The sequence below is a fragment of the Adiantum capillus-veneris genome, chromosome 11, assembly GCF_014529385.1.
Source record: "Adiantum capillus-veneris isolate H3 chromosome 11, ASM1452938v2, whole genome shotgun sequence".
Lineage (NCBI taxonomy): Eukaryota > Viridiplantae > Streptophyta > Polypodiopsida > Polypodiales > Pteridaceae > Adiantum > Adiantum capillus-veneris.
Genome location: NC_140941.1, coordinates 81,924,718 through 81,996,806, shown reverse-complemented (window position 1 = coordinate 81,996,806; position 72,089 = coordinate 81,924,718). Strand labels below are relative to the sequence as shown.

Sequence of the window (72,089 nt, the reverse complement as noted above, 5' to 3'; positions counted from 1 at the left end):
TCCCTTGAAACTAGCATACACTTTGTTTGTGGATGATACAACCTGTAACCTTTGCTTTCAGCACTATAACCAACAAAAATACATATGACAGTCTTATCATCCAATTTTCTACGATGTGTTTGTGGCACCAAAGCATATGCCAAATAGCCAAAAACATGCATGTGCTCAATAGAAGGATTTCAATCATGCCATGATTCATATGGAGTAATAGTCTACAAACCTTTCATAGGACACCTGTTTAGTACATAAGTGGCACCATGATGGCCTCAAGCCAAAAAGAATGCATAAAAGCTTGACTTTTGACCATACATCATGCCATTTTTGTAAGTGACATGTTTTCCTCTCAGCAATACCATTTTGCTCAAGGGTATAAGGTAGTGTATATTGGTGTTTTATCCCATAATTAGCCAGAAATGCATTAAATTAATAAGACATATACTCCCCCCCTCGATCCAAATGGAGGGTCTCCATAGTACATTTTGAGACATTTTTAGCCATAGCCACAAATTTTTTGAAGCACATAAATACTTTAGCCTTAGTCAAGGATTTAATTATTGGAGGATGCCCTCTTGGTTATAAGCACATGTTAACACTAGGTTGGTAATGGGACACTTTTATGTCCTGGGACACTTTTATGTCCTGTTAAGTGACCATTTTCCTTGAATTATTTCAAGAGTTTCAAAATGGATTTTGAGGTGCTATCTGTCTAGAAAGTTGTCTCATGAGCTGAAAAAAACTCGACATTTTTTTGGAATATCAATTCCATCTTTAACCTTGTCCTTGCACAACATTTCACAACCTAAACTATGTGAAAAAATGGGTCGTGTTTTTGGCTTTTTTCAACTTTTTGCAACTATATCACTCTAGAATTCATGTTTGTGAGGTCTATAATGCTAGAGAACTATCTTTAGTAGTCCTTAACATGTCATGATGCTTCTAGGGAGAAATAAATGTTAAAGTTGTAAGTTATGACCAAATTACAAAAAATGTCAAATCCTGTTTTTAAGCCAATTTTATCTCTTCTATGATTTTTTTGGTGGCTTTCATGATATCCAAATGCACTTTTGATTTTCTATGTCCCATATTGTAACATAAATCTAATATTCCTTTAGTTTTGGGGCACCTAATACCCTATTTTGCATAGTAGACAACGATGGTTGATTTTTTCAATTATAGAAGAAAACAAAACATTCTAGTATATCAAGTATAGCTTTTTCAATATTGTTACTTTCTTGTGAAAAATACATGCATTTTTTAGGTAGTAACCATATCTAATCATAAGGATCAAATTTGGCTAGATATTGAATAGTTTCTATGGGATTCTACAGCTCATAATGTTGAACCCAGTTTTTTCATGTTTGTTGTATTTAGCACTTCATCTTTGTCCCCAAGATTCTCCTTGGTAAGAGATGTATTATTCTTTTGACATGCTCCATGGATCCTTATGAACCTAAAGGACAATAGGGAACTAAGAAAACATGCATATATTATTTGTATTGAGCGTGGCTATAGAAACTTTGATGATAGGTTTGCAAAATGGTAAAAATTCAACTTTTTTGTACCTATTTCTTTTGGCAAAACAAAAAATAGTGAGTGAGAAGCAATTATATGTTCTGATCACCAACCCATTGAAGGTAACTAGAGAATTTATCTCAAGTCCTACAAAAATCCCTAATCTTATTTTTATGCAACAAAACGTAAGAAATGACTGTTTTGATGAAAATGTACTGGTCCATCAACTTTGTAGGCTTGGTGTGACCAAAAGATGAGAAATTTTATAAGTTTCTTATTTTTTACATGTGTAGTAGGCCTTGAACTATAACCTCATGAAAGGATTTTACAAAATGAGTGGATCTACTATGGTTTTGGAGGTTTTTTTCAAAACCCTGAAAGGACACTTTTATGTCCTGTTAGGTTACCAACCTAGTGTTAATGCTGGTTTGTTTGATACCCATCCTAGAGAAGATTTCCCTTGCTTCATCAACATCCACTTCTCCTCTATCTACAATTATTTTTCCCACACATCCATAACGACAGATCACATCTTGAAGAAAGGAACTTACTTGCTTTAGCATCGGCCTCTGTTTCTACTATAGGTAGCACTATGCATGCTATTTCCTCATTTTGGGCAAAAATTTTTCAGTGTCGTTTTTTGCATAACAGGTCCCTTATAGGCTTCTGATTTGTGCTATATACCACATGTTGTTCCCACTTTGTTTCTCCTCTTTTTGTGTAGTTTTCACATCATGTGCAGGCATTTTCCATGGCTGAAAACAACATAGATGTGTTCAAGATGTTTGCTATTGAGGACACATTGGATGGGGAAAACTACCCTATGTGGGTTTACATGATGCAACATGTCCTTGTGTCAAAGGGCATTTGGAATATTGTGCAGGTCATTGATGTACGTCCTGGTTCTGAGGATGTAGGTGATGTTGAGGATGTTGCAAGATTTGGTGCAGGAGTATTGTTGCCATAGCTATTTTCCCTACAGTTGAGCAAGCTTATCTGGATGTAAAAGATGCGCAGATTCATGTGTTACCATATACATGTGGTAGTGATGTGTGTGAACACACTTAGGACCGCCGGGGCATTTTTTCCCTCTTTTCCCCCGTGCATTGTATATACGCCCATCATTCGAGGGCTATCTATCTTTCCATTGCTGACTAAGTAATACACTCTTGTTTGTGGGCCTTGAGCTTCCTTCATCTTCTCCAAGTTGTGTGTGTTTTCCTGCAACCCTAATTCCAACAATTGGTATTTACACTATCTACACTGACAATCCGAGCGCATTGGAAATTGCAAGGAACCTGTTTTTCATGCTCACACAAAGCACATTAAGGTGCATAACCACTATGTCAGGGAGAGGGCTCTCAACAGAAGAGATCAGCTTGGCTTATGTGCCAACACAAGAAAACCTTGCAGATCATTTCACAAAGGCATTGTCTCATGAGAAGTTTGAAGCTTTCTGCAAAGCTTTGGGCTTACTCCCCTTTTGTGGAGTGATCATGTCCTCGGGGCATGGAACTTCCCTTTACTCTATGTGCCAACTCTCATTCACCGCATCATTCCAGGGGGGATTTGTTACCATATAAATGTGATAGTGATGTGTGTGAACACACTGAGGACCGTCGCGGCATTTTTTCCCTCTTCAAGAGGTTTTTTCCCTGTCCATTATATATATGCCCATCATTCTAGGGCTATCTATCTTTTTGTTGCACACTAAGAAATACAATCTCTTTTGTGTGCCTTGAGCTTTCTTCATCTTCTCCAAGCTTTGTGTGTTTTCCTGCAACACTAATTCAAACAATTGATATCAGAGCAGGTTGCGTCCTCCCAAGCTTAGTCGCCAGCAGCTCCAACACACGCCTGCTCACTTTCTTCAATTCCAGTGAGCTTTGGCGACCGTTCACAGGTCGAAAAAACTTTGAGGTGAGCTACAAGGTTCGGTCTACCCAGATTTCTAATTCAGACTCATTTTGGAATCCATTTCCAATACCGACAGTACTGCACATGCTATTTTATCATTTTGTGCAAAATTTCTGTCAGTGCCGTTTTCTACATAACAAGTCCCTTATAGTGTTCTACGGTTTGTGCTATATAGCACGTGTTGTTCCCGTTTTGTTTCTCCTCTTTTTGGTTAGTTTTCACATCAGGTGCCGCATTTACCATGGTTGACAACAACATAGATGTGTTCAAGATGTTTGCTACTAAGGAAAGATTAGATGGGTACAATTAGCCTATGCGGGCTTATATGATGCAACATGTTCTTATGTCGAAGGGAATCTGGAATATTGAGCAGGGCATTGATGTACGTTCTGGTTTTGAGTATGTAGGCAATGTTGAGGATGTTGAAAGTCTTGCTACAAGGTTTGCTGCTGTTAGGGTTGTTTTAGCTATAGTTGAGCAAGCTCGTTGGGATGTAAAAGATTCTGGCTGGTCTTTATGCAAGTCACAATGAGGCTAAAATTGCATTGCTGCGTAAAGAGCTGGAATCAAAGATTATGCACGAGGAAGATGACATGGACACTTTCCTTGTTGGTGTCAAGGATATCAATGAGAAACTTATTTCTATAGGTGGAGTCATTTCAGACAATTCCTTTGTGTAGATTGCTCTTGATGCCTTGCCAGATTCGTACCAGAATTGTGTTGTACGTGGAGACTTATGACCCAAGGAAATCCTGAAGTTGTCAACATTTTGGTCATCTAAATTTTGCAAGTTTTTTGCGTTTGCAAAAATCTGATATGGTTGCTTCTTTGCCACCTCTTGAAGCAGCTCTCAAACACGTTTTGTGGAGATTGTATTTTGGGTAAGATGCATCGTTCTACGTTTCCAAAGAATAGTTCAATTATGGCCACATGCAGGTTGCAGCTTCTGCATAGTGATGTTCATGGGACCATGCAAACTCCTTCCTTGGGCAATTACCTTTACTTTGTGACTTTCATGGATGATTACTCCAAGCATGCATGGGTATTTCCGCTTAAAGTTCAGTCACTAGCTATATGCCTATAGAATTGATGTATGGTTAAAAACTTGTGATGCCAACTGAAGATGTAGTTCTTGGATGGAATGTATTACCATTGGAAGATGGAATGAGTAGAGAAGACCTTCTTGCATTGTGTGTACAAAAATTGGAAAGAAGGCCTGAAGACATTGAGCTTGCAAAAGCTCAATTAATGGATGCAAAGCTGAAAAAAATACAGATTTGTCAAGAGACATAAACTCAGACCAAAAAGACATTAAAAAAGGTGATGGGGTTTTGGTGTATGATAGTAGCCTTGAAAACCTAAACTCTACAATAAGGAAGATTGCAAAGAGATGGTTTGGTTCTTATGCTGTCAAACATGTTCATGGAAATGAAACTTATAAAATTAACATGATAGGAATACCTGAAGACCAAGTCTCGATGGTGCTGGTAGAATGCAAGATCAAGAAACACTAGAAACCAGTGGACATAGAAACTCTAGATGGAGGAGCTGGGGTAGACATCATGTTGGCGAAAAGACTAGAAATCACTTTGGATTGAAAGCCACACTAGACCCATTCAAGGTGAGGATGGAGGATCAGGCAATCTAAGATCGCTTATGAATGGTAGAAAATATACCAATCAAGGTGTGAGGGGTGGAGATTGAAGCTTTGTTCTTGATATTGGGAATAGGAAATTCATACGACATGTTGTTGGGAAGTCCCTGGATAACAGCGGTAGGAGAAATACTCAATTAGAGCATATATGGGTTAACAATGCAAGTGGGTAATAAAAAGATCTCTGTTTCAACATCATCTACAAGTGTTCTAGGACTTGACAGAATCCCATGACCTATGGAGAATGTTGGAGGCCGATAGAATTTCCCCAATGGTCACATTAGATTTAACATTGTAACCTTTGATTCATGGCTATTTTTTTTAATAACTTCAGAGTGTATTCAAGCATGAATCAACATTTGAAATGTTTGTAACTCATGTTTAAACAATGTTGGGAAATGAGGGTATGACTGAATCCGTACAAGTGTGCATTTAGAGCATACATGAGAATGCTCCAAATGAACTTTGGAAAGATTCTTGGGATACCTCAATTTCTACAGAAGATTCATAGAAACGTTAGCAGAATCGATAGCACCCATGTATGACTTGACCAAAAGGAAGCCATTTTCTATTGGGGACAAGAACGCTAGGAAGTGTTTCAAGCCATTAAGAATATCATCTCACAAAAACCAATCCTATTGAAACCAAAGTGGAATCAGATCTTCCATGTCCATGTGGATGCATTAGGACTAGCACTGAGAGCTATATTGGCATAGTCGGATAGAGAAATAGATTTTTCCAGTATGGTTTGCAAGCAAAAGATTTACCTAGGTGGAACAAGCCTACACCACCATGGAGAGGGAAGCTTTTAGAATGTTGTTTGTTGTCTTAAAATTCAGACATTACTTACTGCAAAATTTCTTTGTTTTTTATGTTGATCATCAAGAACTTCTACTTTTATCAATAAGGTGGTAGTTTAGGACAGGATGGATGCTACTGCTATAGGTATGTGAATTCAAAATCATTCACAAGCCAGGGAAAAGTCACTTTATGGAAAATTTTATATCCAGATCTACAATTAACAGTTGCTAAAGGTGAGAATCTAAAGTATGAATTTCCTTATGAAACTCTTTTTAGGATTGAAGGGATTGAAGAATATTAAGAAATGTCAAATTTTCTACAAACAGAAGAATTATCGATTGGCTGAACCATCACAAAGAAACGTGCTATGACTATGCAAGCCAAAAACTTCACCTGGGCATTGTACCAACTAGGAAAGGACGGAGTCTTGAGGAGATTCATACAAATGGTAGAAAGAGTGGAAATATTTGAAGAGGCTCATGAGAGGGAGTCAAGAGGGCATATGCCAGGTGAAGTGACAACACAAAAACTATTGTAAGTAGGTTATTGGTGGAAGTTCTTACTTAAGGGTTCCAAGGAATGGGCCAGAGGATGTGGCGCTTGAAACAAAATTGGGAGACTACTACCCAGTAACATGGGGTCATCACTACCTATTCTATATGTGGTGTCTTTCATGAAAAGGGTCAAAAATATGGGAAAATACAAGTACATAGTGGCAGCAACACTCTGGCTGTGTCACAAAGGGGTCAAGGCTAAAGCACTAACAGATAACAAAACCAAAATGACAACCAATTTTCTTTATGAACAAATGGCTGCCTGCTAGAGTTAATCAATGACTAGGGAACCCTCTTCTTGAATGAAATGGTACATGCATTGATAGAGGTGCTCCACACCAAACATCAGAAAAGAACCACCTACTACCCAAGGTGCAATAGTCAAGAAGAATTGAAAAATGAGGCCTAAAGAGCCAAGACCCAAAACATTTGGATGAATTCTATGAAAGTTATGTCATTTTCTTTCAATCAACTACTTTTTGTTACCGTTGTGGCAATCTAAAATCACCTTTTTTTAGATCTATATGAAGGCAATGCCCAATACATGCATGCTATATATCAATAGATATCATTGGAAGAGTAAATTTGAAATATCCAACCTTCGACAAATTTGTAACTTATTTGCAAAAAAAATACCAGTCCCCACTCTTTGCAAGCTACACCACATCAACAATTTCTTACAAGGCCCAAAAATGAGCTTAAAATTTCTCTAATGCTCCACATATATCTATCTCCTCAACCACATGAGCCAAAAGGTGGATTGTGACTCAGAAGAATGGATCAAGGAAATGCATCCTCAATGGCACACATAGTTTCCACAACAAATGATTGAGCGGAATCTATTTCAATTTCTTTGGAGCTCACAAACCCACAAGATAACACACAAAAGTACACTAAGATAACAGAGTGGAATATATAGTGTATATAGAAAAAGGATTGGTTAAGTAGAGATATGAGGTACCTTACTAACACCTTGAGTTTGAAAATAGCTTCCACACTTTCTTATCCTGGCACACGCACATATGTACTCACACGCAAATCATGGGCCTTCAATCCATACAATTGAACGCTTCCACCTTTATTTTCATTTGTGAATGCTCCCTTTACTAACGTCATGTACCTTGTGGGTGTGCAAATAGATGCAATGGAACCCTTCACACGATCTAGCTTAACTTTGGTTAGATTCCATGGGGCTTTAGGAAGAACAATCTTCTATTTGGGATTCGACGTGGAGTGGTGGAGGCGGGGAGATGTTCCAAGGCCCTCAAATACTCCCTAGCCCGTAAAGAGTCCTTTTTGCTTGTAAGGTGGTCCCATAAGGTGTGAGCAACATTCTTGAATATGTGCATGGGATCCAAGACATGTTGTATTTTTAAGTACTTCCAATATGGACGTAAGTTTTTGGCGAGCATTTTTTGGGCGAGTGCTTTTTGAAATCCAAAAATTAGATTCTAGAAAGACTCTCTCTCTCTCTCTCACTCTCTCTCTCTCTCTCTCTCTCTCTCTCTCTCTCTCTCTCTCTCTCTCTCTCTCTCTCTCTCTCTCTCTCTCTCTCTCTCTCTCTCTCTCTCTCGCCATTTGCCCCATCGAATCTTTGCCCGCCAGCTGCCCCAGTGCATCATTGTCCACCTCTCGACCTACGAGCTGTGCTACAGCACGTTCCATCAGTCACAGAGGTTAGCGATGCTTGTTGCTGCCTCCTCCTCGCTCCATGTAGTACTCAGTTGCGAACTGCAAAACATGGCAACCAAAAATCCTATCAAGGTTGAAAAGCCACTTGTTCAAATTCCAATACACAATCACCCAACCAGAACCCTCAGTTTAGCAGTGAATAGAGCCTTGCATAGTCTTATACCTCCAAGTACACCCTTCTCTAGCGCCATCATCTCAGCTGTGAGAAAGCTTTTGCATCCGTACTGCGTACCCCAAAGAAACCGCTCAGTGGATGAGCCGCGGATTGGGATGCCCTCCAAACACAAATCCAGGCATTAAAAGAAGAGAACCTCCTTGTTCAACAACTCCTAGATACAATTGAATCACGTCTCACGAACCTCGAGCAAAAGCACTATACCACTAAAGGAGGGATGGAGGCAAAGGCCTTAAACACCATTCAAGCACATGCTCAAGAGATCACTGCAAGTCTTCCATCCCAAATCCAAACTCATATCAAGAAGGAGATACGCGAGTTCAAACACCAAGATGTTGCATCCCTCAACCTGAGGATTGGAGAACTGCCTCAAGAATGGTACACAACAGGTAATCTTCATGCTTTAATATGTTAGCTTGCTAGTTTAATGCCAACAGTCAAGTGGGATACAACGCTCGACACATCACATGTTCAGTCCATAGCCTTACATGTCACCAAAAATGGTGGCTCTCATTGAATCAAACACCAAGATGTTGCATCCCTCAACCTGAGGATTGGAGAACTGCCTCAAGAATGGCACACAACAGGTAATCTTCATGCTTTAATATGTTAGCTTGCTAGTTTAATGCCAACAATCAAGTGGGATACAACGATCGACACATCACATGTTCAATCCATAGCCTTACATGTCACCAAAAATGGTGGCTCTCATGGAATCATAACATTCAAGTCCAAAGTAGCCCGCGACACTATGTTTTACCAATCAAAGAATCTCAAGGTCACCGAGTTTTGGTTTGTAGAGTACTTCTCTCCTTTGCAACTCCAATGTAAGAGAGAAGAGATTACAAAGGTTTGTGAAGCCAGAGCAACTGGCAAATGGGAAGTCGAACATGGAGGATGTGCAATCGTTGAGGACTTTTGGTCGACCAAGGCAGTCCCCAATGATTCCACATAATTCGTAGTTTCTCTTTTGTTTGTAAAATAGAGTTAGACACTGCCATTAAGTCCATCTAGGAGATGGGCTAGTGGTAAGCCCTCTCCATAGTAGGTTGTGGACACCGCCCTCTCCCATGAGAAGAGAAGAGACTTTCCACCCTCCCTTTGTAGGGAAGAGAACGATTTTGTATGCATCTTTGGTCCCATGTGATGATAATGAATCTCTCTCTCTCTCTCTCTCTCTCTCTCTCTCTCTCTCTCTCTCTCTCTCTCTCTCTCTCTCTCAGGAGTGTGTGTGTGGATGCTAAAAACAAGAGAAAAATGGTATAACCTTTCCATTAACCAAGTGTGGTAGATTGGTTATGTCATTTCCCTCTTGAATAACAGGTCTTGAGCTCAATTCTCCCTGTTGAATATACCTTTCACGTCTATTGTGATAGTTTCCTATGACCTTAAAATTCTCTTCTCTCTCTCTCTCTCATTGGAAAACACACCTCAATCAAACATCCATAATTTACAAATATCCTTCTTTTTTGGCCTCTCTCATGTACACTCATATAAGCACATAAATAGACCCAAACCATTGCACACACAGACACTTTTTCAAGCAACATAATCTATGTCAAGCAACAAAATAACCACTAGCTAGAAAATGCTATAACCGAGCTTATCTCTACCTCACTCATATACACTCATACAAAAGCATAAAACTACACCCAAATCATTGCACACATATTCTTCTCAAACATCATGACATACGTTGAGAAAGAAGCTTAACCACCACTTGGACAATGAGGCATGCACCTACCTTATTTGCAACAATCCAATTTAAAGGCTATACAATCTAAATTAATCCAATCTAGGTTTGTGATAAATCTCTCTCTTTTTTGTCCCACTTGTGTGCACTCATAGACATGCACACCCGTATACACGAACAAAAAATATACATGGATCATTGTATCCCCGGCGTACCTTTGATCCATTGAGTGAGAGACCTTACACACGGGACTCCCGGATCACTATGGCCGACGTTCGTCTCTGTCCGACTAGTAAGTCTTATAGGCTTCTACCATTATGCTCATAATATGTTATAATATTAGCTTGATCCTACCTTCGCACACCTCCGTTACTCTTGTTAGGGGCACACAGCCCTAACAGGTATTCAATGCAAGAAACATGCAATTTACAGGAATCAAGAATAGTAAACTGAGTATTCATACACAATAATGCAAATTAAATAAGCAAAGAACACCATAAAGAAGAGGAAAAGAGACTGCCATCAGGTTATCTTCATCATCACACCCAATTACAAAGCATAAACAGCAGTACGAGATCAAGAGAAGGAGAACTGCCTCAATAGTTATCCCAAAACTGGCTCATGCCATCAGATACCATAAGTCACATTCACAACTACCCAAGAATATAAGTACTAATGTCCACATATCCCTAAGGTTCAAAAGTTAAAGGTCATATTTACAGTTCAAAATATAATATCCTGAATACCCTGACAGATCAGGCACTAACACTTGGCACACCTGGTGGGCAATGTTTCTCAAACATTGTGAGAACCCATCCCTTGATCAAAAATTATTTCACCAGCTAATCCTTGAATACAGTTTGTTGTGAAATTGCTGCAGTTGGAGTTTCCTTGCCAAGTTCTTCAACCTCTGTATCCACCTGAACTGTAACTGCCTCCTTAGTACTTTCAGTCTCCTGACAGCATATCTCATCCACAATCATTTGCACTGGATGATTTAAGTTGTGAATTCCTCCTACAGCTTCTGTGTCCTCCTCTGCAACATCTTTAGCCTGTCCTGCAGCAGCTGCACCTTTCCCTATGTCTTCAGTTAATATGCTCCAAACTCCTACTGCCACATCAATTCCTACAAACACTTCAGAATTTTTATTAACAAACACCTGCTCAGATTTTTGGCCTCCTTGTTGCTGCAGCTGCATCTTCAGCTCCTCAAACTGCCCTTTCAGGTCAATATACTGCTTCTTCACTTCAACATTCTGCTTCTCCATAAACAAGTTTTCCTCCTTCATCTCCTCCTCTACAAACATCTGATATGGTTTACTCACCACATCATACATCCTTATTTTGATATGCTCCCATACTCCCTTCATGTATTCTCTCATTTCAGTCTTCATTTTGTCCACATCTCTTGAATTGAGATACCTTCTACAAAGTAGAAAACTCTCCTCTTCTTCAAGTGATTTTAGGTCTTTAGGCCCATTTTCATATTCAAGTACATATCCAAATTCAGTAGCAAGTTCAGGTTCAAGTTTAGGTTAAGGGTCAGGTTCAGGTTCAGGTTTAGGTTCAGGTTTAGGGTCAGTTTTCCCTTCAATAAGAATGAAGAAAGATTCAAGGTAGGATGTAAACTTTGCAACCATTAGACACTGTCTCTTGAACACATCCAATATCTCTGCATGTACGTGCAACACTCGAAGACCTGATTTAGACTCCGCATGCGAAAATAAATAATTTCCTTGAATATCTTGATTTAGGAAAAACCAAAACTGATCTGCTTCTTCATCAAACTGATCTGATTCAAGGCTTGAAAATAATAAGTTGAGCTCTACTTTACACATAAAAAACACCCCCAAGATGGCTTGCTCACATTTATTCTTGAAAATAGAAAGAAATCTAGTGTGTAGCTGCAAAAATGTCCAATCAGTGATATCTCCATGAAACTGAAAACTTTTGACTTCTGCTCCCTGAAAAACTTCCCTTATGTCATCAAGCATGAAGATATAAAACCAATGAGATAAAAGAATATCAATATCATCTCCTTCATCAACAACATCACATAGAGATGTAGAACCATCTTCAAGAAAATCCACTTCACCATCATCAGGAACTTCCAAAATACTTGCATAATCATCAGTCAAAACCATCTGCTCAGCATCAACAAAAACATTGACATCAGAAACTTGGTATAAATCATCAAGAATATCATCAGTAAAATGAACTTCATTGAAAAAAGATGGACTTCCAATATCCATGACTGAATTTGCAAAAGCACCAACATCATAAAGATCATTGATAACAACATCATCATTCAAGAAACCTTCTGTAACATCAAGATTTGAAGAAGACTCCATATTCTTGATTTGAGTAAGTTGAAGCTTCAAGTCCTCAATTTGATTATCCTTATCCAGAACAACTTGCTTAAGGGAATCATGAACTTCATAACAATAAAAAATATGCAAGTCGGCTTCAGTTTGAACGTGAGAAATCTCCGCCATCAATGATGTCTTCTCTTCTTGAAGTTGATTGATTTTGGAAAGTTCTTCATTTGCTGCAACCATACTTGAATGCCTCTCTTCTCTAGCTCTAATGAGAGATTATTGATCATCTTCGCTTGAGAAAGAACAAGAATTTGAAATTTAGCAACTTCAGGTACTGAAATCCTTTGCAAATCAGTAATTTGTAGATCAGGGACCTGAATTCTGAAACTTTGGAAATCAGGGACCTTTGGTATCAAAACTGATAATTCAGGGATCTGAAATTGAAGATCCTTGTCTTCACAACCTGAATAACTCATATCTGATCCTAGAAATTGTCTTTCAATCTTCAAAACTCCAAAAAATTATTCTCCATCAACACAAACACCTCCCGGCCTGTCACTTGTCGAATACTCCTCATCAAGATTCATCAAAACTGATTCATCACATCATCCTCATCAGTAGCACATGTTATGTATTTATCTATCTTCAACTCTTCCACTGCATTACACTGAAATCTGATGTCTCCCTGAATTTCAACCTTTCAAGATTGATGTCAAATGTTGGTATATGGGTTTGTATGGTATATTTGTGGCTTCTCTTGCTCACTCCCACTTGTATTCCCTTCTTCTCAATAATTCATTCTTCTTTTGGATAAGTTTCCTTTTGTTCCTGCAAATAGGTGAGTCTCTTCGATGTGAGGTTTGGGGATAGCTGGTAGTCCTCTTGGCTCCTTTGGCTCATGAGTTGCTCATGGCTTCCTCCTTCTTCCTTCATCATCTTTTGGACTTCATCTCCTTGCATTGAACAACATCTCCTTCTTGAATCAACTTCCTCTCTTCAAAAATATGAGTATCTACAACTTTGATCCCATATTCAAAAACATCAAAATCAGGTTGAAAAACTTGAGGTGCTGAAAATTCAAATTCAGGCTTTGAAACTTCAGTTTTTGAAACTGTAGGTGTCTGCAAAACTATTGGTAACTGAAAACTGATAACTTGAGGTTGTTTTAGGTTGGAAACAGTAACAAGTTTTTGAAAACACCATTGAGAATCATCATCACTAAGGTAATCATCAAACTCATATTCATACTTTTCTAAAATACATTCACATGCTTCTTGCAACCTTGATATTCGTCGAGCTGTAGAGCATGACTTCCTGTTCTTACCAACTCGACTATTATGCCAGTTGTGCGCATCATCAAGAAAATCAGAAAAGCAATCTAGATCTTCTTTGAGCATCACACATGTCCCGATGGCATGATGCATCCTGAAAACTCTGCATAATTTGATACAACTCCCTGCACAACTTTGACATGCAGTACTTGACACAAACGTCTTCTTTCTGACAAGGCTTACACATGTAAGGACATTGCTTTGCATAGTGCCCATCTTTTTGACAAATAGCACACTTTTTCTTCTTCTTCTTTGTCGCCATAAAGCAAATATTAAATCAATAGAGAAAAATAATAATTGCATACTAAAATAACCTTCAAAAAACTGCATAAAACTGTGTACTGCATAAACTGTATACTTTCAAAAACTGAAAACTGTCTGCAGTAGCAAACTGTAATCACCTGGATTGAACTAAAACTGATTCTGCAACAAACTACACATAAATTGCACAGATACTTCAAAACTGTTTGGGCTAACAATACATTCACCAATGGTCCCAAAAGTGGGTTTTACTATGGGAGGAGTTGCTTGTTGGCCTTCTTGGTTTGTAGGTAGGGTTTCCTACATCTTGTTTTCAGGTTCATGCAGTTCATCCCCTGCCCAACAATTTTTTCTCTTGTAGTGACCCCCCTTACAGGTTCTTTTTGGTCATCACTACCAAACTCTTCTTGATGCTTTCCCCTTGCAGAGAATTCTCTCCTCAATCTAAAGCTTGCGCCATATGAGTGTTGCGGTACATTGGACCCTTGCCCTGTTCCACTCATGCAATGCTTCTGCTTATCTGTGTAAAATATTTTGCTAACCCTCTCCTTTTATACAAACTGTAACATGAAGGTTAATTGCATGCTCCAAAGGGTAAACATGTTGTAACTACCTTGTCAGCGATTAGAATTCAGACTTCCCTTGTCAATTGTGGAAAGAAATCCTTCAAGAATTGCATTGCATACTCGTCAGACGCTTCCAGTGGGGTTGCCCAATTCAAAAATTCCCGCAATTGGTCGATGTCAACTAGTAGTTCAGTTCCTTGCTTCATTCCTTAGGCCCACATGGTTCAGGCGAAATTCGAACTGAAAGCAGGATCACCAAATGTTAGCGGCACACAATCCTAATAGGTATTCAATGCAGGATACATGCAGTTTACAGGAATCAGGAACACTAAACTGAGTATTTATACACAATACTACAAAGTAAACAAGCAAAGAACACCATAAAGAAGAGGAAAAGAGACTGCCATCAAGTTATCTTCATCATCATCACCCAATTATAGAGCATAAACACTAGTACGAGATCAGGAGAAGGAGAAATGCCTCGATAGTTATCCCAAAACTGCGTCACGCCATCAGATACCATAAGGCACATTCACAACTACCCAAAAATATAAGTACTAATGTCCACATATCCCTAAGGTTCAAAAGTTAAAGGCCTTAGTTAGTACAGTTCAAAATATAATATCCTGAATACCCTGACAGATCAGGCACTAACAACTCTTTGGGAGGCATCCACCCCAGCTAAACTACCCACCTTGCAATATCCCTCTTCTGATAGTAGTGGCGATTAGGCATCCAACGATGAGAGAGTCATATTTTAAGATTGGTGGTGACATTACCATCACGTCTCCCCATCTATCCTACACATTAAATCAAGGATGTCACTGCAAAGATCAGAATATACACACTCTTTACAAAAATCATGATATATTTCATGCAACAAGATTATCCATCAACGAGACAATGATACATGCACAAAATCGTTCACAACAAGCCAATTTGAATGGTTTACAATGCATAATAATCCAATTTGACTTTGTCCTCTAAAAAATCAATGAATAAATAACATTGAAAGACTATAATAACAAACACATATAGACTAAATTTAATAGGTTTGAAAGTATACATCTTAAAACAACAAAAAATACAATAATATAGATATGGAGCAAAACAAAATAGTACAATATACTCTTATGAGTTCACGGGCTTATTTCTCTAACAATAGCTTACAATGGGGAAATCTTGCTTCCATAATCACTATCATCATTGTTGGCTCCATTGGCTTGTCCTTGCATAGTAATGTATGCCATCCACACTCCTTTGGATGCACACTCCTTTGGAATGCGATAACCATGTTCATCCCAAAGCATGATTGTGTTGTTGGCAATAATGATACCTTCCTCAATATCCTCTTTGGTTGGATGTGCATTTAAATCAAGCTCATACATAGCATTGAATAAGGACATTGTGACATCGTTGACTACACAAAAAGCCTCCGTGTAGTTACATACACTTTGTGCTATGCATAGATTACTCATTGCATACACATTGTTAAGAATTCAAATAGCATGCATATTGTTAATAGGGTCAACATGGGGGGATATTAGACCACATTGAGGGCCATGCTTGCATTTTGCATGTGGCCCTCGCTGATTGTGTTGTTCGTGGTCTCCCCTCAGCATGGTAAATGTGTTAATGTGAGAAGAATAAAGGAGAATCTTGTGGGAAAAAACACAAAGAGACTTGTAAACAAATGAAACTAGTGATTTCCTGGCAATTTGTCAAGAACCCTTGGTGACTTTACTACTTCCAAGGCCATTCACACCATGTCCTTCAAAGTTCCTGGGGACTAGTTCTGTATCAATTTGGTTGCCTCGGTGGGTGTGCCAATTGGGATTTTTGGCTGTCGACCAGGTTTTGGAATGCGGTGCACATAATAGGGCAATAAGCAATCATGGAGCTGCTTGTCTGGAATTTCATCTCATGTAATGCATTGATAACGGGGTATGCTTCCAGATTTGTGCTCAGCATTACGATGGACGGTCTGTATGTGAAATATGGTAATTTGACAATGCTTGATCGGGATGTACCCTAAAGGTTATTCTTGGTAATGCCTAGAGGGAAATAAGTGCTTGAAGAGATTCGTGTCCAGAATGTCACCTCTTGGAATGCAATGATCGCGAGATATACCCAATAGCGTCAAACGGATTTGTTGGGGAAAGTTACCAATGGAGGAAACTTAAATATGCAAGAAAAAACCATTTTCGATATATAAAAAAGCTTTAACAATTCTTAATGGACACATCAAGGTCCCGTATTTTTTTCTTGTTTTTGTCCTAGCCACTCATATTGAATGATTTTTTTCCTAGGCCAAATGAATTTAGTTTTTCACAATACCTTATGTACCACTCTATATACTTACAAACACCACATATTAATGTAATTCAAAGACAACGGATTTTTTATATATGATTTATGCACCACATACTAGAATCCATGCACACTTTTGTAACATGGTAGTAAAGAACCTTTTTTTAAGTTAATTAGTGATTCTCATAACAACTTTGTAGTGTATTCTTGTGTAGTATACCCATGGGGCAAGTTAGACACTATGTAAGTTTATAGAAATTCATTATGATTTTACCTTGGTATGTTCTACAAAATGATCCAAAAAGGGTACTGTAATGTTCGATTGTGCTACCAAACTAGATTTAACTTCCACTCGACAAATGAATTGTACTGCTAGGCCAAAGCAGGTATTGGTGGTCCAAAAAGTGGTGTCTTGGACACTACTTTGATAGCAACGTAAGGATCCCAATTTCATGTGTCCTGTTTGAACATACCAACCATGTTGTCTGTCGTTGGAAAGATTTTGACACAAAGAATCCAAAACTGCAATGTCCCTAAAATTTTGATAAGATCTATCAAAATTTTATCGTGTCCTACTTTTTGCTAAGCCAGTGAAATAGTGGTACCACCAATATATGCTTTTAACCTGCTCTAATTGGGGGGCGGGGGGTGCAATTGGTGTGGGCAAAATTTCCAACTCATTGTGCAATTTTTCTAATGAATTGTGTAGTCCCTAGATGGTTTTTTTTTGTATAGGGATCTCCTAGATTTTGCCTTCACTTTAGCATTGGAGTATCTTCTACCACATGGCACAGTGGTTGCAACACTTCGTACCAAGCATCTCGACTTGTCAGAAGTAGATGCAGGTAAATATGGATTCAAGCATTCAACTACCGCATCCTTATTACTTGACACACGATGACGGACGGGAGCATGCATTTTATTTAATGTTTGTACTTTGAGTTCTTATTGTGTATGCTATATATATATATATATTTGTATACTATGCAAAGAGTTCATTGGTTATTGCAGATGTCTTTTCTCACTCTGGCCATGCTTACTCGAGCCGATAGCGATAGCTATGAGCATACTCACTACGACTGAGAATCTAGCAACATTGCTTCCAATGTCAAGAGTAGACCATGACATACTCAAGGATTCAAAGCCTCTTGTTGGGACAAAACCATATAGCATAGACAATGTTGGAAGAATGCACTAGCTTGTATAGAGCATTATATTTTTTCCAGAATGTTTGAAGATCTTGAAATGTCCATCAAGGATGCTTGGGGTATCTTAGAGGCCATCACCAACGGGGAAGCAAAATATGGGGCTTAATGGTTCAAGTAGGCAGTCAGGACAATAGTAGAAATGTATGGCCTACATTTGCACGGAGCTCAAAATACAACTTGAATGAAAATGGCCAATTCTCCATATCCTACTAGAAGACAATTGGAATCATCACAAAGGAGGAGGAGAAAAGACATAAGGATCTCTTGGGGTGCGTCGTGAATAATCTATTTCTCATAGAAGACCATGCTCCTATATAGCCTACATCCTCCAAAAATTGACTGCAATCGCAACATATAAAGTGCCACCTTATGTCCTACATGTCATACAAGATGTAATGCATTCTATGAATGATAATTTTTCATCTTTTCTGAAGCTTCATTTTTGTTTTTCGCAATTTATGCGATGATGTATTTTGTTACTTACTGTATGCATGCCTCTCTCTCTCTCTCTCTCTCTCTCTCTCTCTCTCACACACACACACACTCACTTTATGTATGCCTCACTCTTTCTCTTTGATGAGCTATCATTTTGGCCACAATGATCTGTTAATTAGTTAATTGTTTGACTTAAACACTTGTATAGAGAGAGAGAGGGATAGCTAGGGAAAGAGAGAGAATGAGCCTTTGGGAAACTAGCTCTTTCTCTCTCTCTCAAAATTTGAAGATAAAGATGAAGAGAGACAAAGAGAGACAAGGAGAGTTGCAAAAAGAGAGAGGACGGGTCTCTGTGGTACACTCTCTCTCTCTCTCTCTCTCTCTCTCTCTCTCTCACTCACACACACACACACACACACACACACACACACACACTATTTTTCTGAAATCTTTTTTAGAAACTACTCATCAAATTTGAATAAAACACTCACTACAAAACTCCTCCCTTGGCAGAAGACAACATCAGTGTATATATATTGGATATTTCTATATAATTTGTAACCGTTAGTGAATCCTGTGGACATTTAACATTCTAAGCTAAAGAGGCTTGCATGAATTTCAATACGTAAACAAAATCACAACTATGGATGTAAAGTTCAAATTTGTGGACAATTTACTAGGGTCTAGACCAACTCTCATTAATTAATTAATCGTAAAGATTCCCTCCCTTCTCCCAATGTCAAATGGAAAGTGTCCCCTCACTGTTGTTCCCACCTCGGCCCTTCCCCCCTTTTTGCCCTACATCCCCCAACTCTCAGCTCTCACAGAGATCCGCTCTACCTCCCACCATTATCCCCTCGCAGCATCCGCTCGACCACACCTCCGCCCGTTCCCCCTTTTCCCCCTGCCTGCGATGCACCAACTTGTAAGGGCTCGGCTCTTCCTGCATAGCCCAACTCTCAGCTCTCACCACTCTGCGTATTCTCCAAAGTCACTCATCGCGACAGTCCTTCAAACTTGCTCCAGCATGCGCGTCGGCGGTTGGGAATTGAGAGAGAGAGAGAGAGAGAGAGAGAGAGAGAGAGAGAGAGAGAGACGCACTGCCCCGTCGTCCCAAACAGGCATCGCCCGTCTCAGTGTTCCACACGCCATCCCCTAGCCTTTTGCCTTCATAAAATTATCTCTCTCTCTCTCTCTCTCTCTCTCTCTCTCTCTCTCACACACACACACACACACACACGTATCATGTCCATCCCTTTTCTCCTCAAAAGATTGCGAGAATCTTCCAAGATACCCCAAAATTTGACCTACTTCCAAAATCGTATCAACATATTTTGCTACAGATTATATTACCATTAAACAAGGAACGAAAAAGTAGAGGGCACAAAGTCAATGAGTTGCAACGTTGATCTTCTTTGTCACTACTTGGAAAGGATTTAGTTTCACTCTTTATTCTCAGAGGCAACACTTGAAATACTTACAACAAGTCAGGTTTCAGTATTCAACTAGTACCAAAATTTAAAGTAGCATTGCACCATGCAAAAGAGTAATGGGTGATTATACAAGGTTGGTTACAAACATTGTTTTTGAGTTGCTTGCATTAATATGCATGACAACTTTACAGACAGAGAAATTATATTTCCCTCTCTATAATACTCTATACCCCCCATCCCAACACTTGAAAACCTTGCATCTGTTTTCTTTATATGGTAAGATATTCTTTGGTAGAAAGCTTCTTTTCACACTATATATATTTATTTTTATACATATTTATATTTATTTGTGTGTACTATTTTCTACTACAAAAGTCTCTCTAAGCAAGCAAGTGAAGAACAAGCTAGCAAACTTTGGATGAGGTTAAGATGCCTAGCTGGGAGCCAACGGTATCAAATGTAAACAGAAAACCTGCCATCTGGTAGTTTCCGATGATGAGAAGTTGTTCATCGGCCATATTCGTGGGCAATGGGGAAAATGCAAGGCAAATGGTATTAGTAGATAAATCCAAGGGAAAAACCATGTGTTCAACATGTAAGGGGAAGTCCATGCCATCAAAGTGGAATGTCACAATAGGAATTGCTAAATCGGCATTGAGTTGAAAGCAAGTGTCGAATATTGAATTTGCCTGGGGGGAGACGAGAGTAAGGCCCGTGCTACCTGCCAAGAAGGCATTACGAAAAGTAACATAATCACTAGGAGGCAGTCGAGTAATAACTGTTCCTGAGTCAATAATAGTGCCCGAAACGTCGACGGAAGTGGGAGGTATGGATGTGGTTGAAGCAAGGGAAAGGGTTACCCCCCCTACACTTATAGCTTTAAGCCACACAAAGTAAAGACTTGGCCTATTGACATTGTGTATCATAGGTGTGAAGGAAGAGCCTATACTTGTATTTGCAACGGCCTCCACACCAAATTCAATGAAGCCTGTTGAATTAGTCGATGAGAGGATGCTAGGTAAGCAATATGCAAAGGCACCCCCAAAAAATGACAGAGTTTGGTCGGGAATGGCAAACGTATGCCACCCTAACCCTAAAAGCCCATCCACACCTTCAAAGGTACCTTGGCTAGAATGTGCACAACCGAATACGTAGTTTTGAATGGATGCGGTCCCTATTGTGAATGTTTCTTGTGCTAACTCTCCAAATGTGGTGGATGTGTCTCCATATGACAAGTTATACTGACAAAACCCAGAGGTTGAGCATAATGTGCAACTCAGTGTGGCGCATGCGATAGGTAAATATGAGGATGATGTGGTGGGGTCAAATAGAGGACTTGCTTGTTGAAAGCATGAGGTTGGGCTATCACAAGGTGTGCATTGTGTCCATGCCAAGCTGCTCCCTGTGTCTAGTACTAAGAGAAAATTGCTCATAGGGGTTCCCACACCAACCGCCATCACGTAATTGGCTACCCCCAAACTTAGCCCAGATGCGGTTGCGCCGAATGCCGAACTAGAAGTGCTAGTTGCCAAAGACCTTCCAAGGATGTCTGGTGGGAGTGACCTCCTCTTGAACGCATTCTTTTCTAATCTTTCTTGGTCCTTCTTCAGTAATTCGAGAGCGAGAGCGGGCATGTCCCCGGACAGGTGTGCAAGCTCTTGGATGGGCGAGCAGGGACCGTGTGGATGGACCAAGCCAGCGTGCGCCCGTCCGCCATAGGAGGGCTTGCCCTTGCCTGCAAAAGCTTTGGCGCAGTCAAGGTCTCCATGGGAGCTAGTGTGAGGGAAGCTCAAGGGAACGTGATCGATGCAATAGGCGCCATTGATGGCGACAAGGAGGGAAAGAGAAAGAATAGCGAGGAGCTGCTGCAGGGGGCGGGCGGCCTGCATATTGATTTGGGTATGGCGTGGTCGAGCAGATGAAGAGAAAGAAGAAGCAGAAATGGGAGCACGCGAGAAGGCGATACACTGCTGCATGGGATGATGTACAAAATGACGACGATGATGATATGTGGATAGTATAGAGCAGAGTGTGATGGTATTATTTGCTCAGAAGCTGCAGATAAGAAAGCAGCTTTTGGGACGTGCTGCACTGCTGCTGCTTGTGTGAGTTCTTCTTCTTCTTCGATCTGCTTATTTCAAGGGGAGAGTTATGGAAGACTTTGGACCTTGAGACTGAAACGTTCAACGTCCATGCGGGAATCCTCCGCGCGCGCGCACGCCCCCGCCCCCGCCCGGGGCCCTGCCGGCCGGACTTTTCTGCCTCATGGCAATCTGGAATTATAGTTGCAAAAATACTTTATTTGTGTGTTTGGGGGATGATGATTCATTGGTGAGAGAGAGAAAAAAGAGACCCTTTCACACTGCATGTTCTCTAAAAGTCCTAAACCTCTTGACTAATCTCCACTCTTATCCTTGGTCAAGCAAATTGTGCGAATTAGTTTTTAATTAGGACCATTCATTATCATGTACTAATAATCTGCAAGTGGTATCCTTCTCATTGGGGCCACCGCTTAGATCGAATTCCTTTATAATGAGGCCCATTGCAATGTGTCTTATAAGGCGATATCCACACACATCGCGATAACTATCATCAAGACCAGCGTATAATTTTACAATTTTGTAATTATTCTTAGAAACAGTTGATGTGAAATAGAGTCACAGTAGAAGTGCACTTTATTTGCTATTTAAGGAGTTCAAGTAAAATGTAAGTAACTTTCATATATTTGCTACGCGCTCTATAAAATAAGAGGCTTTCTAAAGTATCAGACATCACACTTTTTAACAACAATCATGTACTGGTGGTGAAGGGGGGTGTTGTGGCATGACTAACTCCTTGGTGGAAACCTTGAGTCACCCTAAGTTTCCTCCTAGTGTTGTTGGTCTCGAGGTGATGCCCTTCATCTGCCGATGTATTAATAGTTATGGTAGTAGGCAGTGGGGATGTTGCTTGATACCATGGCTCCAATGAAGCATGGCTTTCTATGTTTTTTTTTTTGGTTTTCAATACATTTATCACTCACAATTTGTGAGTTGTGGAGAAAAAAAACAATTAAAGTGGAATTGAGCTAGTAGAAGTTCACTTTATTTACTTGGTTAGCCAAAGGTCCTTTTTGGACTCTTTGAGCCCAGCAGCGACAATGTGGCGCCTCCAAAAAAAAAAAAAAAGTGCGATCAAAAGCAGCTATTTCAGGGTTTTAAATAAAAGTTGAGCCTATGCAGTTCGTCAACGTATCAATTCCTGCTAGTTATGCAGTAGTGAATGCGGTCGTCTACACTCTGCCTAAATCACAGTCTTTGCCTACACCTTGACAAGAGTCCTTGCCATGGCTCCCCCTCTCCCGTCATCCCAACCCTCACCGCCACCGAGCCCTGGCGTAGTCCCTATTTCCGGTGGGGATGACATACATTCACATGGAAGCACCAAGAAATCAGCACTATCTTCTATGCAAGCAAACATGGAGACGAAGAGGCGACGTCGCTTAAAGCCTGTGCTAAGAAGTAGGATACATGCTGATCGTAGGATATACCTAACAGGGGCAGGGATAGAAAGCCTTGGGCTGTTTTTAGTGAATACGAAGTGAGGGAATTTATCTAGATACAATCACCTATGCTTGCATCTTCAAGGAATGTGACACTATCCAGAACGACCATATGGGCAAGATATAAATTCATGATGATATTGTTATTCAAGAGCTGTTGAAACAAAATGTTGTGTTTGGGACTGCCTTGGTTCATATGTATGCCATATGTGGTGTACCTTAGAAAGAACCTATGCTTCTTCACAAGCTTCTTGTCTGAAACGTCATCTCTCGGATCACACTATTGGAGCGGATGAGAAGCAAGGACATCTCTCTAGGTGCAATCACCTTTGAAGGCATCATAGTGCTTGGCACTGCCTTGGGCGATATGTATGCCAAATGTGGTGTACTTCAAAAAGCACAAAGCTTGTGTCAAGAGCTTCTCTTCCAAAATGTCATCTCTTGGAGTGCATTGATTGTGAGATATGTCCAAGAGAGACAAGAGTAGGAAAATCTGGGTTGTTTTCACCAGATTCGAAGAAAGGGCATTTAACTTGCGTCTGATGTAATGTAAATGGCCTATGAACTTTGAGAGTAGCGAAATTAGGAGAATTAGAGAAAGCATTTTTGTGAGGTTACTTTGTGAGCATAGAGGGTGAACTTAATTGATGGTAGCAACATAAACATAGTACTTAGTTAACTTGGCATGAACAATACTTTTGCAAGAGAGTTAGTATAGAGAACATGAAAACAGTTGAGGACCGGATTTATGTGGAGCCGGGGACCCCTCCAATAGGCATTTGTATTATAGATTCTCCCATCAAGAGAGACTTGGTATAATACAATGTTTGTGTTCCTTGTGACCTAGGTGATGCAATGAAGATGGAAAGCTTCATGCATCACGAGCATAACATAAACTTTGCAAAAAGCATTAACTATCCCAAGCCTCAGCCCCAAGGCCTCAAAAACCTTTGAAGGTGGAGAGAGCTAGTGGCGAATGAGGGTAGGGAAGAGGAAGAAGAAACATTCCATAGGAGAAAGAAATAGTTCCTCACTTATCATCACTCTTCTTGCTAGCATACATAATAACATAATAATAAAGATGGAGAAGATGACAAGCTTAAGCATTGAAGCATGGTTCTTGGTTGGATTTGCATTCCATAGCCAAGAGTGTTGGTGTAGGCTCTCAACTTCTCTATTAGCTTGGAGAAGGAGATGGAGCTCTTGCACTTTGCACTTTACACAATGAGAGTGTGTGTGTGTGTGTGTGTGGGGGGGGGGGGGGGGGGGGGGGGGGGAGAGTATACCCCTCAAGCAACCCCCTAGCTTGCTTTGGTCAATCCTCGGGGTGGGGGGGGGGGGGGGTTGTCACTATGTATAAATTGAGTATATCGCATGAGTTCAAGGACTATTTATAAAACTCCCTATCTATGAAATTTTGACAAATAAAATACACTTTTTCATGTTAAATATGTAGGTTTTTTTCTCAATTTATTTTTACAGTCCCTTCTGTATGTGAAACTATGAGAAAAATTTAAATTTAATAAACCCTTTTGCTGCCCTCACGTGATAGTCCCAAAAGAGTGACCCCCCCAAGGGTCAACCCCCCCTTGAAGCTCATGCTTGAAGATCATTGGACCTCTCCAAGCCTAGCCAATCACATGCAAGGGGCAAGCAACAAGGGTAGCCTTGGGACAGGTGTCCCCCTTTCCCTTTTGAGAGAGAGTAACTGATAAATGCTAAAACAATTATTTAAATTAATTAATTTGTTATTGGACCCCTTGGGAGGCCAATCAATAGACTTCTTTATTTGTACCAAGATTGCCTTGTGTGAGGGTGTATGGGTTCTCTCTCTACCCCCCTGCTTGTAGGGCTCACCCCTTCCTTGTAGGGATATTTGTTGACTTTGTGGAACACGTTATCCTCAAGCACCTTAGTTAGCAAGCATGACAAAGCACCTCAAGCTTGGGTAATGTTCCCACAAGCATCTCAAAGCTCCCTAGTCGACAAGCACGACAAGCACCTCAAGCATCTTAGTCAGCAAGCACGACAAGCACCTTAGTCATCAAGCACGACAAGCACCTCAAGCTTGGACCGGGTTCCCACCTCAAGCATAGCCCTAGCTTACCTAACGTCAAATGAATTTTTCATACTAACCTTTGGAGGTCTTTAATGAAGCTAACCCTAAGGTCTTTTAAGCGAGCTAGCCTCGCTCTTTGATAGACCATCTCTTATTTGGACCCCTTTACCATTGGCCCTGTGTTGAGATAGATCTGTAAGCACATGTCTATATTCTAGCCCTTGTTCTCATTTAATATCACACATTAAATGATCAGTTTAATATGAGAAAATCATTTGGGTTGGTTAGATATTAGATTTCTATGGCATTGATTACCTCTCTCTTGAAATCATAGTCATTCTCGACTATGAGGTAGAAGAGGTAAAGTCTTAGTTATTAGTCAATTTGCTTAGCGGGTAGAGGATCCCTTTTTACCTTACGACATATTTCCAAGATGGATGACTAATTTATTTGGTGGTTGGGAGACATAACTGCCGCAAGCATGTATGCTCTTTAGTCCATTTCATTGTCCCAAGTAGAGTGAAAAATTCTACTTGATGTTTGAGATACATGATTCTAAGTATGCATACTAATTAAATTTGTACACAATAAAAATAAAACTAGTCTTATAAGACAAAAACATTGGTCATTCAAAAAAATTTGTACATTTGCTTACACTAAAATAGCAGTGTAAGCATTGACAAGGTTCATATTGTCCTCTAGAATGGTAACAGAACACTTTTATGTCCTTGGACATTTTTGTGTCCTGTTAAGTGACCATTTTGCTTGAATTATTTGAAGAGTATGAAAATGAGTTTCTAGGTGCTATACATCCACAAATTTGCCTTATGAGCTGAAAAAAACTTGACTTATTTTTTTTGCAGTATCGATGTCACCATTAACTTTACTCTTGCACAACATTTTTGAACCTAAATTGTGTGAAAAAATGGGTCCTATTTTTTGTTTTTTTTTTTTCAATTTTTGGCAACTATACCACTCTAAACTTCATGTTTGTGAGGTTTAGACTGCTAGAGGTTAGGCCTTCATACTTCTCAACATATTTTGATGCTTGTAGGGAGAGCTACATGTTAAAATTGAAAGTTATGATCAACTTACAAGGATTGCATAATCCTATTTTTTGGCCAAAATTAGTACTTTTATTATTTTTTTGGTGTCTTTCTTGATATCCAAATTCAATTTTGATTGTGTAAGTGTGACGTATAACATAAAGCTAATCTTCCTTGAGTTTTGGGGGACCTAATACGCTATATAGCATAGTATATGATGATGGTTGAGTTTTTTGATTGCTGAAGAATACGATACATTTTAGAGTAGCAAGTATAACTTTCTCAATATTGCTAGTTTATTGGGCCAATTGTGTGTATTTTTTAGGTAGTAGCCATATATAATCATAAACTACAAAGTTGGCTAGATATTGAGTAGTTTCTATGGGTTTCTAGAGGTCATAATGCTAAACCCAGTTTTTTCGTGTTTGGCACTTTATCATTTCCCCCAAGGTTCCACTTAGTATAGATCCATTATCCTTTTGACATGCTCCATGGATCCTTTTGAATCAAAAGGCCCCAAAGGGAACTAAGAAAACATGTATATAGTATCTATATTGAGCGTGACTATAGAAACTTTGATGATAGGTCCGCAGAATGGCAAAAATGCAACTTTTTTGTACCTATTTTTTTTGTCCAAAAAACAATTAGTGAGGTAAAAGCAACCATGTGTTTTGATCACCAACCCATTGAAGTTAACGGGGCATTTTATCTCATGTCCTACAAAAATCCCCGCTCTTTATATGCAATCAACCGTAAGAAATTGCTGTTTTGAGCAAAATGCATTGGTCCATCAACTTTGGAGACTTGTAGTGACCAAGGGATGAGAAAACTTACAAGTATCTCATTTTAACCATATGTAGTAGTTCTTGAACTATAAGCTTATGAAAGGATTTTTCAAAATGAGTGGATCTACTATGGTTTTGGAAATTTTTTCCAAAACCCTGAAATGACACTTTTATGTCCTGTTAGGTTACCAGTCTAGTGTTAAGCTGTATTTCTTGCATCCATCTAGCATCTTCAAAAGGAGAATTATTTAACTTAATATGATACCTTCGGATAACCTTACCATGTCGTAATACCTTGTCTTCATCTTCTCGGTGTTCGATTTTGGGAGAGTCTTCAATAATTGGTTCACTTGGTGGCTCTCCTTTGTAGGGCTTAAGTAGGCTCACATGAAAAGCATTGTGAATGATCCAATGGTTGGGCAGATCGAGTTGATAGGCCATCTCATTGATTGGCTTCAAGATTTAAAAAGGACCATAGTATCTTTTTGCTAACTTAGCATAATACTTTTGATAGCCCATAGGATTTCTGCTCGTCGTTTGCCTCAATCCAACCTTGGGAAACTTAAGTAAGACCCTATCATTTCTTTGAATGCTAAGGGCCTTCTGTGCTTGTTAGCAATAACTTTTTTCTTGTATTGAGAGATGGATATAGCCTCCTTAATCTTTTGAAAATATTATTGTACATCACGGCTATACTCATCGGCAACGAAGATCTTCCCATGCACTTTAAGTAACAAGGGACTTCTAGTTCTTCCCTCAATGATTTCGAAAGGTTCTTTTCTCGTCGATGTATGTATAGTATTATTGTATGCATACTCTACAAGAGGTAAGTACTTTTCTCATTGTAAGCGTTGATCTACTTCGGTTACATAAGTCTTTAGTAGATCAAGTATAATAATATTGGCTATCTCACTTTGACCATCCATTTGTGGGTGGTAGGCCGAAGAGATATTCAATCTTGTACCTAGATTTTTAGAGAGACCTTTCTAGAAATTAGTGGTCCTCTTAGGATCTCTATCTCACACGATGGATGTTGGAAATCCATGGTGTTTGAAAATCTATGATATGAAGAGAGTTGCCATTTGGTGCAACTTAATAGTCTTTTTGATAGGAGTGAAGTGTGCTTGCTTGCTAAACTTGTCGACTATTGTCCATATTCACATATTTCCATGGGTAGACTTGGGTAATCCAAAGATGAAATCCATGGATATGCTCTCCCATGGTGAGTTAGGGATGGGCAATGACTAGAGTAATCCAGGTTTCTTCTCTCTATCAGACATAGTCTTTTGGCATACCACACATTTTGAGTAATCCAGGTTCTTTCCCTCTTAGACCAATTTTTTCCAAAATTCCCAAGTATGTCTCAAAATGTGTAGTATGCCAAAATACCTAAAGACTATCATACTTGGTATTTTGGCATACTACACATTTTGAGACATACTCTTGTATGCCCACTTTCATGGTAGGCCAATAGAAGTACGTCTCTACTCCTCGGAGAGTAGGTTGTTGAATGCCTCTATGCCCCGCGTAGGGAGGAGCATGGGATTCATACGTGACCTTCTCAGGAAGGGAGTGGGTAGCACATAGCTTATTGCCAAGGAGAAGATAACCATCTTGCAAGGTGAATGGTCCCTCTTTATTCCCCAAAGCAAGGGCTGACATTATGTCTCTAGAGTCAGGGTCAATGGCATACTCATCTATTATAAAAGATAGATCATTGTGAGTTGCTATAGACACCGCATTAACTTTTGGTTGTTGTGAAAGTGCATCAAACACTTGGTTGTGCTTACTAGCAACGTGAGAAATATGGAAATTAAATTGCAAAAGAAAATTTGCCCACCTCATTTGTTTGTTGGAAATCTTGGTTTGCGTCATGAAATACTTGAGACTTTGGTGGTTGGTTCGTAGAATAAATGGAGTCTCAATAGATAGTGCTTCCATGTGTCTAGGGCATGTAAAACAGTTAAAAGCTCTTTCTCATAAATGCCTAAGACCTGTTCATCTATATTGAGCCTTCGGCTCTCATATGCTATGGCATGCCCTTTTGAAGCAAGACGCTCCAAGGCAATCACCACAAACATCACATTGGACCTCAAATGGCATTGAAAGATCCGGAAGCATGAGGAATGGTTGGGAGGTAAGCTTCGTGTTGAGCTTGTCAAAAGAATTTTTCTCCTCATCAATCCTTGAATGCTTAATGGTCTTCTTTGTTAATTTATGTAATGGTCTTGTTATTGAGAAAATTTTGCTATGAAGTGTCTATAATATGCACACATACCAATAAAGCTTCTTAGCTCATGTAGATTCCTTGGATTAGTCCATGCTTTTATTACCTCTAACTTTGATGGATGCATATGAATACCATCTTGAGAGATAATCTGACCTAAGTATTGAATCTCTTGAAGGAAAAATTTGCTTCTCTTTTCATTGAGAAAAATCTTGTTCTCCCTCAATGCTTGAAAAATCACTTAGAGATGTTGCTTGTGTTCTTCCAAGGACATTGATTAGATGATGATATCATCAAAGAACACTCCACTGAATTTGTGGTAGGGTATAAATATTTTCTCCATTAGACAGTGTTGGGCGCATTTTTGACACCCTATTTTTTGTAAATTTTTACATACGGACATGACGCCCGATGTAAAAAGGGTGTGTGGGATTTCTTTTTGTGGGTTTTTTAGTTTGCTTTAGCAAGCACATGTACATGCACTGCAAGTTGCTGGTCTACTCACAATTGTCGGGCTATTGTAAGTGCCCGTGAGTGAGTTTTTTGAAGGGATACTTGTATATAACTAAAACTCATGTAAAAACTAAAAACAGTTCAGTCAAATATCAGAAATTTTCAGGTTTTTGGTCGTTGTGTCTTCTTGATGGTTTTGGATGCAGGTTTTTGACCTCGACTAGCCTTCCTACGCGTAGTCGAGCCATTGCAGCTTGCTGTTCGCACCAATTTTGCGCATAGAGGTACATAGAATTGAAATTTGTGGTCTTCAGAGCTTTTGTTGTAGAAAATGCACAGAATTTTTGAGGCTTGAAAGGAGATACAGTCTATTTCCCACAGCGCACAGGATATGGCAGCTTGCAGGCAGTTTGGTGTATGGTAGATTGTGGAAGCTCTCTTGTTTGGAGATGTTTGTACACTTAAAAATTGTTTTTTTGAAGAGTTATTTGGTGAACATGAAAGATATTTCTCTCAAGTGCATTGGTTGGCGTGTGCTGGTAAATTCCCAAGAGATCACTTGTCTTTGAGTTAAGGTTTTGTTGAGGTTCTTTTGATACCGTTTGTGTTGCTGATCTTGTGTCTTCAACGCTCTTGGGAGACATTTCTATAGAGGTGCCCCTTGCTCTTGTTTTCCCAACAGTGTTTTGGTGCCCGCCACCAAGGAGTTGCTTCAAGTGACCTTCAGTTTACAAGTTTGATTGGATTGTTGTCTTGAGTTAAAACTTCAATTTGGATGGTTCATACATAAAATTGCAGCCATGTTCAAGCTCAATGATGCCTTGTTGAGGATAAATGATGCGATGCGACAATTGAAGCTAAGCAGGCTAGAAGAGTTGGACATGCATTACATGAGGTTTTTCTCTCTCAAGCAAGAGCTAGAGGTTCTTGAGGATATGGTTCTGGATGCAAAGGAAGAGAAGTTCTTGTTCATTGGTACCCTTCCAGGATGTTTGGGCATTGAAGTTGCTTGCATTGACTTTTTGGGTGTGAAAGGCATTGTTGATTTCTTGAAGGAAGGAAGATGGTTGGAAGATGTCAATCAGTCGTGTACTTCTTCATGCATTTCACACAAGATCTCCTCTGTCACTAATGATGGTTATAGAAATGATGATGAGGTTGAGTCAAATGAGAAGATGAGGTTCTCTCTCTCGATGATGTAGATATTGATGAGAAGTTATGTGCAAGCAATATTGTGAAAGAAAGGACCTTGGAGTGCATGTATGACAAAGAGGGAAATGATATGGCTGACTTAGTTCCATGTATGGATTCTCATAAAGTTAAGGACTTATCTAGCTCTATGTGTTTGCATTATAGGCCTATGGATGTTCTTACTTGTGATACAAATGACATGCATGTTGACATTATGGGTGATGTTTTTGCTCCTCCATCTTATGAGTTGACATGGTATCCTGATGACTTGTGGGCACGTGGACCCATTTGGGATGTTGAGATTGGTGTTGTTGACATTGGTTGGGATTCATGTTTGCTTACTAGTTATGCTCGAGAGATGGCATATAGTGAAAGTGATGCTTATGAGACCTATGAGTATGATGATGGTAGTATTGATTGGGGCTTTGATGACCCACAAGTTGAGATGGATGAGGAGATGCAAGTTAGTGTGTGCCATGCATTGTCAAGGGTGAAGAAGCTTATGAAAACCTCACATGCATGTGTGGATGTTGAAGAGAATTGTAGCTTGGAGAGTTGAGATAGCCATGATGACATGGATACAGTGGATGCTTTTTCTTGGCTTGATGTGAGTGATAAATCTCATGATGATGAGAATTTTTATCCATGGTATTTTGGTTTGTATGACATGTACATTGATGGTTGGAGCTCACTAGTGATTTATGATTGTTCTTATGACTTTGAAGGATGCCATTATGTGTGCACGATGAATGCAAGGGATAATACTTTTCCATTTGATTGTGGTAAGGGTATATGGTGCTGATTTCCTTGTACATGATGTATTTTTGTACATAATATTTTGCATAGTCTACTGCTGAGCATGAATGCTCTAGCAGACTGGGGGGGTTGGCAAACTATGTTGGGAGCGTTTCTGACACCCTGTTTCTTGTAAATTTGTGCATACGGACATGATGACCGACGTCAAAAGGGTGTGTGGGCTTTATTTTTGTGGGTTTTTTTTTTCTTTAGCAAGTACATGTACATGCACTGCAAGTCGCTAGTCTAGTGACAATTGTCGGGCTACTGTAAGTGCCCGTGAGTGAGTTTTTTGAAGGGAGACTTGTATATAACTAAAACTCATGTAAAAACTAAAAAACGTTCAGTCCAATATCAGAAATTTGTAGGTTTTTGGTCGTTGTGGCTTCTTGATGCTCTTGGATGCAGTTTTTTGCCCTCAACTAGCCTTCCTACGCGTAGTCGGTGGGCCATGGCAGCTTGCTGTTCGCACCAATTTTTCACATAGAGGTAAATAGAATTGAAATTTGTGGTCTTCAGAGATTTTGTTGTAGAAAATGCAGAGAATTTTTGAGGCTTGAAAGCATCCCTTTTGGAGTTGTGGTTTGGGAGATACAGTCTATTTCCCACAGCGCACAGGATATGGCAGCTTGAAGGCAGTTTGGTGTATGGTAGATTGTGGAAGCTCTCTTGTTTGGAGATGTGTGTACACTTCAAAATTGTGTTTCTGAAGAGTTATTTGGTGAAGGTGATCGAAAGCTCTTTCTATCAAGTGCATTGGTCGGCGTGTGTTGTAAATCCATGCCAGGGTTCCTAATTTTCATGGTGGTCTTTTGGGTGGGCGTGTGCTGGTAAATTCCCAAGAGATCACTTGTCTTTGAGTTGTGGTTTTGTTGAGGTTCTTTTGATACCGTTTTTGGTGCTGATCTTGTGTCTTCAACGCTCTTGGGAGACATTGCTATAGAGGTGCCCCTTGCTCTTGTTTTCCCAACAACGATTGAACGTGGATGGTGCATTGGTGAAGCTAAAATCCATGACTATTTATAAAGACCAGAAGTTGTACGAAACACGATCTTTAGGATAATTTCATTCACTATCCTTATTTGATGATAGCCACTTTTAAGGTCAATCCTACTGAAGTAGGTAGAGACTTGTATCTTATCAAACAGATCTTCTACCCGAGGCACAAAAAATCTATTTTTGATAGTGATATGGTTTAGTGCTTGATAGTCCATATACATACGGTATGTACCATCTTTCTTTTGCACTAAAATGACTAGAGAAGAAAAGGGAGAGGAATGAGGCGTCACCATCCATTTGTCTATCAATTGTTGTACTTGCCTCATGATGTCCTCTTGTTGAGCTTAGTAAACTAGACAAGGAGGCTTGTTAGGCGGTGAGCTTCCTGGTAGGAGTTCAGTTTGATGGTCATCATCCCCTCGTTTTGGAGGTAAGTCCATAGAGATATCATCGATGAACACATCTTGGAATCCTTTTAGAAAATTAGAAAAGTCTAACTCTTCTTGATTCCTACCATTTACATTTGATGAAACATTAGGACCTTTTAGGGACTCTTTGACAAAAATCATGTATGTAGTCTTTGGCAATTCAAAACCTTAGTTGCTACTTCTCTTAGCCTTTGGAATATCAACACTTAAGTATCTAGACCCACGGCTCGAATTGGTTAATTATAGATAGTAGTGAAGTGGATCTAATATTGCAGAGTTGCCGAGGGATAGATCCTTTCAAACTTCTTATGGCTCAATAATGGTAAAGCTGTAGGCAAGTCTAAGAAGACTCCATTATTAAGACCAAAGGCTTGAGGTGTGTACCATATCCCACATAGTGGGCTCAACAAAACTGATAATAGATCCCAGTCCCACTTACCTTAATATAATTAACAAAATCAACCATTAATAGGCTACTTAAGGAGGGTGTATGCAAGATAGAGTGTACCCACTTCCTGTAATCCGCACCAAGTGTGACCTTTGCAACTACGGCTAACTCACTGAGTTACCCTCGTGTCCGAAGCAAGAACTTCCTACGCGTGGCATACTTCTAGAACTCGGTGAGTTATTGGTAAGAAGCTCCACATAACTAGTTGAGTGACCTATCATGCCACAAAGGCGACAATTTATTTCCACGTACATGCACACACGACATTGCCACGTAACTCGTCGACTCTAGACACGTCTCCAATTGTTTGCATGCCACACAACTCGGTGAGTTACGTGGCATTGGATGAGACTTGTAGAGATTGTTGAATATAGACCCATATGCGTGCATGGACTTTTTTGACGTGAATCGTATTGAGTGTCTAGAGTCACAGAATGTCTCGATCAAATCTGTATCACTCCTTGTCTCTATTGGGACTCTTTTTTCCTATCTTGCTCTCTCTCCCTCCTCATACAATGTGTTTAAGAGCCCCTCTACCACATGATAAATATCATATCATTTTTTGTTAAACTATATACAAACTCATATTAAAAAATACATCTATTTCCAACATTTGGGGGCGCCGTCCCCCCTTGAATCCCCCTCTTGACACAAATAAAAAGACACACACAAAAACACACACACACACACACACACACACACACACACACAGATAAAGAAAGAGAGTTTTCTTTTTACATTTTATTTGATGAAAATCTAGTTGTCCATATAGACGATGAGCTAGTTGTCCCAATCTGGTTGGCCATATATGCGACAATAAAGATAATGATATAAAAAATAATTTAATCTCATTAACCATACAAAGAACCATTTAAAATGGCTTGGAGAAATACTACAAGAAACCATATAGATGACTGTATAGAGGATCATACCATCAACCATTTAGATGACCATATGTATCCCTATATAGAAGACCGTAGAACTGGCCATATAGACTAACATAGAACTGACCATATACATGGGGTCTATGTAAAAGGGATAGCACTATATTTATATGACCATATGAATGCCAATGTAGAGGAATATATAAATTCCCATGTAGATAATCATAGAGAAAACCATATAGAATCCAATATAGATTTCCATAGAGACATATAAAGACGATCATATTCTAATCTATTATATAGAAAGATAGCAATGAAGATGACCCTATTCATGACATTAGCCGATCATATTGATGATCCACATAGACAACCAATCTTTGCAAAGCTAACCATAGAGACAACATTGTAGATACACTTGTAGAGGACCATGTAAACATCCATATAGAAACTATAAAGACAAGCATGTCCTAATCCATTATAAAAGGATACCAATGTAGATGTACATATAAAGGTCCACATATGTGGCAATTAGTCTAATCATATAGATGAAAATATAGACAACCATAAAAAGACCCATATACATGGACAAAGATCCATTAATACGAGATGATCATATCCTAATCCATGGTAGAAGAGCTAAAATGGGTTCTATGAGCCATATGTTCCATTTTTGCACATAGTATGGCCCTAGACCGCCCAAACCATATTGGATGGCTGTGTGAAATTTTAGGAGTTAGTGAATGGTTCTCACACCCACTCATGCAAATTCTCATGGTCATCCAATATGGTTTGGTTGGTCTCGACCCATACTTTGCACTAAAATGGGTAATATGAGCCATATGTCCCATTTTAACGCATAGTATGGGCCTTGATTTCCCATAACATGTTGGATGGCTCTGAAACTTTGTAGGGGTGCATAAGTGGTTCTCACATCCATACGTGAAACATCTCATGGTGAGGCGGTCCGGGGCGGGCAACAAGAGAGTCGACCTCTAAACACCCCTCAAGGCTCCCGTGCTGCTCAATTGGGGCTAAGGCAACCACAAGCACAACCCACAGCCAAACCCAAACAAGATAGAGGAACCACCTAGTTATGGTATGCGAATTAGGACGGAAGAGAGATTTTGGTACAACCAAGAAGATGCACCACACAATACACACAAGCAACCTCACACCAAGACACACACAAAAGGGACCAGAGAGAGCTAGAGCAAAGGGAAGAGAGAGAGAAAAGGATCTTGCGTAATACCTTATTTGTGATTTGCAAATGGAGATGGTTTGTTATGATGCTATCGTAGAGCTTGTACAAAAACTCACTCAATGCTTAGTGATTGCTAATCATTGCCAAAACACACACACACTGTGTCTTAGGGTGTGGGAGACCTCTCACCACAATACCCTCTTATAATGGACACAAAATTGGCAATGAAAAACACACTAAAACACTTTCTAAAATCAAGATCAACCGATAGAAACTCAAAATACACAAGTCACCTTGAATTCACCAAACCGTATTCCACAAATGGAAGGACGGAGATTTGAACGTCGAATCATGCCTTTGATGCACCAAACCTCAATTTATTGATGATAAAGGAGCATATACAATAGTGGTTTTGAGATTTGTGGAACTCACGCTCTCTCACTTGCAATGTGTATCTCGAAGGCTTCTCTCACACCAAGAGTGAAGCTCACAAGTGGTTGCTACACCTAAGTCTCTCCTCACGCATAGAGTGTTGGTGTGCTATGTGAGATGTTGGAGGTTGTTTTACAAGAAGGAGAGGGGCCTTTTTATAGGTTGGAAACCCCTCATTAAGATTATTTGAAATCCTAATTTACAAGCTAACAAATCAGGATTATGATTTTTTTGAATATCAAAACATTGCGGGCCTTCTTTGTCTGCTTGAGTCATGGGTGTGGGCTCAAAAGAGAGCATTATTGATGGTAGATAAGGTGAAAGTAAGTAAGGAGAGAGAGAGAGAGAGAGAGAGAGAGAGAGAGAGAGAGAGAGAGTTACTATACACATGTCTTGAGGTGATGTGTCTTTTATGGTTAGGTCGATGGCTATTTTGTGTTAGTATGTTAGTGGTTAGTGTTAGTAATCACTAGAAAGTTAATGATATATTTACAATGGGTAGAATGGGAGAAATGGTTGAATTAATACAGTTGAATGAAGTCAGTGAATCCTTGTGATGGTGAATCTTGAAGAAGTTTTGGACTTACTTGTATAGGTTCTCAAAATGACTATCGATCTTCTTCTTCGTCTTCCCTTCTTTACGCCACCGCCGCCAAGGTTGATTATCGTGATGAAAATGGTAATTCCGTTGATGAGATCTCTTGATTTGCAGAGGTTAAGCATGGTACACATGCTGAATGTATGTATATATATAAGGAGTAAGATGGAATTGTACTTTGGAGATAATAGAGAGAGGCATAGAGATGGTGTATGTACATGGAGAGCTCATATGAGAGCTATGGAAGTAAAAGGGGAGATTAATGGTGAAGAAGGTGAGAGAAACCATTGAAGGTGCAGGTTTGAGTGAGGGATTGAGAGGAATGTGTGTGTGTGTGTGTGTGTGTAGAAGTGTGGAAAGAGGTGAGAGAAGACTGTGGGCTACTTGTGAGAAAAGTGGGCAGACTGGGGTCCACTCAAAAAATCATAGCTCACCGGCGGTTACTCCAAAAATCATGAAAAAATTTGAGGTGATGATTCCAAGCGGGGGCTACGTTTTCTCTTTTGACCACTGCTCCAAATTCGGAGTGGAGATAGGTGCAAAAATTCTCACCAAAAAGCCTTTTTTTATGCTTGCAAAAGTCTTTTAGTGGCCCCCTCCTTGGTTGAATTTGTACAATGCATCCAAGAGTGAGCCCCTTCTTTGTCATATCATAATACAAAGCATCCAAGTTGCCCTTGACCCATGCATGGAGGAGGATTATTGGTGAATAAAGAAATATATACATGGTGGGACTAGTGTATGGACTATTCATGGACTTTAGCTCAATGAGCACATTGTGTTAGAATAATGAGTAAAAATAATAATAAAAATATGGAGGAATTATGGATATGGAAAGATATTGGAATCATATGATATGGTCCCTCTTTGTATTATTTTGGTGAAAGAGGAAAAGGTATGCAAGTAAATAATATAATAAACGTAACTAAGAGAGTAGAAATCAATTTTTGTTTTCACGAGGGTGAGGGTGAAAATGTGGGGGTGATTTGTATAAAAGAAAAAATATAAGGTTAGAGTATTACACATTGGCAAAATACTTATGGTGTAAGAGGATGAAAGAAGGTGTACATAGGTTTAATAAAACACACACCTAAGTATAAATATTTAAATAAAATACCATAATAATTATAAAAATCCCTATATCTAGGCCATATACATAATGCAATATTTACACACAAATGGGCCATAATATATTTTATTTTTTTGTTTTTATTTATTTTTTTGGCTCAACTAGCCCAGTGACTAGGTAGCTGAGGGTTTTTAAGGAGATATGGAAAAAGTCCCGTAAATCACACACGCCTATGTACAGTGAAATGGTAGGGATAGCCATAGTGTTTGGGTGAATTTGGCAGGGTGAGGTAGCTTACTATGGAAATTACGGAGAGCCGAAAAACGACTATCAATGGCCATCTAATATGGTTTGGATAGTCCCAAACCAAATGTCCCATTTTAGCACATATTATGGGCCTTCACCACCCATACCATATTGGATGGCTATGAAACTTTGCAGCGGTGGTAAAATGGTTCTCATCCCCACCCACAAAAATTCTCGTGGTCATCCAATATGTTTTGGGTGGTCGCGAACCATACTATGTGCTCAAATGGCCATACGGGCCATTTTAGCACATAGTATGGGCCTTGACCAGCCATACCAGTTTGGATGGCTATGCAACTATTTAGGGATGGAGGTGAAAAACATTTTCCTACTTGTGCAAATTTACACAGCCATCCACTATGGTATGTGAGATCAAGGCCGATACTATGCATAATGCGCTAAAATGGGTTGTATGACCCAAACGGCCCATTTTAGCACATAGTATGGATCGGGACTGCTCAAACCATATCAGATGGCTACAATAATTTTCAAGGGTGGGGATGAGTCCCATCCCCCCACTTGTACAAAGTTTCACATCCATCCAAAATTTCACCCCTGCTCACACACCTGCGCTACTCTTTGTCGCCGAAAGCTTTCACGCTGCTCCTACCCTGCGCACTGCTGCTCTCGGCCTTCTTTATTCTGCAATTGAGGTTGCACTTTTCCCTGGTTTTTTTTTAACAACACTTTCTTTAGCTGCTCGCTCTGCCTGGATTTAAAAAAAAAAACAATAGCTTTTGTGGAGTTTTATTTTTAGCTCCTATTCTAGCAATGATTCGATCACATGCCACATCCCCAAGGCCACTTAATTTGGCATACTGTTGAGCATAGTCTTATTGATCAAATAATTTTTCAACATATGTAGTTCGAAGAACTTTTACCACTTTCATGTTGGCCATCACTGCAATCAATGTTCTTCAAGTGGCTTCATCCTGGAAATTAACTCCCCAAGCCCTTATGTTCATATCTCAACTTCCGGCATTGCCAAGCACAACATATGACACAAATAGAAATTCATCAAAAGATTTCTTGCCACTACCAAATTGGCCTTTGCTTCCTTTCAATGTATTCCAAGTAACATCGCCCCAGAAAATAAGATCGTGTTCAAATGACACCATCTCGGATAATAAAGTCCTCAAACCTTAACACTAGGTTGGTAACCTAACAGGACATAAAAGTGTCCTTTCAGGGTTTTGAAAAAAACCTCCAAAACCATAGTAGATCCACTCATTTTGTAAAATCCTTTCATGAGGTTATAGTTCAAGGCCTACTAAACATGGAAAAAAATAAGAAACTTGTAAAATTTCTCATCTTTTGGTCACACCAAGCCTCCAAATTTGATGGACCAGTGAATTTTCATCAAAACAGCCATTTCTTATGTTTTGTTGCATAAAAATAAGACTAGGGATTTTTGTAGGACTTGAGATAAATTCCCTAGCTAACTTCAATGGGTTGGTGATCAGAACATATGATTGCTTCTCACTCACTATTTTTTGTTTTGCCAAAATAAATAGGTACAAAAAAGTTGAATTTTTACCATTCTGCAAACCTATCATCAAAGTTTCTATAGCCACGCTCAATACAAATAATATATGCATGTTTCCTTAGTTCCCTATTGTCTTTTATGTTCATAAGGAGCCATGGAGCATATCAAAAGAATAATACATCTCTTACCAAGGGGAATCTTGGGGACAAAGATGAAGTGTTAAATACAGCAAACATGAAAAAACTGGGTTGAACATTATGAGTTGTAGAATCCCATAGAAACTATTCAATATCTAGCCAAATTTGATCCTTATGACTAGATATGGTTACTACCTACAAAATGCATGTATTTGTCACAAGAAACTAACAATATTGAAAAAGCTATACTTGATATACTAGAATGTTTCATTTTCTTCCATAATTGAAAAAATCAACCACCGTTGTGTACTATGCAAAATAGGGTATTAGGTGACCCAAAACTCAAGGAATGTTAGCTTTATGCTACAATATGCGACATAGAAAATCAAAAATGAATTTGGGTATCATGAAATCCACCAAAAAAATCATAGAAGAGCTAAAATTGGCTAAAAAACAGGATTTGACAATTTTTGTAATTTGGTCATAACTTACAACTTTAATATTTATTTCTCCCTAGAAGCATCAGGACATGTTGAGGACTACTAAAGATAGTTCTCTAGCATTATAGACCTCACAAACATGAATTCTAGAGTGGTATAGTTGCAAAAATTTGAAAAAAGCCAAAAATAGGACCCGTTTTTTCACACAGTTTAGGTTGTAAAATGTTGTGCAAGGACAATGTTAAAGATGGAATTGATATTCCAAAAAAATGTCAAGTTTTTTTGAGCTCATGAGACAACTTTCTAGATAGATAGCACCTCAAAATCCATTTTGAAACTCTTGACATAATTCAAGGAAAATGGTCACTTCACAGGACATAAAAGTGTCCCATTACCAACCTAGTGTTAAAGATCACTACAAAACACCATATCAAAACCTCACATGTTTTCACCAAAACCTTAAAAACAATTAGACGAATCCTGTACTGTTCTCCTAGTGAAAGCAATGCATTACGACATCCACCCCCTTTGAACGTGCACATCCTCCGGCATGTGCCAACCGTCTTCAAGTTGTTAATCTTCGTAAGGAAAAGTATTTCCAGAAGCATATTCTAGCGGATACATCTCATCATCTTCTTGACATTCTCTAGAATCTAGGTCACCCAAAACCACCTGTCCTTCACGCTTCTTGAATAATTTGATTCTATTCCCTGCAATGGGCACTCTAAGATCAATTCCATCAAGTTCACTGAGCTTGTAGGTTCCATTATCATAAACGTGCATCACAACATACAATCCAAACCATCTCTTGACCATCTTATGCATGGCTGAAGATTGATTTTCAAACTGCTATCAGAAACAAGTACCCAATCTTCATCTTTGATAGTATATGGTCTCAACCTATGCTTATTGTCAAATGCAGCTTTATTCTTCAACCATGCCTCCTTGAGCTTATCTATTGCGTGGTCAATGTCTTCTTGGCATCAATCAAGTTGTCGAATGCGATAACAAGCAAATCTTCAGTTGGCGTACCTAATTCACATGACAATATGGTCCAAGAAATAATTGCCTCTTCTATAGGCATGATTGGCTTTTTCCCATACATAAGTTCAAATGACATAAATCCTGTAGCTGAGCTATGAGTAGTTTTGTCAGTCAATAAGGCAAAAGGTGAAAGTTTAGGCCAATCATCAATTCGTCCTTGACAAGCCTTTGCCAAAGCTTTAAAAATAGGTGGATGTCTTCTTTCACTTTTCCCATTGCATTCCGAATTATATGTTGTAGTAAGATCCAACTTGATTTCCAATCGATTAAAGAACTCATAAGCTTCATTTGCATCTAATTCTCCTCTATCAGCAGTAATCTTCCCAATGCAACCATATCGGCAAATCATGTTCTCAAGTAGAAACTTGCATACTGAGCTTGTAGCTTTGGTATGCAAAGCTCTTCCTTCAACCTGGTTAGTGAGATACTCTCTAGCATAAACAATATACCTCATTTTCCAAATACTGAATGGCATAGTGATCAATTCTACAATCCACTTATAATGCATAGCCAATGGAGAAGTAGGATACAACTCATTTCTATGTCACACATTTGAATACTATTGGCAAACTGTGCAAGTCTCCACAAATCAAGAAATATCTTTGTACATGCCTTTCCACCAATAGTGGTCTTTAATCTTGACTTATGTTTCCAAACACCTATATGTACTGCCCATAAATTCTCATGAAAATCTTTAATTACATGCTGCTGTTTTTCTTTGTCATATACTACTAGTTGTGGTAATCCACTTGGACGTTTTAGTTGCTTCCACAAGTGTCCATCTTTAAGGAAATAACCATATTAATTCCTCTTCCTGATCCTCCTCTACTCTTGGTCACTCCATTCCTCTTGCCTGGTGAGAGTGCTAAGATAATGGCCTATCAAAAGCCACTCTCCATCATAAATATCCTCTAAAAAAGATTCAAAAATATGAGCAAGAGCACTACATCTTGCATGCAAATGAGAAGAAGTATAAAAGTTTAAGCCCATATCATCACTCTCTGTAAGCATCTCCTCCTCATCTTTAGACCTGGCTCTTGATAACATACCTTCTATCAGATTGTCCCTTCCTACAATCTAAGAGAATTCAGGATTAAAGACTTAATGAAAGCTATCCACCGTAACACAATAATATCCGGATTAGAGAAATTCGTGATCATTCCTATCAATGGAAAACAATCAATATCCACTACAACTGAAGCTCCAATAAAATACTCCTTGTCAAGCTTTAGAGCAGTAGCAATGCCCCAAATCTCTCTCTTAACCTATGGGATAACTTTGTTGGCGAGTGTTAAGCACCTTTGCACCAAACCGAATAGCATATCTATGACCATATTCATCATTTGGACCAATAACCCATCCAATGCCTGCCGGACTAGTGTCAACCATGAAAATCACTGGACTTCCACATTTGTAATCAACCTTCCTTAAGGTGGGAGCTTCCAAAAGCATCTTTTTCAAAAAATTTATGGCCTTTATATGAGCATCTTCCCACACAAATATTTTTCCTTTTCTTAACAACTAGTAAAATACTTCTGCAACATGAGAAAAGTGAGGCAACCAAGGTCCAAATACGATAAAACACGCAAGCACCCAAAAAATGACGGACTTCAGTAACTGATGTGCATGCGTCCTTCATCCTTTATATTGCTTCTACCTTAGTTGGGCTTGGTCGTCATGCAAGTGGCCCACACATATGTCCAACAATCAATATTTCTTTGGTACCAAAAACTGATTTTTGACATGAAAGTGCTAGATTTACCTCTTAAAGTTTGGATAGAATAGCCTCACAATCTGCAATGTGTTGAGTAACAGAGTTTCGACACCGCCTCTCGTCATCTTTCAAACCTTCTTCATAGACCTTGATTGGCAAATCATCAATAAAAGGCATAGTAATGTGAGGAATGAATTCTCTTAACTCTTTATTCATGCCATTCATCATGTGAGAAACAGACTTTGTGGCACTTTGTGGTAAAGTGCACATACTTACCAACCCAAGTGGCGTGTGCATAGTAGTAAGATCCCTACTCTCCAAAGCTAGTTGAAACTAATCCTAACCTGAGTAAACATCATCCATGGAGTATAAAGCCCTACCTGCAAAAGCTTGTGCAAACTTGTCCACAATTGGACATGTGCCCACATTGCAAATTGTTACCTTATTTACCGGCTGCATGTCCTAAATAAATCGCAAGGCTCCATTCTTTTTTGAGACGGTGAACCATCAACTAGAATAAGGTGCACAAGATGGCTCCAAAATAACCATACATATCTTTTCATTTAACAAGTCAATAAGGGTAGATGGGCTTTAGGAACATGCCGAATAGGAAACAAATTCCATGGCATATGTGGAATTATAAAGATAAGCATAGGTGCTACAACATTTGTATCTACACATCCAATCTCAGTGGGCTCAAAAGAAAAGGGCTCACCATGTTTTGCAAGCATCTCTTGAAAGCACTTGATCTCCTCATCAGTAAGAAACCCTTCTTTGCCAATGACGACTTGCTTCTAGGTCCCTTTAGTAAATTTGTGGCCAATGTTCTTGGGATCCTGTAGCTTTGGTTGTTGTGAAGCTTTCTCAATAACCTCCTCACTTCCCCATGGGAGAGGGGTAGCTACAGGCCTCACCTTCTTTGCAAAACAGTCTTGTACTTTGTGTCCACCTGCACTTCAAAAGCACCACCCAATTCTCTGCTTACCTTCATTAGAATGTTATGCATGTCCATCAAATGCACTTGCCCTAGAATAATTGGATAGGAGGATTGCTCCTGTATAAAAAAAATATGTACATCACAAACATCTCCAATCGTAACCGTGACACTTGCATATGCTCCATATAATTCGCCAAAGGTTGGGTGTTGGCAGCTTGAATCCGCCAACCGTGATCCATATCAATAGGCCACTTTGGTCTCTGGTACAAGCTCTTTGACATGTGCTAAAATAGGCTCATCAATATCACCAATCTTAAGAACTGTCTTTCTTCTTGTAAGCTTCATTAAAATCATCACAATTTTTGCATATATGATCTAAACTATCACACCACATGCATCCTTTATCCCAGGCCTTTTGTGGAGGATGTTGTCTGGGCTCTAAAGAAGATCCACTTGCACTCAAACCATTAAGTTTAACAGCTTTCAAATTCAAATTCAACTCTTGTATACCTTTTACTAGCTTGTCAAGGTCTGGCTCTTCCAGCTTGGGCTTGGGCTTCTCCACTAGATCCTCTTCAAGTGCTTCCATAGGATCAACCACTATGAACTTTTTCACCCTCTTTTGTTGCTTCACAATCATATTAATAGCTTTTGTAACCAATTTCCAATCAGAAGTTAAGCCTAACTCACCCGATGAATCTTCGATCAAGTGTACCAAACTCTTTAGAATCTACCGCTTGGACAAATAGTTTGACCTTTTTGGTTGCATTGTTTTTGCTCAGCAGTAGTAGATAACTATTAAAACTTCTTTTCAAAATCTCGTAGCAATTCTTTTGCGCATATAATCCTTTATCCTTCTGTTGTATTAATTTCATTTATCTTTGCTTAGTAACCCGTTGAGAATCTTCAAGGAAGTGCTCCTCTTGTAAAGCTCATCTTTTGCTACCAAAGTCCCACCCTGGCTCAGTTTCGCATCGGGTTCACCAAAGATGTTGGGGAAAAATAAGTGCGGTTAGTGAGCCGGGATCAACAGTGGGTTGCTTGCTATGGGAACTAGTGAGAGAAACAACACAAAATAATATGTTGGAGTTGCAAGCGACACTTTAGAATTCAACTTTTTAGTACTATCAACTGAAAGTTCGACTAGAATAGAACTACAATCAAAACCAAGGAATCTAACACTCTGCTTAAACACAAGCAGTATGCACAAAAAACGGAGTCCTTTATCAAAAGAGCACGAGAAACTATATCTCGCCTTTCCCTTTCCAATGTCTCCTTTATCCACTTATTCTATCCTTGTGCTTCTCTCTTGCCTCTGCTCGTAGTGCTTCACTTGCACTTTAATCTCTCATCTTTGCTTGCAGTGGAATTAACGCTATGTCTCTTCAATTGCTCATTGGCCTATGTTTGCAATGTTCTCTCTTGCCTCTGTTGCTCGTCCTTGTATATACTCACCTATACCTTATCTACTCCCTGTAATCACTACTGCTAGTCGGTGGCCCTTTTAACTACAAATCCCTGAGTCTTGGCCTTCAGCAACTCTCCTCCTTTTCATCGGCTCCTGCAACTCGTCCTTGCTACAACTCCTACAGTGCAAGCCGACTACAACGGGTGCATCTTTCTCTTTGCATGTGGTCACTGATGCCTTGGCTTGTTGACAGCCTCCACTTTGCTTTTTGATTGCAGCTATGGCTCGACCCTTGCTTTCTTAGGCTCCTCTCGGCCTCTTTAGCTGCAAATGACGACGCCCTGATGTCCTCGTGCTGCTCTTTGCCGGCTCATTCTCCCTGCTTCTCTGACGCCACTCCACCTTGACGACGCCCTCCTTACCTGCTTCTCTGACGGTGCTGCTCCTCGACGGTGGCCTCCTTACTTGGTGTTTTTTACTAGCCACCTTATTGCCTTGCTGCTCGAAGGCGGCGTCTGTAGCTTGACTCGACCCCTGCTCACACACTTGCGCTACTCTCTCTCGCCGAAAGCTCTCACATTGCTCCTGCCCTACGTACTGCTACTCTCGGACTTCTTTATTTTGCAATTGGCGGTGCGCTTTTCCCTCACTCGTTTTGGCCTGCTAAGGAAAGGCCTTAGTGTTGGGCTAGCTTAGGCGTTCTTCACGGATGGCATCCACATGGACTGCCAACACTTTTTGAGGTGAGAGGCGTGCGAAATTTTGCTTAGAGCCGTCTGCAGGAACGAAGAGGACGGATTGGGGCTTGTCAGAGCTCAGCATCTGAGCATGCACGCCATCCCTCACCTTGTTTTTCACGTGTGGTGTTGCTTATTGCAAGGAAGTCAAATCTGCCTGCAGTAGCACATGCGAGCTTAACGTGTCCTCATGATTTCCATCACCTCAGTTTTGTACAAGCTGTCTAGATGTCTCCTTGAGGCTCCTGCACTTCACTAAATGTAGACATACTCCTGCAGACCCTCGATTACCTCAGAGAGAGAGAGAGAGAGAGAGAGAGAGAGAGAGAGCATCTGTTCAGGAAGCATGGTCAATTGTGCGTATGGCACTTGTAATACAACATCGTCCCTTTTCTGCTACTAGTAGTGTTGTGATAGTGGAGTGTTTGCCTCACAAAATTCGTTGATGTGACCCTACATTTTTCCACAACAGGTGCCAAGGTGCTGCTAGAGTGCAAGGATAGCCATGGGAAGGTAACCCTGTCAAAGGCGGCAGACACAAGCATGATAGGAACATATGCCATCAAACTGGATGTCTCACAAAAGATGGATGGTTTCTCTGTGAGGCTTGCAGATAGTAGTCCGAAAAGCACTTGTGTTGGTGTGGGTGTTGCAGCCCGCCCTCTTGAGCTTTCCTGGAAGCTCTTTGGAATGGCCATGTACACTGCAGAAGGTCTCTTCTACAAGCCCTCCAAACCCATGTCCTTTTGCCCAAATGCGAAAAAGACTACCCCTAGCCCCAAGGTCTCTTTGCCTCCTCTCCCTTTCACAAAGTTCTCGGCATGCACTGCACAGTGAGTACAGTTGGGACATTTTTTCATTTTCAATCTGCTTAGGTTTGAATCATTATCCGCTTATGTTACATTGGTACATCTGGTTTATTACAATTTCCTAACAGTAAATACAATCAGAACATTTGTTATTGCAAATTACTTCAAGGGTTTGAGTCTTGTCTTCATGTGAATGCTACTATTGGAACATTTTATATTGCAATTTTTTAAGGGTTTGAATCATTTTCTGCCCATGCATGTTTAGCTCTGTGTGGATCTTGGAATGAATGGTAGGTTAATCAATGGTAATGCAAATACCTCTGAACTTAGTAAAGTCTAGCTTAGGTAGGAGTTGAAGTAGATTTACAATGTGTGCAAGATGCTAGTCCATCAGGAAGCAAATGAAATCAACTGGGTAGTCTCCCTTCGATGTGCATTGCGTGCATTGGTGAACTGGATTGATACCATTGAGCAAGAAATTGAAAATTTAGATTCATCAAGGTAGCTGATTGGTGATATAGTAATGTTATCGATGCTTGCATACCAAGGGCTCTGCATGAGTTGGTTGACAGGTGTTTTAATAAGCTTGAAGCTCGATGGATAAGGGCTCTCTTATGCCAAGTGCATGCATGTCATAGTGTTCTCTCGAACTGTTTGGCGGCTTATCTGAACCAGCCAAGTCTTTATGGGGGTTTTCCCACTTGGGATGTTGATTGATGTCTATGAAGCTTCCTCTACAATGTCTTGATCTGAGAGAGATGCTTGCCACAATTATGCTTGGATAGAACCTTGCCACTGGTTTTTTGCTTAGGTTAAGATGATTTCCAGTTGAAATGCAAGGTCCTTTGGTGATCACATAGTCTGCTACCTTTGTGGCACAACTCTCTGTTGATAAACTACTTTTGGTCGAAGAATGTTGGAAGTAACCTCAGACATCTTTTGCAGGGACTGGTTGATCCCTCAATACAAATGCTATTGGAGAGTGTGGTCACCAAAGACTAAGGTTGGAATGTGGTATGGGCTAACGGCGACCAAAAATTTTGGGTCCACCCTTACCCTTGAGCAAGGGCTGCGGGGATCGGGTCAAATTAACCGTGTGTTGCTTCAGGAAAGCATTGCTGCTACTCTCAATGCTTCCAACAGTCTGCCCTTCTACTATAATGCTATTGAGGTGAGCACGGATGTAGTGAATTAGATGGTATTTAATGGATGCAGAGTAGAGGGCAAGGAAAATAGCATGATGTATAGGTTTTATCTAAGGACAAGAAAGTGTATATTTGTATGTGATATGTTGTTCATCATGGCATAGTATTAGGGAACATATTTTAAATAGTCAAATTGTGTGTGTGTGTGTGTGTGTGTGTGTGTGTGTGTGTGTGTGTCTGTATACAGTATGTTGGAAGACTCTTTTTTAAGGCATCTAGAGAGACACACTATGAGTTATTGATCAATTCATGTGTTTCACAGGTGAACTATCATTTCAACCAGGCTCTCGCAGGCTCGAACAAAGAGGTTCTTAAGTGGGCCTTGAATTTCAAGCGAGCAAACTCTGGCTACCATGGCAAAGCCAAGCGCCTCCTCACTCCTTGCAAATGAATTATTGATTATCCATCTTAATTTCTTCAATAGGTGATGTCCCGATCTGAGGCTCATATGTTGCTTATCATTAAGGCCACTATGTGACTGTTTAAGCTAACCATAATCCTTACATTCATATCTTTATATATATTCTATATATATATATATATATACTATACATATAAACTTAATTCCATCACCATATCTACAATGCACTTAAATAATTGATGATGCCTTGAATCCTGATGTATCAGCTCTGGCTCTGCCTGTTAGAGCTCGTAATCGCAATCCATGTTGTATCATCATAGAATTTTTTTTGATGCAAAGGATCTAGAAACTTTGTTTGAGCAAGGAAATGTGATATCGCGTCTCCTATATCAACGTGGAAAACCTGAATGAGCTTGGACAATTTTTGTTCGTGTGCTCGGACTATTGAGACTTAATAGCAAGTGAGATTGTAGTAAATGCTAACTGAGCCATACTTGTATGTTCATAAACCATACCCGCATGAAGAATTCCTTACTCGTGAAAAATGATATCCAATATTTGGGAGAAATATTTAAGATAATTAGGTTGATGTGGGCATTAATGAAAATTTAAATTTATCAATGGGAACACTAAAGTGAAGATGTGAAATTTGGTATTTGGTATTTTCACCCAAAGTAGAAACCAACTTTTAGCCCTATTGCTCAAGAAATGGTATTTGAGCTATCATCTCTTGAGGGAACGCGCGTGTGACAACAAAACATCGTAGATCTAACAAGTTTAAATGTGGTTAACTTTCCTTGAGTTTGCCCTTGAATTCTACTTTCCTTGAGTTTTCCAAGAAGAAATTTTAGAAAATTTCATTGGCAGGCCCTCGTGATCCCTCACCTTGTTTTTTTTTACAGCACTCTCTTTAGCCGCTCGCTTCGCCTCGGTTTTTTATATTTTAACAATAGCGTTTTTTGAGTTTTATTTTTAGCTCCTATTCAAGCAATGATTCACATGCAACATTCGAAAGGCCACTTAATTTGGCATACTGTTGAGCATAGTCTTATCGATCAAATCATTTTCCAACATATGTTTTCCGAAGCATCTTTAGCACCTTCATGTTGGCCATTGTTGCAATCAATGTTCTTAAAGTGGCTTCGTCCTAGAAATTAATTCCCCAAGCCCTTATGGTAATTTCTCAACTTATTGGCACCGCGAAGCACAACATATGACACAAATCAAACTCCATCAAAAGCGTTCTTGCCACTTCCAGATTGGCCTTTGCTTACTATCAATTATTCCAAGTCACATCGTCCCAGATAATAAGATCGTGTTTAAATGACACCATCTTGGGTAATAAAGTCCTCAAACCTTAAAGCTCACTGCATTTAGCATACTTATCTACCATTGCCAGTACTACAAAACACCATATCAAAACCTCCCATGTTTTCACCAAAACCTTAAAAACAATCAGATGAGTCCTGTGCTTTTCCCCTAGTGAAAGTGAAGGATCACGAGACAACATAGACAGTGGATGCAATATCCCCCCATGCAAGAGTGAACATTTCCCTCTTGCAGGTATTTATTTTATAGATTTCTTGAATGGTCAAAGTGGGTACAAAGTGGCCGACCGATCACAAAGGCGAAAGCTCATAAGGAGAACTTGAATAATCAAATATACATAAAATATAACATCCTTTCGCATAACCGTTAGCCTTTTCCACATGTCAGCTGCACTAACAAATAAAATATCAATTCCATTACATATTTCTCCAGTAGAAAGCAATTGTGCTTAGTTGAGAATATAAAAAGCAACTTTCCTTAGTTGCAAAGATAAAAATCTGCAAACTATTTAGGTTTAGAAAAAAACTATTATTAGTATTGTGTGCTAGAAACATCTCATAAGAAAAGAAAACAAATTTATTAAACTAAATAATGTTTCTTATGCGTGTCGTCATCCACACACAACCTCCACCAGAATAAGTAGTATATTTTATACCTTGATGAATCAGGATATCATTGCTCACACTAAACATTCAATAAATCAAGTCCCATCAATCTCAGTTGAATGCCATAAATAATGTCACGATCGAAAAGCATCATATGACAATTCCAAATCAAAATATCTGCCAACATATACCCGGGTAGCAAAACCATACTAAGGAGAGTGGTGGCCAGCCATTGCAACATGATTTCATGACCGGTGTTGCCTAAATTTACGAATCTACACCAATAAGACGTGCTTCCTAAATTGGTCTAATGCTGCCTAAATTAATGAATCTACATTTGGTATTGTTTATAGATCATGAATCTGTAGTTTTTTATTGTGCTGCCTAAATCGGTGGATGTGAACGGACAAGTGGTGTTTCCTAAATTGGCAAATCTACATAAGGATGTGCATTGACACACTGCCTAAATCAGTGAATGTGTATGCATGTGACCAATGGACCAAACATGACATAAATGAGAAAAATATCTACTATGTGTTTGACACCACTCTGGAGTATACCAAATCACTTACAAACTATTTGTTCATTACTGAAAAGTATTGTAGCTTGTGAGAGTATCTACATAGATTAATGTCAAATGTTCTCGATAAAAACTACTTATAGTGCAGAGTTCAAGCCACCATATGAGAAATGGCTAGGTTCATAGCTCAAAAAATAAGAAAGCAAGGAGGCATTGGATGTATATATCTGGATGTAATACTACATTTGAAAATATATATACCACTGTCTGCATGTGGAGAGAGGCATAAGTAAGAGAAAGCTGCAATTGTCAAACTTATTCCAAAGTATAGCTCACAAATCCAAAATGTGTTAAGTTTGTGTTAATAATTGGCTATGAAATAAAAGAATATTCCACCTATCTAGAATTTGATTCGATATAAGTGTTTGAATGCAACTAAAAAGCTATCCACAGCCTTGTTGAAACTAAAATGTGAGACAACTTAGTGATAAGAAAAGATCTGTAGTTTTAACTTAATAGCATGGATAAAGTAGAGTCTCAAAGAAAAATTGTAGGAACCAGGTCCGATTTGAGTGTATAGGTCAATGTAAGAGTTAAAATTACACTAATGACTTACATACATCTACTAAATAAAGAAGTTCTCTTGATATGGCAAGCGGTTGTCTCTAAAATGCTTAATGTATTTAAAAAATAATTATTATTGGCTTTTTTGTGTAAAGGGAATTGACTAGTGTTTAGTCAATATCTCAAGTGTACATCTGGTATATCATGTAAATGCCTGACAATAGACAATACATTGGTCCAACAAATAAAAACCAACACAAAAATATTTCGATCTTAGCTGCTCTTTCCTAGAAGTCTCCATTTATATGACAGGTGGTTCAAGTGATACATAAAATTATGTAAGAGAATTTAGGTTTTTTGAGCATCACGAAAATGCCTTGCAAAAACACATACCAAATCTTCTCGTTTAAATTTGTAGTATGTAGTAGGGAAGACTGTAGCTTGCACAAATTACCTAAACTAGGCGAAATAATGCCTTAAAAGTCAGATATCAGAGACCACACGAGGAATAGTCCTGTCATTCAAAATTAGGGCAAAGTAAATGTCTAATTAGCTTGAATAGAAGAAGAAGGATCCAACAAGTGGGGATGCCACTTTACGCTCTATGGAGACACTCACAATATGTGTATGTGTATGCGTATATCATCCGAATTGAAAAGTGAGTGTGTATATGGGTGCCCAAAATTCATCGATTTGCGAGGTTGTGGACAATCAAATATCAAGGTAAGGCCCGCAATTTGGTTAAGGGGGGAAAGAGAGAGAGTAAATGAAATGAAACGTTATATTAACCACCTTCAAAAGGCCATGACACCAAACTAATACAGTCATTGTTGATCTATACCAATGCTTGGTTACAAAAAATATAATTAAGTAAAGTGAAAGACTAAAACTAAAAGTATAAAATCGTTGGAGTAAAACATCATCATCATCGTCAGTGGCGACATTGTCGGAGAAAGTATTGCACTGCTCGCTGAAGAATGTCATCAATGCTCACTGCTGTAAGTAGCGGTATTGGGAGAGAAAAGAGTGAGAGCGAAATGAAATGAAATGTTATATTAGTCGTCTTCAAAAGGCCATGGGATCAAACACCTGCAATCTTTATGGATCAAATCCAATGTTTAAGTAAAGAACAAAACAAAGTAAAAAACTGTAAAAAGAATCATCATCAGCATCATTGTCAATGCCAGAGGATGCTCGGTAGCAGGCGTTGTAGGAGACAATATTGCACACATCACTGAATATATTCATGAATGTCCACTTCTGCAAGTAGTCAGGGGCCAACCATTGTTGTGTGGGAGTCAGATTCAGCAAATGAAGGGGAAAGAGAGAGTTTGCTGCAATTCCCTTAGAAGCTCAAGGTTCCCTTAAAAGCTCAAGCGGGTGGCTCACTTCTCATATCCAAGATCGTGAGATTGAGCAACAAGGGCAATTGAATTTGAGATTTGATGATAGATATTACATCATACGACTATTGCAGCCAGAGAGAAAGAGAGAGTGTGATATGGTTTGTTCTGAGTGCATGTGTAGATATGTGTGTGTGTGAGTCCCCCCCCCCCCCCCCCCCTATAAAATCAACGTCCCCGGGGGATTCACTTATCAAAAGACCCCTATATCACGTGCGTTCAAGAGGTAATTAATAGTACCCCAATATACATACTATACTTACACTGTGAGCCTATTTAAAAAACCCCCACCCCCCTCTGTATGTATACATTTTTATGCATTTTGGTCTTTTAATAATCCTCTCCGGTTAACCCACGTGATATCATACACATTCTAAAAAGTGACCGCCCCGGGTCAACGTCTCATCAATGTTCTCATGCTCAAAATTTCCGAAGGTGCACTTTGTGTAGAGGGTTTGAAATAATTAATGTGTGCTTGTGGTTGTCCATTCAATTTGTGAAGTTAAACCAATGGTTGTGGTTGGTAGAAATAGATGGTTCAGGTGAAGCGTGACATCTTTAAAAAAAAGTGCACCCTCATCTCATGCGGATTGTAGTGCAAAAGGTTGCATGAGGGGTCGCATGAGGGGTCCCATGCGGCCATGTGGCATGCATGTTGTGGTTGGTTGTTGGTGGCTATTGCATCTCCCTAAGGATTGGTGACCCATTTTATATATTTTTTTTTCGATGAGATGGTGTGAGCCGGGTTTTTTTTTGTGCTACCACTTTTCCATTGCATGAAAGTTGTTGTCGTTTTCTATTGGTTGCTACCAGGGTTCATGCCTCTACTATTTTTTTATAGCAATTGGTTGGTGCAACAACTCTGCTGATGATGTTATTATGGCATCTTGTTGCTCCCTAATAGACAACTGATGACAACGATGTCCGTGGGTTGTTGGTTGAATAGTGTGTCCCCAAAAATCCAGCACGATTGCTTAGTGTGCCACTCCGTCGCGACAAGATGTGTTGCTCCTTCATGATTGTAGGTGTGTTTCTTAGTTGATCCGTGTGCAAATGCCGTGTGTGTGACAAAATGTGGCAGGATATCTTGTAGGCTTTTAGTAAGGAATCCTTCTACCCTTGAAGTTTCTTGGGGTTGTATCAGACCTGCATTCGTTCAATTACTCCTAGTTCTTCTGTAGATGTGGATCTTGCCCTCCACTCTTCTGGTAATCCCTTGGGGTCTCCTAGGACAGCTCCTTGACTACAATATAGTGAAGCTATAAGCCTCGAGGTCTCAATGGATTATGTTGTTAAACATGAGCTACCATGAAGCTTCGTTTGAAGAAAGGTCAAGAGAAGTTAAAAAGATCAGTGGGGTATATTTTTCTAATTGGGATGATCCTACATCACCAAAAATCTCTCATCTCATTATCTATAAATCTATACATTCCTCCCCTACTTCTTTCTTCTTCTTATTCATCTACTACACCCATCTCCAATCAAATTCATAACTCATCTTAATCATATGCAATCTACTAGTATATAGACTATGTTGGAGCTATATATGGCTCACTCTACTCAACTTGGTCTCACCTATATTTTTGTATCTTGTCCTGAATATGAATCAATCTTTGAGAGAATACATGGTGTGTCTCTTATCTCATCTTTGGATCTTTCTCTCTACATCTCAATGGTATGAGAGTGGTAACGATCACGTGACAATTCAATTTATGGTGACAAAATAGACTATGTGTATGCGATTTACATGTAAGATTCATAATTGCTACAAATTTTATTTTTGAGGATTGATTCTTGTTGATTGTGTTAAGAAGAATATGATTTGTGTTTTGTGTGGCATTTATTGCTAATCGATATGGTGAATCATTGATTACATTTTCTTGTTGATTTGTCTTCTGCTCAAAATTTGAAGAAACATGAAATATACAATGGAGCGTAGCACAATGGCGCTTTTCATCCAAAACTTGTTTGTCTCCTAGAGATCTTCAATTTAAGTTCTAGGTTTGCAGAAAACGGAGTTCGTATCAGAAAGTTATGTTGTTCTTAATGCAATCAAAGTTGATAAAGATTCTGTCCTCGTACGTCTTTGTGACCGTTTCTAATATTGGTGTCAACTTTTTTGAGAAAATTTACCTTTTTGCTATTCATATTATGGCCGTCAATCTTGAATCTCACATTGTGTCTCACATCACTCTATTTTGAGGACTCTTTTATTATTAACATCTCCTTTTTCCTGCTCTTTTGGTGACGTCCCTCACATCGTTGATGAGAATCTTTCTTGCATTTATCATTGGCAAAGCACAATCATCATATTTCTCTCGCTCTCAATTGCAGCCTTCACCATATATGGTGTGCACATTCTGCGATCTTATCTTATATGTCTTCCCACAAACAAATATGGCTATGAATATTCTCGTCCACGGAATCTCTTTTGGCCAGCGTTCTGTTTCTCCTTTACAAGGCCAAGGATTTCCAGGTTGGAAAGCAAAGATGTTGTTAATTCTTGAAGGTGATAAACTCTCTGATATTGTCCTTGGAAATTGTGTATGTTTGTCTTAGCCTATTGATACGGATCATGAAAACATGCTTATCACTGAAGGACCTATATTTGAAAACTAGCATGTTGCGTATATGGATTGGCAATGATGTGATAAAGTAGCTCATTGGTATATTCTTTCTACTCTTATTGATTCCCTTTTTCTTGATGTGTATGGACTGCCTACTTCCCACAACGTATGGAAGTACCTTATTGTAAACTTCTAGAATAAGCTTGTTACAAAAATACTATATTTGAGGGGTTTGCTTAACAAGTTACAATATGAAGTTGGTACTACCATGAAAGACATATTGAGTCTTTAAAATCCACAAATGATTACACTTGTCCTTGACACGGTGAAGGGATCTTCTCATGATAACATTGTTACCATTCTTTCTAATAAAAATGGTCTCGATTTCTACCAATCCTTCATGTCTTTAATTGAATACTCTCAACGTCAAGAATGACGTAGTCTTGATCATAATACAGCTATGATTTCACAAGAGGATACTGAGTAACAACAGATGGAACGTGCTTTTTATGCTCGAAGAAGTCCATTTCAACGAGAAAACCGCAGAGGTGGCCGTCGCGATAATATTTTCTCTCGTTTCAAATTTCCTAATAAGCAATTCTCTTACTGCAACAGAAATGGCCATACTCAAGATGATTTTTGGGCACATCAATATGATGAAGAACACATTATTATCACTAAACACCCATGTTTATCTAGAGATTCTTCTTCTTCTTGTTAATATTGTGGACGATCTGATCATCCCACTCATTTCTGCTATAAGCGTCGATTTGACATAGAATGTAATAGAGTATACACTATTGAACATCAAAACAATATTGTACCAGAAACAAGTTGCATCCTATGTTCAATTGCTCCATACAGAATACTTCATGTACGTGATGGATCAAGTTTTATTGTCGATTCTCGTGCAACAGGAAATATGACATATCAATCTAAGTGGCTCCATAACTATCGTCCACGTGTTGTTTATCTTCTTGATGGTACGACTTGTCAAGTAAAGGGTATTGGAGATTTATATCTTGGTACATTATCTTCTTCCACACAAATTGTTTGAGAAGCATTACATGTACCAGATAGGGATTTTCTTGACGTGATCACGATCGTGTGATTATATTAATAACTCTAGTAATTACACAAAAAAACACGTGGTCATGTTAATTGTTAACGTGACTTTGATGATGACCTACAAAAAACCATAGAGCCGGTTAGCTCGTCGAGTAAAAGAATATTCCCAGTGAGTCCCACAAGGAAAATAGAAAACCCTGGCAGACGTAATTATGTAAAGTAAATAGCATGCTTAGCATGGTGCTTTGACTAGACAAATCCATGGGGAGTGTATCCGAGTGCCGGTTATTGTCATCTCCTTGTGAATTGACCTAAGGTTACACAGTTACAGGTCCTTTTTTTTGGTAAACGTGATTCTTAATTTGGTAACTACTTGTAAAAATATTTAATTCCTTTGTTGAACATAAAGGTCTGAAACCAAAACAATTGAAAATTTGGAGAGTCATGCACATTGCCATGAAGCCATTGGTCCAAATGAGGGTTGTAATTGAGTATAAAATATTAGCATATGTAAATGACGAGTCGATAGTCCAGGGTTGGGTGTCGTATACTTATGTACTGGGCATATAAAGATCCTTGAAGTCTTGCATTTTTCACCATCATAGTTTTGAGTTGATATACATTGTCACTGCACAATATGAGAGCTATAATCCTTAATTGGGTGAAAATAGCTTTTATATATTGAATTGGTTGCATAAGGGGGCTATAATCCTTGTTTAGGTATAAGTAGTCGTCAATTGTGTGATTATATTGAAGATTTCTTTGCGTTATTTCATGCATTTTTCAATACAAAGAGTGCATTATGTATTATGAAAGATTATTATTGTATGACATGACCAATCATAAATTTGATTACTTTCATGTTTTTTTTATAAACAACTGACATCGTTCAGTGTAGAGTTGATTATCCTTTGTAGCATTTGAAACTAGATGTCTCTTATTGTTTGCAAATCATAGAGGACATATAAATAATCATCATAATAATAATTGCATTGAGAAATTCATAGCATTGTGGTATTTATTATGTCATGCATTGCAACATGTATGTTTGCTCACAGCATAGGCGATTGATGTGTGGATTGACTGTGTGCATTGTGAATCTCATATCGTGCAAATTTGATCATTTTCCTAATAAATGGCTTTTTAACATATATTGAAAAGAAGAAAATTATTTAAAAACTGAACATTTAGTTCTTTTGTCTTCAATTCTAATTTAAAGGAATGGAGCAAAATGTCACCACAAGTGGTATAAAGAAGCCAAAAAATAAAAAAGCTACTGGAAAAAAGTTGGATTATGCTCACAACATATGCAGTCGATATATGGAGTGGCAATGTAAGTTTTGCTTGATAACAAAATCAGGCGGTGCACCACATATTAGGGACCATTTTTTGGGTAACATTAAATAGAATTGTAAGAAATGTGAATATATTCAGGCACTTGCAATTGCAAAGCCTTGGAGAAAAGAACTCACCAAAAAAGGTGGAAAGAGACAATAGCTATATAGCTCTGTTATGCATACAACTAGTCAAGAGCAGTCAGATCCAATATTAACTCTACTGATCTTGTGGTGACACCAACTATCCTTCGGGAACAAACTGCATAGGAAGAGTAAATGTCAAGCAAGATTTCTTTTAAGTGTCACAATGAAGGTGGACTTGGTCAAATATATCAAAAATCTTTGCATCAAAGCTTTTGGATGCAATCTCTAGAATAAGCACAAAATGCACTCGCCACAGCAATATTCTTCACTGGAAGTGCTCTAGTCATGGTAGACAACAATCATCCTTCCGCTTGAACTTGGCATAGGATTTTCAGCTCCGTCTTATCACACAATATGAAATGTTCTCTTGGAAAAATGTCATATCGAAGTCAACGAGCGTGTTGAAAAAATAATACTTGGGAATATTTTGCTTTCAAGGTGCACAATTGTGGGTGATGGTTGGTCAAGTGTTCAAAGAAGACCACTGATCAATGTAATGCTGGCTTGTCCAAGGGGAGAAACGCTCATAAAGATGATTTACAGTTCTCGTGCAATTAAAACTGGCAAATATATTTTTGAGGTCTTGATTTATGTAATTAAAGAAATTGGTGTTGAACATGTTGTTCAAGTAGTCATGGACAATGCAAAGAGTTGTAAAAATGCTAGCAAATTAATAAAGAAGTGCTTTCTACACATTTTTGCCAATGGTTGTAGTACACACAACTTAAACTTGGTGCTGAAGGATTGGTACACTAGAGTGAAGAAACCACATGGTTCGCTAAAATAATTGAAACAGTGTGTCAGGTTGTGAAATTTATCTTGAAACGACAAAGAGTGCTCGATTTGTATAGAATGCGCATGTAAGTGATGTTGAAATTTCCTATTGAAACTCCGTTTGCACAAATTTTTATACATTGGAATCACTTCTCCGCAACAAGTGTGCTATGATTGACACCTTCAATTGCACCACCTTTGATGATTGGTAGCTTGAGCAGCAGAAAGAAAAAGTGAAAGAGAAAATTACATGTCTGCATGGCAACATAAACAACGTTTCTTGGTGGAGGAGTGTAATGGATGCATACCATGTAATGATTCCCATTAAGTTCACGTTTTGCAACCTTGATCAAAAGGTGCCAGATATGGACAAATTGTGGATCACATGGTGGTTAGTCCAACAAAGTCTTGAAAATCTCGAGGAGCTGAAAGAGTCTAGTAGAGAAGGAGTGGCGACTACCATTCTCTAGTAAACAGTGATGAATTTTGGCCAAGTATTTTCATGCAAGATGGAAGAGCGCTCGTAGTCCACTTCATAATGTGGCTTACATGGTCGATCCAGATTATCAGAATTTAAACCTAATGTCCAATAGAGAGGTGGTTAGCAATTTCTACCACGTGGTCAACACGTTCTACTCCAACGTCAGGACCGAATTGATTGTATCAAATAAATGAGTACATTTGTATTAAAAGAAGGTCCTTTTGTGAAATTTTTTGTACAGTTAATGACAAAATAGAAACCTGCATGGAATTGGTGGATGATGAATGGTGGAGAGCATTACTCGACCTTACGTCCCCTTGCAATGAAAGTATTGGCACAATGTGCAACAAACTCAAGTTTGGAGAGAAACTGGAGTATGTACAGGTATGTTCATAGCACTATTCGCAACAAACTATTAGCAGACAGAGCAAAAAAATTAGTGTATATGTTTTGCAACAAAAAGATATTGCATCACATCGAAAGCGCTACGAGAAGGAAATGCCAACCTGGTTGTAAGATTGTCAACAGGAAGACGAAGAATAGTTCAATGTCGGTGTATCTCAATGCACTATAGATGAAATAGAAGAGAGTCTGGTAATAGATGTGGAAGTTCAATTACAAGGAGACCCACAACACTCAGACTTAGAAGCAGATAAAAACTTCACAAATTCAATATAGCTTGAGTAGAAGGAGCATTGTGTCAAAAACCATTATAAAAGATCTTGTATTAAATGTGTTTTGATAATATACAATGCTTCATATTTGCACTTATAAATAGTTTGTCGATCTCAATTGATATGCTCAGAACCAACATCTTGGTCACCAAACAGATTTGTAATTGTGCTAAAGGTATCTTGGTGGGCTTGCTTAGATTTATACTCATTTTCCATACCAAACATAACATATATTCCTTGTCGGATATCTTGTGACCAATTGTGCATCGGATACTATTTTGCATCAAACGAAGTGTTAGCAGCAGATAACACAGGCTACACCAAATATGCATCAAGCGGGAGATATCTATGGTTGTGCATAATATTTCCACTCACTTTGTATAAGTCTTGGGTTTACTTGGAGTTCCAAAGTTGTACATGGTAGTTTGAGGGCTCAAGCTTAAACCTATAGTAGAAGGGAAAGTGGTGAAAGCCCTTAAAAGGAAGCCTTTGTGTAAGGAGGCTTCATTCTTGAGTATCCACTCTTGAGGATCCACTTTTGAGAGCTCCCACTCTCTAGAGTGTTCACTCTTTGGCCTAGCCTTGAGCTTAATGTCTATGATTGAGAGGCTAGTGATACCCCTTGTAATTAGTGTAAGCTCTTCTTGACTAATCTAATTATTATTTTCTCATTAGTCTCTTCTTCTCTTCATTTCATCTTGTCATGAAGCAGTATTACACTTTCATTATTCTAGATTTGAGAGATGTATGCACTTCTTGCTAGTAACCACTCTTATCTCTCTACGAGCAATTGATTTGAGATATTTAGCATCATAAATTTGGGTGATTAAGTTGGGTCTTAATCTTCTAATTTGTGTGTGTGCCTTAATTGACGTGTGGTAATTAGAGTATGCTTATCATAGTGTGTTTGGAGTTTCTAGTCTATGGCAAGTCGGACTTTGGTGGGCTTGATGTGTCTAGGAGATTAATTGATTAGTGATTAGAGTAGGTTTAGAGCTAGTCTTTCCATGACTAATTTCTACTTGCAATGGAGAGGTGATCTCTTGAATCCTGTATTCCATTCATCTTAGGCTCGTGCTTCCATGCCCTAGCCGGGTTGCTCGATCCACGGATTTGATAATTTTGTGTACGTTGCGATTAGGTCGTGCTACAATGCCTTCAGAATTTAAATTTGTGGTCTTCAGAGCTTTTGTTGTAGAAAATGCAGAGAAGTTTTTTGAGGCTTGAAAGCATCCCTTTTGGAGTTGTGGTTTGGGAGATACAGTCTATTTCCCACAGCACACAGGATATGTCAGCTTGCAGGCAGTTTGGTGTATGGTAGATTGCGGAAGCTCTCTTGTTTGGAGATGTTTGTACACATAAAAATTGTGTTTTTGAAGAGTTATTTGGTGAACATGAAAGCTCTTTCTCTCAAGTGCATTGGTTGGCGCGTGCTGGTAAATTCCCAAGAGATCACTTGTCTTTGAGTTGTGGTTTTGTTGAGGTTCTTTTGATATCGTTTGTGTTGCTGATCTTGTGTCTTCAACGCTATTGGGAGACATTTCTATAGAGGTGCCCCTTGCTCTTGTTTTCCCAACAGTGTTTTGGTGCCCGCCACCAAGGAGTTGCTTAAAGTGACCTTCAGTTTACAAGTTTGATTGGATTGTTGGCTTGAGTTAAAACTTCAATTTGGATGGTTCATACATAAAATTGCAGCCATGGTCAAGCTCAATGATGCCTTGTTGAGGATGAATGATGCGATGAGACAATTGAAGCTAAGCAGGCTAGAAGAGTTGGACATGCATTACATGAGGTTTTGCTCTCTCAAGCAAGAGCTAGAGGTTCTTGAGGATATGGTTTTGGATGCAAAGGAAGAGAAGTTCTTGTTCATTGGTACCCTTCCAGGATGTTTCAGCATTGAAGTTGCTTGCATTGACTTTTTGGGTGTGAAAGGCATTGTTGATTTCTTGAAGCAAGAAAGATGGTTGGAAGATGTCAATCAGTCGTGCACTTCTTCATGCATTTCACAGAAGATGTCCTCTGTCACTAATTATGGTTATAGCAATGATGATGAGGTTGAGTCAAATGAGAAGATGAGGTTCTCTCTCTCTCGATGTAGATATTGATGAGAAGTTATGTGCAAGCAATATTGTGAAAGAAAGGACCTTGGAGTGCATGTATGACAAAGAGGGAAATGATATGGCTGACTTAGTTCCATGTATGCATGCTCATAAAGTTAAGGACTTATCTAGCTCTATGTGTTTGCATTATGGGCCTATGGATGTTCTTACTTGTGATACAAATGACACACATGTTGACATTATGGGTGATGTTTTTGCTCCTCCATCTTATGAGTTGACATGGTATCCTGATGACTTGTGGGCATGTGGACCCATTTGGGATGTTGGGATTGGTGTTGGTGACATTGGTTGGGATTCATGTTTGCTTACTAGTTATGCTCAAGAGATGGCATATAGTGAAAGTGATGCTTATGAGACCTATGAGTATGATGATGGTAGTATTGATTGGGGCTTTGATGACCCACAAGTTGAGATGGATGAGGAGATGCAAGTTAGTGTGAGCCATGCATTGTCAAGGGTGAAGAAGATTATGAAAACCTCACATGCATGTATGGATGTTGAAGAGGATTGTAGCTTGGAGAGTTGAGATAGCCATGATGACATGGATACAGTGGATGTTTTTTCTTGGCTTGATGTGAGTGATACATCTCATGATGATGAGAATGTTTATCCATGGTATTTTGGTTTGTATGACATGTACATTGATGGTTGGAGCTCACTAGTGATTTATGATTGTTCTTATGACTTTGAAGGATGCCATTATGTGTGCACGATGAATGCAAGGGATAATACTTTTCCATTTGATTGTGGTAAGGGTATATGCTGCTGATTTCCTTGTACATGATGTATTTTTGTACATAATATTTTGCATAGTCTACTGCTGAGCATGAATGCTCTAGCAGACTGGGGGGTTGGCAAACTATGTTGGGAGCATTTCTGACACCATGTTTCTTGTAAATTTTTGCATACGGACATGATTCCCGAAATCAAAAGGGTGTGTGGGCTTTATTTTTTTGGGTTTTTTATTTTGCTTTAGCAAGCACATGTACATGCACTGCAAGTCGCTAGTCTAGTGACAATTGTCGGCCTACTGTAAGTGCCCGTGAGTGAGTTTTTTGAAGGGAGACTTGTATATAAATAAAACTCATGTAAAAACTAAAAAAAATTCAGTCCAATATCAGAAATTTGCAGGTTTTTGGTCGTTGTGGCTTCTTGATGCTTTTGGATGCAGTTTTTTGCCCTCAACTAGCCTTCCTACGCGTAGTCGGCGGGCCATGGCAGCTTGCTGTTCACGCCAATTTTGCACATAGAGGTACATAGAATTGAAATTTGTGGTCTTCAGAGCTTTTGTTGTAGAAAATGCAGAGAGTTTTTGAGGCTTGAAAGCATTGCTTTTGGAGTTGTGGTTTGGGAGATACAATCTATTTCCCACAATGCACAGGATATGGCAGCTTGTAGGCAGTTTGGTGTATGGTAGATTGTGGAATCTCTCTTGTTTGGAGATGTGTGTACACTTCAAAATTGTGTTTTTGAAGAGTTATTTGGTGAAGGTGAAAGATCTTTCTATCAAGTGAATTGGTCGGCGTGTGCTGTAAATCCATGCCAGGGTAAGTGCTTCCTAATTTTCATGGTGGTCTTTTGGGTGGGCGTGTGCTGGTAAATTCCCAAGAGATCACTTGTCTTTGAGTTGTGGTTTTTTTGAGGTTCTTTTGATACCATTTGTGGTGCTGATCTTGTGTCTTCAATGCTCTTGGGAGACATTGCTATAGAGGTGCCCCTTGCTCTTGTTTTCCCAACAACGATTGAACGTGGATGGTGCATTGGTGAAGCTAAAATCCATGACTATTTATAAAGACCAGAAGTTGTACGAAACACGATCTTTAGGATACCTTCATTCACTATCCTTATTTGATGATAGCCACTTTTAAGGTCAATCCTACTGAAGTAGGTAGAGACTTGTATCTTATCAAAAAGATCTTCTACCCGAGGCACCCGAGGCACGAAAAATCTATTTTTGATAGTGATATGGTTTAGTGCTTGATAGTCCATATACATACGGTATGTACCATCTTTCTTTTGCACTAAAATGACTAGAGAAAAAAAGGTAGAAGAACGAGGCCTCACCATCCCTTTGTCTATCAATTGTTGTACTTGCCTCATGATCTCCTCTTGTTGAGCTTAGTAAACTAGACAAGAAGGTTTGTTACGCGGTGATCTTCCTGGTAGGAGCTCAATTTGATGGTCATCATCCCCTCGTTTTGGACGTAAGTCCATAGAGATATCATCGATGAACACATCTTGGAATCCTTTTAGAAAATTAGAAAAGTCTAACTCTTCTTGATTCCTACCATTTACATTTGATGAAACATTAGGACCTTTTAGGGACTCTTTGACAAAAATCATGTATGTAGTCTTTGGCAATTCAAAACCTTAGTTGCTACTTCTCTTAGCCTTTGGAAAATCAACACTTAAGTATCTAGACCCACGGGTCGAATTGGTTAATTATAGATAGTAGTGAAGTGGATCTAATATTGCAGAGTTGCCGAGGGATAGATCCTTTCAAACTTCTTATGGCTCAATAATGGTAAAGCCGTAGGCAAGTCTAAGAAGACTCCATTATTAAGACCAAAGCGCTTGAGGTGTGCACCATATCCCACATAGTGGGCTCAACAAAACTGATAATAGATCCCAGACCCACTTACCCTAATATAATTAACAAAATCAACCATTAATAGGCTACTTAAGGAGGGTGTATGCAAGATAGAGTGTACCCACTTCCTGTAATCCACACTAAGTGTGACCTTCGCAACTGCAGCTAACTCACTGAGTTACCCTCGTGTCCGAAGCAAGAACTTCCTACGCGTGGTATACTTCTAGAACTCGGTGAGTTATTGGTAAGAAGCTCCACATAACTAGTTGAGTGACCTGTCATGCCACAAAGGCGACAATTTATTTCCACGTACATGCACACACGACATTGCCACGTAACTAGCCGACTCTAGACGCATCTCCAATTGTTTGCATGCCACACAACTCGGTGAGTTACGTGGCATTGGATGAGACTTGTAGAGATTGTTGAACATAGACCCGTATGCGTGCATGGACTTTTTTGACGAGAATCGTATTGAGTGTCTAGAGTCAGAGAATGTCTCAATCAAATCTGTATCACTCCTTGTCTCTATTGGGACTCTTTTTTCCTATCTTGCTCTCTCTCCCTCCTCATACAATGTGTTTAAGAGCCCCTCTACCACATGATAAATATCATATCATTTTTTGTTAAACTATATACAAACTCATATTAAAAAATACATCTATTTCCAACATTTGGGGGCGCCGTCCCCCCTTGAATCCCCCTCTTCACACAAATAAAAAGACACACACAAAAACACACACACACACACACACACACACAGATAAAGAAAGAGAGTTTTCTTTTTACATTTTATTTGATGAAAATCTAGTTGTCCATATAGACTATGAGCTAGTTGTCCCAATCTGGTTGGCCATATATGCGACAATAAAGATAATGATATAAAAAATAATCTAATCTCGTTAACCATACAAAGAACCATTTGAAATGGCTTGGAGAAATACTATAAGAAACCATAAAGATGACCGTATAGAGGATCATACCATCAACCATTTAGATGACCATATGTATCCCTATATAGTGAGAGCGGATTTTTTGAGATGGGGCTCAACTCAAGTCTCCCACCAGACAACCACTCCATGAGACCCTACACACGCATATTTCTTAGGGGCACCACCCTCTTTTATGGAGAAAGAAGGAAACCAAAACAAACCATATACAACACACACACACACTCACACCTTCCTTATGTGCTTCAACACAAAATGCCCTTCAACCATTCAACACACACTCCTTAAGCAATCCCTTTGAGCACTGCACAAACTCACATGCAAAGATTGACCTTCATCATATTAGTGCTCATATACTTCTAAGAAAAGCAAGCACAAAACCTCAAAACTCAAAACACCATAATGCACAAATACTTGACAACTCCTTTACTTTCCCAAAAGAAGAGACTACTTACACACATAAGGCGGCATGCATAGAGAGCTCTTCTCCATCTATGCAGCCCCAAGACTTACTTACACACAACATAAGGAGAGAAGCCAAGCAAATAGACACCATGGTGCACAAAAAACTTTCTCAACAAACAAGCAACCCAATGAGCAAAAAATATGAGAAGCTGCCAAGATAGGCTTACCAATTTTACATGCGTTTAGAGCAAAAGTGTGACGACGACACCCCAATTGCAACAATTTGTTGATCAAACCATGAGATAGATCATTGAACTTGATATCCTTGCTCTCATATAGAATCTACAATCCTTATTTAGGGATGAGTATGGTAAGAGAAATGTTTTCAAGAGAATGGTAGCAATAGCATATTGATGCTCTCTCTATGGTGCCGCTTATGATAGCGAGCTTAGGAAATGGATAGGGAGACAAGAGGAGAGAGAGATTAGGGCTTCCCTAACCTTAGAGGAGCTTATTTGCAGAAATGGAGTAGGTGTGTGTAGTTTTGTGTTTGCCAAAGGGCCGTTTTATAGCTGTACAAGACCTTGGGTTAGGTTAAACTTGACTAGGGTAGGTAATTAACCATAGTTAGGTTCCCTTTTGACCATTCCTTCAATTATGAAAATAAGGGACTTATTTTTTCATTAAAAATAGCCTTTTAGGTCGTGGAGGCTCTATGAGGGTTGATAATGTATGTGGGCCCCACCATGATGTCCCTCCAGTGGCTACTCTAGAGTGTCCCCATCCTGTTTGTTGTGTCTCTGGAAGCATCTTGAGCCGACCCCTCCACATGCAAGTGGTTTTTAACTCCCCATTGGTATTTTAGAATGTTGGAGAAGTCAAGAAAATTTTTCACCTTTGTGGTTTACCTGATTGTAACTTTGACCTGCAGTAACAGTGTCCGCAGCACCTTGTTTTCACCATAACTTTTAGTCTGTAACTCAGAATTGGGTGCTGTAAAAGGCAAAGTTGACCTTATCAAAGTGTTTAAGCTGATTTTAGAGTGTTCCTCAAGTATACCCACGAGCTAAGGCGTTCAAGATGCATCCAAAACACCTTTTGAACCAAGTCTCCTTGTAGGGGGCCCTTTAGCATGCATCCAAGGTGTAGCATGCTTTTTTCAAAAGAGAATCCACCTTAAACAAATGAGGTAGGCTCCAATAAAGTTTGATTTATTGGGGATATACATTATATTTAAGATTTTTTTACCAACACAAGTAAATGATCCAAGAGTTGGGTCACATAGTGGTGGGGAAGGGAAGGCCTACAAGGTTAACCCTACCCTTGAGAGAAGATGGGTAAGATAAGTGCCCATAAATTATTTATTTACAAATTATGGGATGTAGATAGGTATTTAAATTAGTAAAGGTAATTAGTTAAAAGAATATGCAGTAAAAAAACTAGGAGAGTAGAATTAAGTTTACTATTTACATTCAGCATGGAGAGAGAAATATGATGTAAATGCATAAAGATCTAATAAGGGTAAGGTGTTTGTATGGAAAAAGGCTATTACGAAAAGAGAGAATGAACACTAGGTTAAAACTTTGATAAAATATATATACATTTGAGTAGAAATGTAGTGCAAATGCAAGGTTACCATTTAACGCTACTCATATTAGCCCTCCCCCTTCATCTAGGATCATTCATGCTCCTAGATGAAACAAAAGAGTTTTTTCCTTTTTCTTTTCTTTTTTTTTCTTTTTTTCTTATTTTTCTAAAAAAATGGAGTGATATACACTCTTTTACTCCATTAGACCTGTTTTTCATTACCTCAATCCCATAAATCGGAGATGGGAGGGTTGCCTGGGGTATGTTGAGATTCCAAGGCTGGTTCTTCTTTGCACATCAAAGCTTTAAAAATAGGTGGAGAATTTGCCAAGCCAAAGGGAGCCATGCCAATTTGGAGCTTAGACGATGTAGGTAGATGACTTCCTATCAACGGATTGATACGTTGAAAGTAGGGCTTTAATCTCCATCCATTGACTCTGGTCTTGTGGAGTTTTCCTGATAAATCTGCTAATCTGTAACTACCATTCCCAAACTTTGTTTTTATCATGAAAGGTCCCTCCCATCTTTACAAAAACTTTTTGTCAAGTCGAGTATCAAGTCGGTTATCATAGCGAAGAACCAACATACCTTCCTTCAATCCTTTCCCCTTGAGCTTCTTGTTGATTTTGTCCCTTTGGCTTGTGGCTTGGGCAATGTAATAGTCGATGGACTCTTCTCTATCAAGCTCAAGTCATTGAAGATCTAAAATTCTTTCCTGCAAAGCTTCTTTTGGCCTCTTTGCTCCCCATGAGAGAATGCGTAGGCTTGCAATCTCCACCTCAATAGGAAGGAGTGCCTCCTGTCCATATACCAAATGAAAGGGAGTGAATTGAGTGGATACCTTGAAAGATGTTCTGTATGCCCATAGAGTTGCGGTCAAATGACAATCCCAGTCGTTTGGTCGATCTACAACCTGCTTAGAAATGATCTTACATATCATTCCATTCACCTTTTCAACCAACCCATTGCACTGAGGGTAGTAAGGTGTAGAATGCAAATGTTTGACTTTTAACTTTGCCAAAAGATTATCTAGGAGCTCTGCTCTAAACCCTAGACCACGATCTGACAAAATCTCTAATGGTGTGCCGAATCTACTGCATATGTGATCAAAGATAAATTTTGATACCTCCTCGGCTGTAATTCGTGTTGTACTTGCTGCCTCCGCCCATCGTGTCATGTAATCTACTCCCACAATGATGAAGACCTTCCCGGTAGATGTGCAAGGTAAGGGGCCTATTGCATCCACACCCCACTTCTCAAAAGGACCATACGAAATTATTGGAACTCGAGGTTCGTAAGTGAGTCGTCGATCTCCAGCAATCTGACAACCTTTGCATGACTTACACCAATGTTGGACATCACGGTGTAGACTTGGCCAAACAAACCCTGCTTGCAAAATCTTCCTGTTTGTAATATCATGAGAAAAATGACCCTCACAGACATCATCATGGCATGTAAAGAGGATTCTCTCTATTTCTTGAACAGAGGGCACCCTTCTTAGCACCAAATCTTTCCCTTTATGATACAGATCATCTCCTATGAGTTGGTAATGAGTTGCCTTTTTTACCAACCTATGCCTTTGCACTTTATCCAAGTGTTTAGGGCACTCACCAGTTTGGAGGAAAAATATGATGTCCTTCAATTCCTCTTGGCCTTGGTACTTTGGTTCGTAGAGTTTCACACCTCCCACCATGATCTGAAGTTTCTCATTGGCGAGATAATCTGCTTCCTTGTTGAGGGTTCTCACAACATGCTGTACCTGTGTAGCTTCAAAGTTCTTTATCAAAGCCTTCACCTATCTAAGCCACTCCACTAGAGTAGGGTTCTTGCACTTCCATATCCCTTGGATTTGCCTAATAACTAGTAAGGAATCACCTCTTATTATAAGTCTTTCGATGCCAAGTTTTCTGCATTCTTCAAGCCCCAACTTTAAGGTGACATACTCAACCTAATTATTATAATGAACATTTTCCAAGGTGATACCTTTCTTAACAAGAACTTCCCTTTGTGGACTTAGAATAAGAACCCCCCCTACTGCCTAATCGTGTTGTCGTCGGTAAGCTTCATCAAAGCATAAAATGTGTGCATTGTCCATCTCCTCCTCATTATTTTGTGGTGTAGCTTTGTCTCCTGGCTTTGGTGACTCTTTCCTTTCTCTCACTTTGTATGTGAGAATGTCTGCAAGACCTGCCCTTGTGCTATCTTCACAAGAAAAGTGTATTCAAACTCTTGAAGTTCTAGAACCCATTTGGCTATCCTAGATGAGAGGCTCATGTGTTGCACAACATATGGTAAATTGTTTTCCATGGTGAGAATGACAAATGGTGCAGGTAAGAGATATGATCGAAACTTTCTTACCGCAAACATAATTGTGAATACCACCTTCTCCATATCGGTGTAGCCCTTCTCTGCAGCGGTCATGACTTTGCTTGCAAAGTATACTGGCCTCATGTAGCATGTTTTTGGGTCTTTTTGCATGAGAACTACACCGATGGCCTCCATTCCTACACTTGGCGTGATGTAATATGTATCCTTTGGATTTGGTGGCATTATTGTTGGAAGAGAGTTGAGAATGCCCTTTACTTCAGTAAAGCATTATTCGTGTTCCTCTCTCCATTCAAATGTGGGTTTGTTTGCTAGCTTGTGCAAAGGTGCAATAGCTTCCGCTAGAAGGTGAATGAAACGAGACATGTACATTACTTTGTGGTTGAAAGTCATGAGCTCCTTCGTTGTCGTTGGTGGTTGTAGTGACAAGAGAGCACTTACTTTTGATGGATCCACTTGAATTCCTTGCAAAGAAACCACATGACCTAGAAATACCACTTGTGACTCTGCAATGTGACACTTCTCAGGATTAAGTTGTCCTCCAAATTGATGAAGCCTCCTAAGCCCCTCCTCAACTTTTTGGCAATGAAGTATTTGGCTACTATAGATACAGAAGTCATCCATAAAAACCCTAATTGACTTTCCAAAGAAGGGCTGAAAGACAAGAGTTGTAAACCTTATAAAGGTACTAGGAGCATTTGTGAGCCCAAATGGCATCACTCTATAGGCAAAGAAACCCCAAGGTGTGATGAAAGTGGTTTTTAATTGATCTTATTCTACTATTCTGATTTGAAAATACCCTGAATACCCATCACACACTGTGTAACATTCATAGCCGGCTACTTCGTTTAAGATTTCATCTTGGAAAGGAAGAGGAAAATGATCCCTCTTTGTTGCAGCATTGAGCGGTTTGTAGTCAACACAGACTCTCCATTTTCCGTTCTTTTTAGGAGTTACTACAATTGGGGACACCCACTCAGAGTTAGACACACGGTAAATGAAACTAGCTTTGAGGAGTCGGTTAACCTCTGTCAAAAGTGCCTCTTGTTGTATTTTTCCTAGGCGCCTTAGCTTTTGAGCCACAGGTTTAGTACCTGGTTTTAATTCTATGCCATGCTCTATAACATCCACACCTCTAATTTGTGAGTAATCAGTGATAAACAAATTGGGATACCTCTTGAGCATATCGATGTAGGACCGCTTCTCCTTAGGGGTAAGATCTTTTGCAAGCATCCTCTCAAAGTCTTCAAAGTGCTTGTGGTCACCTTTGTCATCCTTTGTTTGCTCCTTTGTTGGGTCAACCTCTATTGATGCAGTTTTTGATGTGTTGAAGATGATTCCCATTACCTCCGAAGATGATTCTTCTTCGCTATTGGATGTAGTGGTTGAACTTTCCTCGTCGCTTGAGCCAAAACTCTCTTCACTTTCTTCATCAGTCGTGGTCTCATAGTTGATGTCGAGCTGCTTTCCTTCATGCCAATCGTATACTACATGTTGCCCCTTTTTGAGAATCAATTGTCCTCGTCCCCATTTTTTATCTGCATTCACAGCAATGAGCCAAGGCCTCCCTAGGATGATGGGATAGCCCTCCCCCTTGGCTGGCATAACATACATGTCCACACGTGCATCTACATTACATACAGAAACTTTTACATTCTCGATGATCCCTAGGCACTTCACACTTGCATTGTTGGCCAGCCTAGCTTGACAATTAGAGGATTTAGTGATTTCAAGCCCTAGTCTATTCATGGCTCTTTCCGTGATCACACACATTTGTGCTCCACCATCAACATACACATTGGATACCTTCCTACCCCTTACATAAGCATCTACAATAGGTTCCACATCTTGTTGTGGCTTTGAAGTCAATGCCTTTACTGTCACCTTTTCTTTCTTTCTTGGGAGTCTTGTGCTTACAAGTTTGGACCAGTGCTTTCTCACCTTGGGTGATAGATGTAGGAGTTGAGGCCAAGAAATATTGGGCTTTTGAGTTTGCAAATCTTCTAAGATGTTGTAGGGTTCCATATTCTTTCCTAATGGAAAATC

The 72,089-nt window shown here is 39.2% G+C and overlaps 3 protein-coding genes and 1 pseudogene across 3 annotated transcripts; 2 read left to right on the top strand and 2 right to left on the bottom strand.

The window, feature by feature from the left end:
* Window positions 1-19,981: 19,981 nt before the first annotated feature.
* On the bottom strand, window positions 19,982-21,941 carry LOC147447546 (protein ASPARTIC PROTEASE IN GUARD CELL 2-like). The gene has a single exon (XM_086524358.1). The coding sequence runs from the start codon at window positions 21,834-21,836 to the stop codon at window positions 20,265-20,267; it is 1,572 nt and encodes a 523-aa protein (XP_086380484.1). The 5' UTR covers window positions 21,837-21,941; the 3' UTR covers window positions 19,982-20,264.
* An 8,965-nt stretch (window positions 21,942-30,906) lies between these two features.
* Window positions 30,907-31,964, top strand: LOC147447545 (uncharacterized; annotated as a pseudogene).
* A 9,376-nt stretch (window positions 31,965-41,340) lies between these two features.
* LOC147447544 (uncharacterized) lies at window positions 41,341-41,883 on the bottom strand. Its single transcript, XM_086523635.1, has one exon. The coding sequence runs from the start codon at window positions 41,881-41,883 to the stop codon at window positions 41,341-41,343; it is 543 nt and encodes a 180-aa protein (XP_086379761.1).
* Window positions 41,884-46,571: 4,688 nt separating this feature from the next.
* LOC147447543 (uncharacterized) lies at window positions 46,572-48,630 on the top strand. The gene is made up of 4 exons (XM_086523634.1): window positions 46,572-46,596; window positions 46,698-47,058; window positions 47,980-48,205; window positions 48,502-48,630. The coding sequence occupies exons 1-4, from the start codon at window positions 46,572-46,574 to the stop codon at window positions 48,628-48,630; spliced, it is 741 nt and encodes a 246-aa protein (XP_086379760.1).
* Window positions 48,631-72,089: the final 23,459 nt, after the last annotated feature.

Excerpts from the sequence above, each read along its gene's own strand:
- LOC147447544 (XM_086523635.1), bottom strand. The coding sequence starts at position 41,883 with ATGAGGTATATTGTTTATGCTAGAGAGTATCTCACTAACCAGGTTGAA.
- LOC147447543 (XM_086523634.1), top strand. The coding sequence starts at position 46,572 with ATGGTCAATTGTGCGTATGGCACTT. Across the intron at positions 47,059-47,979 it reads TTCTCGGCATGCACTGCACA|GGACTGGTTGATCCCTCAAT; the intron begins GTGAGTACAGTT and ends CATCTTTTGCAG. Across the intron at positions 48,206-48,501 it reads TCTACTATAATGCTATTGAG|GTGAACTATCATTTCAACCA; the intron begins GTGAGCACGGAT and ends TGTGTTTCACAG.
- LOC147447546 (XM_086524358.1), bottom strand. The coding sequence starts at position 21,836 with ATGCAGCAGTGTATCGCCTTCTCGCGTGCTCCCATTTCTGCTTCTTCT.